We start from the raw sequence: 72,089 nt of genomic DNA on the forward strand, positions 1-72,089 counted from the left end.
GCTTTTCTCCTTCATTCACACCATGCATTCTCGTCTTTTCCCATCACAACATGGACTCCTTTTGGACGCCCCATGATGAGGAGTAATTTGAGATTATAAACTTCTCTCCAAATATCTTCATGTCTAGAATTCAGTGGCATATACTCTACATCTTTGTCAAATGGTCACTGAGATGGTCTTATCGTTGTCCTGTCTCTAGGTTCGGGCTTAGCGTACTCCGTCCTATGCCCAACTCCCTCTTCTTTATCTCTCCTTTTTTCCATAGTGTCTCGAGATCTCTTTTGCATGTTGCTCTCCCCTCCCCCTTTGATATAACATTCTACTCTGGTAATAACCTCATCCATGTCGGATGTCAGCTTTTATGCTAGGGATTTGTTAAACTGCTCGGCTTTGAGGCCATGTTGAAATTCCCCCATGGACATCTCCTGGTTCGGATGAGACACCTTAATGGTTTCTTTGTTGAACCTCGCCAAATACTCTCTGAGAGACTCCTAGTACCCTTGTCGGACGTTGAATAAACTAGTAGTCAACACTTTTTTATGTTTGCTTGCTGAAAAGTGTTGTACCATCTTTTTAGTTAGGTACTGGTAGCTAACGACCGAGAATCTGGGTAAGCTCATATACCATCGCAGAACCCATTCCTTAAAGGTACCTACCATGAGTTTACACTTAAGGGATTCATAATCCCCTAATATTATCATCTAATTGTTGGTTGCAATAATATGTTCATGTGGGTCAGTTTAACCATCAAAAGATATCAACGGTTGTGGTTTGAAGTTCTCTGGAACTTGATCATCCCAAATCTCCTCAAACAATGGTTGGCAATCCATAAGCTCCTCTTCTACATCCCCATCATGTTGATTATATGTTTGAAAAATATGGACACTATCTTGTAATGTTTCATTTTGTTGATGGGGAGCCTACACCACTGCAAGCAATTGGGTTAAATCTGGTGGCGGAGGTGGATCACTTTGGCTGGGAGATGATCAGGACATCGTACAATTGGGATATTAGTGATTTTTATGATGATTTTTTATGTGGCCTAGTAAAAGTTTACCAAGGCCCCACGGTGGGCGCCAAATGTTCTTGCTAAAAACACTAAAAGGTTGACTTCCCCGATGCTAGTCAGGGAGAGCCTCAAATAATTAGTTAAGTGTCTGTAAATGTTTTTCTCAGGTAGTTATTGTCTCCCTTTCCTCATTTCTTGATGTCCCTTATATATGCCCATTCCTCACCCCAACAATTATGAAGAACCATTTCCTCTTCCTTCCTGCATTCAAAGCCTAGAAAATTGTTGTTGCTTTATCATTCAATTTCACTTCTTAATGGCTTGTAACGCCTGCTTCATTATGGTGTCGTTTTGATCTTTCATTTTTTGAGACTGTTTCCAGAAGGCGGGCCTTCATCCAACTATTATATCGGCTTATCCGGGTTCCATACCCGATGACACGAGGCTCTCCATCTCGGCTCATCAGGACCCTAAACTCGACAATACAATGACTTTGTTAGGCGGGGTTATATCTCGGGTATCCCTTAGTCGAGTCCATGTTCTAGCTCTGGCTACTACCCAACTTTCACCTAAACCATCGCTACTTCATCACAAAGTCCTTCCGATTTTACACATTCGACAAGTTAAAATAATTTCTGGGATGTACAATATATATATATATATATATATATATATATATATATATATATATATATATATATATATATATATATATATATATATATATATATATATATATATATATATATATATATATATATATATATATATTATATATATATATATATATATATATATATATATATATATATAGTTTGAGTGTAGGCATGCATATAACTTTTTTGATCTTGCATAATTCTTGTTATTGCTTGGTGTGTATGACGTCACATATATGGTTAATGCATTGTTTTCTATTAACTGAAACTACTTGGTCAAATAAGCCTACCTTGTGAATATGTGATCCTTTGACAATCCCTTTGAGCCAAAATTTTGTTTTTGAAAGATTTCAACTCTTTACCATTTGAAAAGAAAAGCAATGTTCATATCTTATCTCTAAAATAAGAGAGTATAAAATTTTCAAGATTATCATAAAAAACAAGCTAGGGAGAGAAATATTTTTTTGAAAAAAGATAAACCAATTAGTTGTTATTATGCAATCAAAAGAAAAGAAAACGAATGTTACTTTGACAAAAGCAATGAAAAGGACAGTCAAAAGAAATAAAAAGAAAAGAAAGAATCCAAATGGTAAATGTTACAATTCAAAAAATAAATAACAAAAAAGAAAGTTGTAAGTGAAAAAGAAAGAGATTTTTTAAAACAAATGGTATAAAAATAAAGTTTTGCTCTCTTTTCTACTAGGCACATTTAAATCCAAGAAAAATAATTTTTTTTGTTGCAATCTAACCGCGTTACAACCTAAATAAAGACCTTAGTGATCCATTACTGACTGCATACTTTTTTATATTGCTCAGATAAAGTGTAATATTAAATAGTAGTTTCTGCATTGTATAGAAATAAGGGAAACACTGCCCATTTGAGTGATACTCAGTGATATAATGATTTTGATGAAAATTGACTTTAGTTACTAAACTTGTTTTGAAATCATACTTTAATTATGCAAGATTTTCATCTTTATGTTATGGTTTATGGATGGTTATGCTATTGATTTTGAATTTGCATTTAAAGGAATCATGTCAAGTTAAATGGTTCTTCAAAAGTTTCTAATTAAGTCATAGACGTCATGTAAAGTATGCATATATAATGAATGAACCATTTTGTCATTTACCTAAATTTTGTTTGAGGACAAACAAAAAGATAAGTTGGGGAGAGTTGATAAGTGCAAAATTTATCGATATTACATAAGCACTTATTAACTTAAATCACAAGTAATCACGTGAAAATCCTACAAAATATCATAAATAGAAGGTAAAACACTTTGTGAGCTTTTTAACTATGATATGCATTAGTACAAGTGAAAATGGTCAAAGAAATCACCAGGTTTATAAAAAAAAAGTGGAAGACATCTTGCTAGGCAAAATAAGGGCTAACCCAACTAAAAAGAGATTCACCTTTCCAAGCTAAGAAAGAGCTCGCTAAGCCAAAAACAATAAAAAATTTAGGGATCCCCTCGCCAGGAAAAACACAGGGTCTCACTAAGCGACCTATGATGGTTCAAACAAAATTTTAAAAATAAGTTATTTCATAAGGAAGAAAGATACTAGCTAGGCAAGACATATACCTAGCTAAGCGAGACAAGGCAGTTCAGAGACTTTTTGACTAGTTACTTCATAGCGAAGATTTTTATAGTAGGAAATCTAATGAGAAACGAAACAATCTGAAGAATACAAAAAAGAAACCCCAACCCGACTCCATCAGTTATGGCTTAGGGGATACTATTTAGATTTGGGCTAAGGCATATCCTGTTCAACACCATAATAATAGGACCCTGGAGTTTTAAATTATCAATGTCCACACACCTTTCCAATACCACTAGATATTGGAATATGCCTTTTGAGATCAGTTAAGGGCAACTTTATTCTAAGAATGATCTAGAGGCTTAAGATATTGAGGTGGTCACTCCATATCTTCATAATAGACCATGGACGACCCTACACCTAAGGACTGCGAAATCAAAGGGATAATTAGATCCACTAACATCTTCCTTCAAAGGCAAGGGTCCCTAAAGAATATCATGGTACCTCAGAACCTTGAGTTGGCCATGCCCCAATATTACACATAATCTGAGTTGACTAGTACTTAGAGAATGTCTAGTGAACATCTATGGGATCTTTTGACATCTGTCTCTTGAGAAATTTGTCCATAAAAGAAGGTTTTAGGGACTAAAAACCCTAGAACCCCAATATATAGCAAAGATTGAAAACCATGCCCATGTACACATTGTTGTACCCTCAATTTTGACCGTTCTCCTTTTCTATCCATCTGATTAGGACATGTCTGAGCACCTTGGGTCAGACACAACCTAGTTGAGTTAGAATGTAGGATATTGATCTATCAGAGTTCCTTATTCATGTCATCTAGTCAACTCCAATGATCCAAAAAGTCAAAGGAGAACCATTTTGACTTTTTATCATGCTAGAGGTAGTGTTGTTATTTTTGGCTTTTTTATTTAGTCTTATTATTAAGAATTTAATATAATGTTTAGATTATTAGTTAGTTAATTAGAATATATATTAAGGTTTAGTTAAAAATCTAAATATTATTATAGTTTTTTTTAGAATTTATTTGACTTTCATTATTTAGATTATCATTATAAAAATGTAGAACCTTATTAATTTGTATTTTCCGAATCATTATTTTTATTATTCTAAGTAATTAGATTAGATTTCTAGATAAGTTATTATTAAGTGATCAAATTGGAAATTAGTAGTTATTATTGTTTTATTAATATTGTTTTTATTTTTAGTGTTATTTTTTAGGTTTTAATCTTTCGGTTGTATTTTAAGGATGAACCTAGTCAAACATTCAGGCCAAGTCAACTCAAGAGCCCAATAGTCCAACTTTCAAAAACCCTAATATGCGTGGGTAATTTTATAGAATGGATCAAAACACAAATTGAAGAAAATATCAAAACCTTCCATTATCAATTACATATACATTTGAGAACCAAAATCACATAGCAAATTTGTCTACATACGTCAAAATCCGGAAACCCTAAAAAAAACACTAATTAATTTACAACAACGATCAAATAAAAGCTTCCCTAAAATACATCAATCAACATAATTTATAACCTAATTTCTAAGCTATCAAAACCTAAGAAAATTCAGTTGAAGGGGACGAAAAATTGAAGAACCCTAAAGATGTTGCAATCTATCAACCCTTATACAAAGCTCTACAAATTTTGATGCTTAGGATTTTCACATTGAAACCCTAAGTCATCAGAGCTCAACCTCATAGCCAATATCTAACTATACCTCATAATTAAAGAAGAAGAAGAAGAAGAAGAAGAAGAGGGAGTCAGAAGAAATTCGTACCAAAAAGTGGAAAAGAAGTCAAATTAAAAAGAGCTTTACCTTTTGACCAGGGGATTTCTCACTTCTGTAGGTTGGCCATTTCACCCTTGATTCCTTCTGAATTTGTTAATCTCTCCTGTTTTGACTTGCTTGCTTACGTCCTAAGTATGTATGTTATTGTTTGTATATGATTTGAATAAGGTTTGGGGTTAACGTAATAGGATTTAGGGGATTTATGGTTGGAATTGTTGGGTTTGATATTTGTGTTTGAGGGTTTGATTTATGTTCATAAGGTTAAGATATTAGGTTTATGATGAGTTTAACGTGGATTTAGAGTGGTTTAGGGTAGTTATGGGTAATTTTATGGTTTAGGGCGAAGGTTGGGGATGAAGTTCATCATGTTCATGAAGAACATGATGAACATATGAAGGTTCTGGGTACTGTGATATAAAGGAGGATGAAGGCGTACGAAGGTTGCTATGGTTTTTGGGGGTGAGTCAGGGTTAGGGTTCTTAGGTTGATATGTTAGGGTTAGGGTTCTTGGGTTTATGGATTTGAAGTTGTTAGGGTTCATCCATAAAAGGTTATGGTTTTAGGGTTCTAAAGGGATTTCTGGGATTTTTGTTGAATGTTTGAAGATTCTGGTTGAGCTTCAACCGAAGATCTAGGTTGAAGGGCAATGTTTAGGGTGGCTCGAGGAGGAAAGGGTAAAGAGATGTGAAAGAAGAAAGAGACGAGAAGAGAGAAGTGAGAGTTAGAGAGAGAAAAAGAGGAAGAAAATAAGAGTTTCTGAATGAAAATCTCTTTAATATCTCCCCCATGACACGCCTGATCAAAGATATGTGGCCTTTTGATGGTCACCTGATTAGTTGACTTTGACTCATATTGTATATGTATGCATCGTGTGCTCCTTAGTAGACTTTGAATGTCAGCCATTGATCTTGTTTACCTTGAACAAATATGTTAATCTGACGCATGTAAAAGGGGTTTCTTGTGATCCCATTAGATCAATCTAATGGCTCAAAGAGAGAGCCAATCTTTGACTCCCTCCGCAGACCCTAAGCTAATGTGTGGGCTCAGGGGATTTTGAGTTTTGTTCTCATTACTTTTTTAAACCCCATTCTAGCAAGCCCTTATACCCCTCACCCTTGTTTTTTTTTCATTTTATTTTATATGTTTTTATTTTATATCATTTAGATTTTACCTAAAGTTTTTCCTTAGTCTTTAGGATAATTCTAGGGTTACTTAGGATTAATTAGAGTAATTTAAGTTTAATAAATTTAATTATTCTAATTTAATAATGAAATAAGTCATAAAAGACAAAAACTACTTTTAGTTCTAAGAAATGTAAACACATCATATTTTATTCATTTAGCTTAAGTTAATTATATTTTTCCATAAAGTAAAATATCAAAAAAATATATATGTTATTTTATTAGGTTATGAGACTATTTAATAAAAAATATTCAAAAAAAATAAAAAAAATAATGATTATGTATATATAATTATACTTTATTTTCTAAACTAAATTTAAACCTATATTTTTGCTAATTAAATTGGTTGACTGACGTCACGCCTTGTCAACTAATAATTCAATTTCAAAGCTTAAAACAATCCCCACGCATTAAATACAATGTTCTCTTTCCTGGTGCATTGATACCTTTTTCAAATGAACTTTTCTCCGCCCCGCTGCGTTAAGATGTTTTCACAAATAAAATCAACAAACACACAACATTTTTCTATACGAACTATGTAACAACCCAATTTTAGTTATTACTTATGTGGAGTGTTAATTAATTATTTAGTTGATAGGAGATATCAGGAATAATTGAATTAATTAACTTGGTGGATATATGGTGTTAGTTTAATTAAATAGAGATATTTAAATATTAGGTCTTATTGGGCCTATTAATTAAATTTTACAAGTATAATGACTTAAGCCCAAATAGAATACTAATATAAATAGTAAGAGGTGAGGAGAGTGAGAATTAGGATTCATTTGATCATTGAAGGCAATAGAGAAAGAGGAGAGGAAAAGTAAAGAGAAGAGCTAGGGTTTCCAGAAAATTGAAGAGGTAAGGGGGGAATCCTTATTATTATGGGTTAGTATGATTGGGTCAATGGATAGATGTATGTTTAGGTTAAAATCCCTAATTTTGTATGGTTGTTTGAAATTGTTAAATTTTGATGAGTATGCTTGATTGTGGTGATTTAATTGTGTTAAAACTGGAAATTAACGTTATATAATTATGATATTGTGTGAGTTATAATTTTCTGAACGTGTATCTTTTTACGGAATCGAAATCGGAGGTCCGGAAGTTCTCCAACGATGAAAAACGCAGAAAATTCTGCATGTTGTTTTACAGTAACCGGTTACCCACCGAGCGTTAACCGGTTACTTGCTTAAAAATCTGCATTCTATTAAACTGAGTAACGGGTTACTCACCGAGCGTTAACCGGTTACTTGCTTAAAAATATGCATTCTGTTAAACTGAGTAACGGGTTACTCACCGATCGTTAACCGGTTACTTGCTTAAAAATCTGTTAATTCTGTTTTACAGTAACCGGTTACCCACCGAGCGTTAACCGGTTACCACTGTTTGAAAAGTGAAAAATTGAGATTTTAAATGTTGTATTCATTTGCAATGAAATCTAGGGTGCGTGTTCGATAATTAGTTTATATTTGTGAATAATATATATTATGATGAATGTGTATATGTAATATTATAAATGAGACATATTATATGGATGGTGTATTTGTTATGAATGTTAAGATGGTAGAGATGATCTTAATTGCATATTATGTGAATGGTGTATTTGTTATGAATGTGTATATGTACCATTGGTGGATAATTCATAGAGTTGAATTATGGTGATATGTGGAATGTTAAGATGATAGAGATGATCTTAATTGCATATGTGTTGGTATGTGTGCATTCATTCATAGCATGGTCGACTTCATAGTGGAAGTGGTGAAACTGTGGGTTCACATGTAGCACTCGTTGATCCTTAATTGGAAATAGGCGAGGTAGATGTAGCACTTGTTGATCCTTAATTGGAAATAGGCGAGGTAGATGTAGCACTCGTTGATCCTTAATTGGAAATAGGCGAGGTAGATGTAACACTCGTTGATCCTTAATTGGAAATAGGCGAGGTAGTAAACGGTGACCCTTCATTGGAAATAGACGTAGCATACGTTGATCCTTAATTGGAAATAGGCGTGGTAGTTGCTTTGATCTTGTCCGGATCGGAAGCGTCGCTTGGATTCTAGATATGGAATCGGAAAGCGGTGAAACATTGGGTTCACATTATGGTACCACATACATATAGTCACATGTCTTGCATTGAGTCACATTAGAGTCATGTGATAGTTGAATATTTGCATTGTTGTGATTGTGATGTGTGTATGAGATATGGTAATTGAATTTGGTGATGTTTGGATACATAACTTGACTGAATATGTGATTTTGTGATAATTGTAGTTATGTGTATATTTGAGAATATAATATTGGATTTGAGTATTATACTCCTTGAGTTTTTATGTGTGCTTGAAACCTGTGAAATAAATGTTGGTTAATATCATTTACATGGTTATATGAAGTGTGATGAATTCCTTTAATTGTTGATTTAATCATTGTGCTTGATTAATACTTCTTCATAATTGTAGCGGTGTATTCGTCGCTATATGATCTATTGATTAAATCATAAGCTAGGAGATACAATGAAATTTTCGAGTCGCCACCGCACTTTTATTTATCCAAAGGATTGGCTAAAAAGCGAACAAAAGCCTAAGAAGTTTTACACGTAGAAAACTAATAAAAAGATCAGAGATTCTGGGTAAGGGGTAAATTACGCAATGGGAAGGTGTTAGGCACCCACTACGTCCTAGGTACTCCTAGGGAGCCCTTTTCACACTTGTTATGCTAAATTGTTATTTGTTATGACAAAAAATATTGTGCAAACATGATTGGGATGATGAGAAAAGAATATACAATTTTATTATTATTGGGTTCGAACGGGTGAACCCGTTGCCTACGTACCTTCCATCAAAGGTAAGGATTAGAACGCCGTAGTTCGGCTAAAAGATTTCCAAAAGTTGGTGGATTCAGTTTTAAACACAAGCACTGAGGCTTTTCATTATCAATGGGAGAACACTCGACCAAAAACAACATCCACCATGCGAGGATAGCTTCGACGTACTAGAGGGGTTAGCCCTGTTTGAAGTACGGAAGTCTTACTGTCGACTCACTAAGGATAGGCAAGATTTACATCAACCACAAAGATAATTGAAGCCTATGGCTAATGCATGAAAAGATTAATGGACAGAGCCAAAACAAGTGAATGAGTGAAGTTAATTGATTGTGATTATGAAAATGAAGTCAAAGTATGATTAAGATTGATTCAAAGAAGTATTATGAAAATGAAGTTTGAAAAAAAGTCAAGGACTTGAGTCCAGGTTTTTAATTAGAAAAACATGAAAATGTTTGCACAACACTTATGTCAAGTTTAAAAGGTATAGTGTGAAAAGTCTAGGACATAATGAATGATGAATGGATGAAGGTGGATAGTAAAACTTCTTAGAAGGTTCACTTCTTGAGATCATATGGGAGATGATTCAAGTGTGTCCTTTGGAATAGCAATGAATAATAACAAGCAAAGCAAAAGAAAAGCGGATATCGGATGCCAATCAATGGTCTTATACCAATCTCCTAAAACAAAACGGGATATCAGATGCCACTCAATGGTCTTACACTAATCTCCACAGGCAAAGAAATAAAAGGCGGATACCGGATACCAATAGATGGATTTACACCAGTCTCCTAAAACAGAACAGGATATCAGAAGCCACTCAATGGACTTACACCAATCTCCTCAAAAGAAAAACAAAGATGAGAAATGGAAGTTAACTGCCAATCTGTCTGGACTTAGGTTAACTCCACAAATATGCTCATAGGAATACCAATGCCACGTTGCAGGGACTTACAGTGGATCCTCACATACAAGAACAAAAGCAACAATATGATCACAGGTATGCAAATGCCAACTTGCTGGGACTTACAGTTGCAACCTCTCATACAAACAGATAAAACAAACTATGATCACAGGAAAGCAGATGCCAACTTGCAGGGACTTACAGTTGCTTCCTCACATACAATCAAATAAATGCATCAGGCAAAGATAAGATGAGTGGCCAAGGTGATGGTCTTATACTCACTTCCATATCATAGGAGCAATGGCCAAAGAAATGGACTTACAATTGTCCTCAATGGGTAAACAGCAATGATAATGTCACAAAGACAAATGAGATGATTATGCATTGATGGCAATTGATGATGATGATAAATGCATAGCATACAGGCAAACAAGTGCACATGAAGCAATCAATCAATCAATGAATATCAAACAGCACACTCTATAGCCAAACAATGGGGGCTCACACAAGAGGGTTTGACTTTGAAAGTCCACTGTAATTGGTAAAGGTCGCTCTTAACCTGGCCATTGAGGGGCTCAGGTGAAGCAGATGAAAAGGAGATGAGGGGTGTGCCTCATTGCTTCTATCTCAGGTCAGAGAGAGCATAAAAGAAAGTGTGGGAGTTCAGAAAGTAGGAACTCTCTCCACATTATTGACTCGATTAGATCTTGGGTATTTATCTCATTGCTTCAACCATGTGATGGGAGCAAAGAGAGGACACACTGAATAGTGGGGGATAGATTGCTTATCCCTACCTTCCACCAATTGCCTTACTTGAAGGACTTTTCCTGCTTAGGACGAATATAAACAAACACAGACATTGCCTCTTAAGGAGGACTTCAGACAGTTTGCCCGGTCAAATAACAGACCGGGTCTCCAGACTACATGAAGAAGAAATGTTTATACCTCAAAAGCAAATGCTAAAAAGCAAAGCAAGCAAGTTCAAAGAACTTAGGCAACTAAAGTACCTGAAAAAGTCAAACCAATCAGTAAACAAGTCAACAATCAAAAACAAAGAGAAATGAACCAAAAGTCAACCACAGAGGGACCAATTGTGCAAGGCACAAAGACTCAAGCATATGAGTCAACCTACAAAACAAGTGTTAGCACATGATAAACAAATCAACTCAATCAAAATTGAAAGGTCTTCAAGGCATTGGTGCTTAACCTGAAACAGATGAACTCAACATAAGCTTAGAAGACCACTAGGGCTAGCCTAGGGTCAAAGATGAAAGAAAAAGTCAAGGCAGCAGGGAAAAGTCAACCCAAACCAAGTCTAAACATTCAAGAAGCATCCTCAACTGGACTCATAATTATATCATGCATCATGGTCATTTCATACACAAATGAATGCAAAGCATGGCAAGAGAAGCATACAAAAGTCAACAGCAAAGACTTCATTCAAAAGTCAACTCAAGCATTTTCAAAAATCATGAAATAAATCACACTCAATCCTAACATCTAACATGGCAAGCATGTAAAATTTCATGGCATTTGGATGAGAGGAAGGCAGTCAAGTAAAATCATGAAGTCAAACCAAATTCAAGTAAGCATGGTGAAAGTCAACAAGCATGGGTCAACTTCAAAAAAATCATATCAATTTGAAAACAGAGGAGAAATGAATGAGATTAACACCAATGCAAAGCTTGAGATGTCTAGTTATCACATATGAATTTTCATGATCATACAATATGATATGAGAATTTCACAAAAAGATTTGGCAAGGCATAGCACAAAAAGTCAACAAATGACCAAATATGGAAGAAAAATCTCAATCAAATGGAAAACAGCAAGATTAATTCCAAGAAAATTCATACACAAACTAGACATGTGAAAGAACATTCATGCAAAATTTCAAGTGATTTGGATAAGAGGAAGCATGTGAACAAAAATTGGGAAAATACATGTTCATGTTGTGACACCAAATGCAACACATAACTTCAAAAAATCATAACTCTCAATCCACAAATGATAAATGCACAAACTTTATATGGAAATGAAGGTCAATGTGTCTAGTTTCACCACAAAAAAATTCAAGCTCGAAGGATATGACATGAGTATTTCACAATTGAAATGGCACAATGTATCATTTATGCACACATGTTGGAAAATCATTTATCATTTAAAATCCAGAACATGAAAAATTAATTAAAATTCACCATAAAATACTAGACACATTCATGAGTTAAATGCAAAAAATCTCACAATTTTTGGAGTTAAAATGAATTTAAAATGAATTGTGGAAGTTGATGAACATTTGGATGAAATATGAACATGAAAGCATAGCAAATGGGGTCAAACCAAGTCAACCGATGGCAATTTTGAAATAGTGAAGTCACTAATTAAAACTACAGCGTTTTGGCAAACAGAATAAAATGTTGTGATTGGTTGGCTGGCAATAAAACAGTACACACGCAGGAAATTCTATCAAAACAACCAATTGTGTTTCAAGGTCAAAACCCTTAGGGTTTATGCAGCATGGCTCATGGTATTGATCCAAAACAAAACAAACAACAGCAATGGCTCATCATTCAGTCTTAATCAATCAACCAGAACAACAACAAATGAACAGCAACATGTATCATAACCATTATGCAACAATCAAACACCCACGGCCAAATACAGCTAACACAAAAACATGTAGATTTTATGAGCAAGTTCAAAACAGCAGCAGCATATTCATCATTGTCATGTACTTATCATAACAGCATCAAGCAGACAGCAATGGTAATGATCATTTATCATTTTAGCAAACCTAGCTAACAGCAAACAACATAATCATGGGAGTTCAAAACTGCAGCAGGGTTTGAACATTCAGTGGTTCACCATCCAAGCATCAACATCAACAATCAAAACAAACAATGTAACAGCATTATTAAACAGCATCAGCCAACAGCAAGGCAAACATTAATCAAGGGAGAAATCTAGTCATGGTGCATGTAACAGCATCATTCATCAAGCAGTTAATTAATCCAACAACAGCACATAGACAGCACGGTATACATCATCATCATTCAAACAAACAGCAGGGAAAAACTCAGTATGCTTCATGTCATAAACACCAAAACAAACACAAGCAGGAACATTTCTAGGCAGGGTTCTCTAAGCTGCAGCAAGCATATTCATCATCCACAATGTTCATCAAAAACAACAGCATGGCATTGGTATCATGTTCTCATAGCAAACAATCAACAGCATATAGCACAAAACATACGGTTTCTTGGGTTCAAGCATAACAGCAGCAGGGCATGCTCCATGATATTTTCCAACATCAACACCAAAACTCGATCAGCAAACAACAGCATTCAACATGGTTCATGTAAATTTTCTAAGCATGCTCATAATGTTTTAAACTGCAGCAAGGTATATTTAGCATGGCAGCTCATGTGTTCATCAAAATCATCATTAATTGAAGTTCCAACCAACAAGCAACCAAACAACAGCATGGCTAACATGTTCAGCTCATAAGCAACATCCCACAATAAAAGGCATTGGTTCAGGTAATATCATCCAGCAACTAATAAACACGAACATGGCAAATTTCTGGACAGCACATCAGGTTTTAAACAGCAGCATGGTATTGAAATATTTCAAGCAGCATGAGCAACAACAATAGACAATCTTCATAAAACACGATTTTTGGAAAAAACCAAGGTTTCAACAACAGCCGCACTCATGTTCATCCAACATTAAGCAATCAACATTCGAATTGAATCAAACATACGGCATGGCAATGATCACATAGCAAGCAGTCAAAAGCATTAACAATTAATCATGGCAAGGAAGTACTGTCATCATGCAGTAACATCAATCAACAGCAAAACAAAACACAATCATAGGAAACTCTGGGCATGGTAGGTTTCACACAGCAGCATGTAAACATTCATCATCATGTTAAACCAAACAACAGCACACAATAGCATATAAACAGCAAGCAGTATTTCATTATCAATGTTCATCATCACATAGACACTTCAAGCAGGCACAATCAACAGCATGGCCAATGGAATACCATTTTGCAACATCAAAATAACAACAAACCAAACACAACATTAATCATGAAACTTCTGGACAGAACCATGGATTATGCAACAGCAGTACTCATCGTCATCATGTAAAATCAACATGAACAAATATGCCCAGAAATCAACCATATGCATATCAATAGCATTAACATACATCAAACAACAAGCATGCATCAAACAATTTCATTAAATCCTTTCCAGCCAAGCAAATCGAGCAGAGTTTACCATGAACACAGAAAAATGAAATTCAATTTTCTCACAATAGAATCAGCCATTTAACATGATGTAATTTGCAATAGACTCAGTGATGTGTATTCTACCAAAATCATACCATGGTTTGGAGAAAAAGGAAGGTCGAGCAACTTACTTATTCTTGAAGAAATGGAGATGCAGTGGTCCTTTAGTGGTTGTAAGCAAAAACAGGTGAGCACAATGGTTGATAATGATGAATGCTTGAGGAAAATCAGTTCAAGCTTGCTTGATTTCACTCTAAACTCGAACTGCCACTGAAGGATTCCTTTGAAAACAGAACATGATAAGAGCTGTGCAGAGGATGTTTTGTGCTCGAAAGGAGTTCCAAAGAATGTCCAGATGAAGAATCAATCCCAGTTGTTCAAGGGTTTTTCGGGTTTTAAGCAGCAAATGCCAAATGCAAAAAAGGGAGAATGAGAAAGTATGAAGGTTTTTTGGTCTGTGGCTCTGAAAACTAGGGTTGCAAATGACAGCAAACATGCTTTATATTTGCTGTTTAAGTTTGGCTAATGATGTACTAACAAGGATTAGCTCAAATGGGACCATTTGCCTTTTTGCTAATCTTTGTACAAGTGAAGTGGAGGGTGTATACTTGCACGAATTGGGCCTGTGAAATGCTGCAGAAGGACAACATGTTTTGCTGTTTTTATTCTGTACTAGCATGTTGTACTGGTTTTTGCTCAATGAACCAAAATGCATAAAAATGCCAACTTTGTACCTTGGTCCAAAATGGTAGGAAAATGGTGATATGATGATGGTTTAAGGCTTGAGACAAGTCACAAATGTGGTTTAACACATTTCCCAATTGGCCAAATCAAGAAAAAGTCAAAAACTCAAAAAGTCAAAGTTTGGTCAAACTTTGAATTTAAATGAGAAAGGTCCAAAAATGCCATTTTGATTGGCAAGGTTTTAGGTCATGAAATTTATATTTTTGGAAAGAGGATGAAAAATGTGGTGTGTAGGAAAAAACCCCACCAAATTTGGCCTTATGGTTTGAGAGATATGGCTCTGTGAAGTTCAAAAATTGATGAAAATGAATTGATCATATCTTGACAACCACACATGGGATTTGAGAGTTCTTGGACTTTTTGAAAATGGGAAGACAAGATCTTAAACTTTCATGTTGGGCAAAAATTCATTTGAAGCTTGTATCATGATGCAAGTTGAGGATCAAGAAGTTTCCATTTTTGGCAGTTGAAATTACAGGTCCACTTTCTATTTCTGGAAAATTTTCTGATTGACTTGATTTTCTTCCATGATGAGGTTGAACATGATAGATGAGGCTTATACAAGCATGAATGAACTCCTTCAGATCAATTCTATCCATCAAATCTCTGATTAAATTAACAGTTGACCAAGTTTGACTTTTCTAGGGTTTTGGATGATTGAACCACTTCTGATGAATTCCAAACCCTAATTCCTTGAGAACTTGACTTCAAATGATGTCCCAAGTTGTATGAACCTTTGATTATTGAACATGGTGCCCAAATTCTGCAAGAATGGCCACCATCCATTGCTTTGACTGATCAATGACTGACTTTGACCTAATTGCTGATGATTGCTTCAACTGCAAGCAACAAGGTTAGACTGACAATATTTTTGTACTTTTTGAATAATAAACATATGAAAGCAAAGATATACAAATGCAAAGTATGCTTGGTGATCAAGAAATAAACCCACAAGGCAATCTATCCACTAGGAGGGGACAAAGGCATGCAATGATCCTTGAGGTTATGATATGAATGATATGGGCCATGAGGGATCTTAGGGCCCAAAATTGGGGTCTTACAGATGCCCCTATTTAAGGTCATTCTAGCCGGAGAAGTGAAGTTTAGAAATCTTCATATCGACGCGGTAGAATGGACTTAAATAACAGTAATGAGACAAATTTTGGTCCCTAAGAGACCTCATGATGCAAATGTATGTATGCAAAAGACACAAATTCTGTGGGGAATATGACTCACACAGAAGAAAAGACGATCCATCGGAGTAGTACACTCACCAGGAACAGAGACTCTAACAAGACTCTATGGGGATAATAAAAGAAAAAGAAATGTATGAACAAGACACGACTCTAAACTGGGGAAAAACAAAACTGACATAACGTGATCAAAACACGACTCTGATTAAGGAAAACAGAAAAACAGACTGGAGAACTCACTGGGGAGTGAAGAACTCACACTGGGGAAAAGAATTCCAAAGGAAAATAAATCCATTGGAGAGACACAAGCTGACTCCTGAGGAGAAGCAACAAAAGGTTCCACTGAGGGAAGCGACAAAGAAATGAGATGTTACCAGGCATACGGGTAACAAACTCAGGAAAATCTGACTCCACAGGGGGACCGAGGTCATAATAGGGAGCAGAAAGGAGGGAACACCAAGGATACCGGTTACTGGGTATATAATAGGTGACCGAACAAAGCGTGAATTGGATTTCACTTCCAAAACACTCATCATCCTGAAGAGAGCTAGAAAAGCAAACTTGTTTATAGGATGGACATTCAATTCCACAAGGAAAATGAATCTTACTCTGAGGGGAAAACAATCAAAAGATTGACTCAAGAGCGAACGAGATATAATATCCATTACCGTCAGAACGTGGATAGAATACTCAGATGAGACATATTATTCATTACCGGCAGACCGTGAATAATATACTCGAAAGGGAAAATTATCCTGAACCGGTTACTGGGTTGTTATAGGATAAAATCCGAAGACGTGAATTGGTTTGTGTTCCAAGACACTCATCATCCGAAAGAAAGCTAGAACAGCAGACTTGTTTAAAGGATGGACAAAAAACGTGAATTGGTGTGTGTTCCAAAACACTCATCATCCAAAACGCAAACTGGTTAAAGGATGGGCAAAAAACGTGAATTGGTGTGTGTTCCAAAACACTCATCATCCAAAACGCAAACTGGTTAAAGGATGGATAAAAGACGTGAATTGGTGTGTGTTCCAAAACACTCATCATCCGAAAGAAAGCTAGAACAGCAGTCTTGTTTAAAGGATGGAAAAAAAACGTGAATTGGTGTGTGTTCCAAAACACTCATCATCCAAAACGCAAACTGGTTAAAGGATGGATAAAAGACGTGAATTGGTGTGTGTTCCAAAACACTCATCATCCAAAACGCAAACTGGTTAAAGGATGGCTATTCGATTCTGCAAAGAATACGAATCTTGCTCAGTTGGGGAAAATCAACAAAGGATTCCAACTAAAGAGCGCATGAGACATATTATTCATTACCGGCAGACCGTGAATAATATACTCGCATGGAAGATTATCCTGAACCGGTTACTGGGTTGTTTAAGGATAAAAATCCGAAAAGAAAGGCATCGGGATACCAGAATAGGTATATAATGATGACCAATCAAAAGGAGCAACAGGCATTACCAACAAAAGGGTAAATGAAAGGCGAACTGCTGAGGATAAATTGCGAGCATCCGGCAATTATCGACAGAAGACTAGCTGGAGATGCATTGGTAAACAACCAATGATCCGGGGAACAAATCACTAGCATACGGTGAAAGGACCCACTGGGGATAAAATTGCTAGCATACGGCAATTATCCACAAAAGACTTGCTGAGGATATAAGTGCTGATCTGAGCAACTTATACAAGCAAAGGAAAATCATCATCAAATATTGAATGAAGATAACCACAAAAATTAGGGTTTACATCTACCGAATACGGGGTAGAAGACCAACAACTCCACGTGGGGATAGAACGAATCACAAATCCGCACGGGAAATCAAAAATAGGGTTTAAAACAAACCACAAACTGCTGAAGAGCAGGAAAATAGGATTTACAACTACCGGGTAGTAGGTAGAAAACCAAAAACTCTGGCTGGAGAATAAAAGGTGTATAACCACACATTCTGTTAAGAAAGCCAGGAAAGATAGGACTTACAACTGCTGGTTTGTAGGCAGAGGCCCAAAAACATTCCGCTGGGGAACAACCCACTGGGAAGCACAAGATATTTGACAAATAGCCAATTCGGGAATAATCCGAAAAGACAGACTGAATCAAGACATGTCCTAATGAGGATATAACTCAAATAGGAAAGTCCATCCCAATATATGTGTTGGGAGGACACGGAAGAAACCGTCATCCACGAGGATATATCTCAGTGGGGAACTGCAGAAGGAAAGACAACATTTTCTGCTTATGGGCTTGACTCTATAGGGAGAGATTTTAAACACCCGACATCTGCTTGGGGAGATCTGTAAAGAGATCTATATCACCATAGCAGGAGACGCGACAAACAAGGATATATGGCAAGAAATGCAACATGAATGCATGAATATGCGTGATTTAGGTTTGATGAATGCTGACAAAACAGACAATTCTAACACAAACAGGTCCAGGAACAAACGTCCGGTATTATACTTCCAGGGGAAAAACCAGCTGGAGAGCCAATCTGCGGAGATCCTTATGCTGTAAAGCAAAGATCTGCAAGTACTGCTGAAGAAGCAGCGAGTTGGAAATATCAGGGAACAGCCCAATCAGGGTACAGATAGTCACAACGGGCAAAACAGCCACCAAGACGAATCTGTAGGGGAACAAGAGAAATCCCAAAGTATCTGCAAGGGATCCCAGTGTTAACTGAGAAACAAGGTGCGTTGCACAAGCACGAACTGCTGTAGAAGCAAATCCATATAACTCCGCTGGGGGAAAACCCACTAAGGGAGAATGATAGAATCTAACTGCATAAGCAACTCTACTGGGGAAAACTGTCGGCTACTCTCTTGGGAACAAAACCACTGAGGGAGGACAGATCAAACAAATAGGTTCTGCAACGAACCACTCCACTTGGGGAGAATACACAGTAAACTGATCACAACAAGTAGATTCTGCAATATAAGCCACTCTACTGGGGATCACAAACAGTCAGGAAATCAAATCCGTTCACTGGATGCTAGAGCCATCATCCGACTATATCGGGGATTGAAAGAGTATTCAACAGGCGAAACTGCCACAACAAACAATCTGCAGACTATGCTGAGGAAAAGATGGTTATAATACTGGGATGTCAACCCAAATCAACCAACTGAATAGGAAAATAAATCCTATTCTGCTGAGGAGAAAAACTCTGATGGAGAGATAGCAATAATTCCACAGACGACTTTGCCGGGGAAAAGGTAAAGTACTGGGTATCAAACCACTGACCTACCGAGTCTTCAAAAAGAAAGCGATCATGCTGAGGAAACAGACAATTCCGCTGGCAACACTGCATGGGGAAAAGCGGTAACAACTCCACTTGCAACCCTGGTGGGGATATTAATAACAGCTCTACTCGCGACTCCGAGAGGAGTATCAATCAATCAGTTACACTCATGACTGTGCTGAGGAGACAAATAAAGTCTGGGGCACGACCCACTGGAGAAAATGACGGGGCACCAGGATGACAGACCATCAACCGCCGAAACTTCACAAGAAAACATCCATGCTGGGGGAAAACTGCTGCTGGAGAGAACGAAGTCCTCAACAACAATCTGCTTGCGACATACTGGGGAACAACCCCAACAACAACCTTGTTTGAGGAACAGCCTCAACAAAGATCTGAAGAAAGAGGATACCACCAAACCAGGAATATGAACAAATGTCTTACCTGTTGGAAATCATGCCACCCTCGGGAGAGCACTGAGATATTCTTGAGTATCCTTTCAATCTTGTGAATGTTCACTTTGTTTAAAACAAAAATTTGAAAAAATTGATTTGTTTAAAACAATGACATTTTATCAATTTAAAACATGCAAAACATTTGTTGATTTGAAACAAATAAGAGTGCAAATAAATTGGATAAAAAGCTCAAATTGATTTGATGGAATGGTAGCCTGCAAATGGCAAGACTCCATAGATCTGTACAAATTTGAAATCAGTGATATATATTGGAAGAGGGCTACATTGAACATAATGATCCTTTCTCTACCAATTTGAATCTCGATGTATCCGAAGCTTCAGTTGACGACGAATCGAGAATTTTCTGACGAAATGACGACTGATGAACCAGAAAGTCTTGTCAGGATGCAGTTACTTGCCAAATCCCTAATTTTTGCCTAGATTGCCCCAGGGTGAGGTACTCAATCTAGCGGGATGCAAATATATTCTTTTTTCAAGTCTCTAATTTTTGCCTGGATTACCCTTGCGGGTTCTCCACCGAGACGCTCATTTTTGCCTAAGCCGCCCTTTCGGGTTTTCAACTTAGCGAGCTATTCTGTTTTTTCATTCTTTTTTCATTTGCATATACTTTTTTTTTTTTTAGGCAAAGTATCTCTTAACTGCATCTGAATTCACAGGACGGGTGAAATCCTCCCCATCCATTGTTGTAAGCATCAAAGCTCCGCCTGAAAAGGCTCTCTTAACAACATATGGACCCTCGTAGTTTGGAGTCCACTTGCCCCTGGAATCGGGCGCGAAAGACAAAACTTTCTTGAGCACGAGGTCACCTTCTCGGAACACACGAGGCTTGACCTTCTTATCGAATGCTTTCTTCATTCTCTGCTGATATAACTGACCATGGCACATGGCAGTTAATCGCTTCTCTTCAATCAGATTCAACTGGTCATAACGACTCTGAATCCATTCAGCATCAGTCAACTTGGCTTCCATCAAGACTCGCATTGATGGGATCTCCACCTCTACTGGGAGAACGGCTTCCATGCCATAAACAAGAGAGAAAGGGGTTGCCCATGTTGAAGTGCGTACAGACGTACGGTATCCATGCAAAGCAAATGGCAGCATCTCATGCCAATCTTTGTACGTGACAGTCATCTTCTGGATAATTCTCTTGATATTCTTGTTAGCAGCTTCAACAGCCCCATTCATCTTAGGTCTGTAAGGAGAGGAATTATGGTGTGCAATCTTGAATTCAGCGCACAACTCATCCATCATCTTGTTATTCAGATTGGATCCATTATCAGTAATGATCCTCTCTGGCACACCATAACGGCAAATCAGCTGGTTCTTGATAAACTTCACAACCACCTGTCTGGTTACATTCGCGTACGAAGCGGCTTCAACCCATTTGGTGAAGTAATCAATTGCTACGAGAATAAACCGATGTCCGTTGGACGCTTTCGGCTCAATCATGCCGATCATGTCGATTCCCCACATAGAGAAAGGCCATGGTGATGAAATCACATTCAGGAGTGTCGGAGGAATATGAATCTTATCCGCATAAATTTGACACTTGTGACATTTCTTCACATACTTGCAACAGTCAGACTCCATTGTCAGCCAATAGTAGCCTGCTCTCAACATCTTCTTAGCCATGGCATGTCCATTGGAATGAGTACCAAATGAACCCTCATGGACCTCAGTCATCAATAGGTTTGCTTCGTGTCTATCCACGCATCTGAGCAAAACCATATCAAAATTTCTCTTGTACAGCACTTCTCCACTGAGGTAGAAACTGCCTGACAACCTTCTCAAAGTTTTCCTATCTTTCACAGATGCCCCAGGCGGGTAGACCTGGTTCTGGAGGAAATTCTTGATATCAAAATACCAAGGCTTGTCATCTTTCCCTTCTTCAATTGCAAATATGTGAGCGGGTCTGTCCAAGCGCATCACAGTGATATTGGGGACATCATTCCACCATCTGACAACAATCATGGAAGCAAGCGTAGCAAGGGCATCTGCCATCCGATTATCCTCTCGAGGAATATGATAAAATTCAACTTCTGTGAAGAAAGTTGAAATTCTCCTTGCATAATCTCTGTATGGGATGAGACCTGGTTGATTCGTCTCCCATTCACCTTTGATCTGATTGACAACCAAGGCTGAATCACCATAGACATCAAGATACTTGATTCTCAAATCAATGCATTCTTCAAGTCCCATAATACAGGCTTCATACTCCGCCATATTGTTCGTGCATTTGAAGGTTAGCCTTGCTGTAAACGGAATGTGCGATCCCTGGGGATTAACAATTACTGCCCCAATTCCATTTCCATATTGATTAACAGCGCCATCAAACACCATCGTCCATCTGGAACCAGGTTCTGGACCTTCATCAAGTGTAGGCTCATCGCAATCTTTCATCTTCAAATACAGAATTTCCTCGTCAGGGAAGTCATACTGAACAGACTGATGATCTTCAATTGGCTGGTGCGCTAGGTGGTCAGCCAAGATACTACCTTTGATAGCTTTCTGAGCTCGATACTCGATATCATACTCAGACAACAGCATCTGCCAACGGGCAATCCTCCCAGTTAAAGCAGGCTTCTCGAAGATATACTTAATTGGATCCATTCTGGATATCAACCAAGTTGTATGATTAATCATGTACTGGCGCAAACGCTTAGCTGCCCAAGCTAAAGCACAGCACGTCTTCTCAAGCATAGAGTACCGAGACTCACAATCAGTAAACTTCTTACTGAGGTAGTAGATAGCAAACTCCTTCTTCCCTGATTCATCTTGTTGACCGAGTACACAACCCATCGAGTCTTCAAGAACTGTCAAGTACATAATCAGAGGTCTTCCTTCCACAGGCGGAGACAAAATCGGAGGTTCAGACAGATAATCTTTGATACTGTCGAAAGCTTTCTGGCAATCCTCGGTCCAATCATGAGACTGATCTTTCCGGAGGAGCTTGAATATCGGCGCACATGTGGCAGTCATGTGGGATATAAATCTGGAAATGTAGTTCAAGCGGCCAAGAAAACCTCGGACTTGCTTCTCAGTTTTGGGTGCGGGCATCTCTTGTATTGCTTTGACCTTTGCAGGATCAACCTCAATACCTCTTTCACTTACCACAAAACCCAACAACTTGCCGGAACGGACTCCAAAAGTACATTTGTTCGGATTCAGGCGAAGCTGGAATTTCCTCAAACGCTGAAAAAGCTTCAACAAATGCTCAATATGCTCAACTTCCGTTCGGGACTTAGCAATCATATCATCAACATAGACTTCTATCTCCTTGTGCATCATATCATGAAACAAGGTAGTCATAGCTCGTTGATACGTGGCTCCGGCGTTCTTCAAACCGAAGGGCATCACTCGATAACAGAATGTTCCCCAAGGTGTGATGAATGTTGTCTTCTCCATATCCTCTGGTGCCATCTTGATTTGATTATATCCGGAAAATCCGTCCATAAAGGAAAAGACTTTGAATTTAGCTGTATTGTCTACCAACATGTCAATGTGTGGTAGAGGAAAATCATCTTTTGGACTAGCTTTATTCAAATCTCTGTAGTCAACGCACATACGGACTTTTCCGTCCTTCTTAGGAACAGGCACAATATTGGCCACCCATTGAGGATATGTCGAAGTCACCAGAAACCCCGCATCAATTTGCTTCTGAACTTCCTCTTTGATCTTCACTGCCATATCTGGATGAGTTCTTCTGAGCTTCTGCTTCACAGGCACGCACTCAGGCTTCAAAGGCAGGAAATGTTGCACAATATCTGTATCTAAACCCGGCATGTCTTCATAGGACCAAGCAAAGATATCTGAATATTCTCGTAGCAAGCTGATCAAATCTTCCTTAACAGACCCTTCAAGAAGTGCCCCAATCTTCACCAGGCGCTCACAATCTTCAGATCCCAAGTTGACTGTTTCCAAGTCTTCGAGATGCGGCTGAATGATCTTCTCTTCGTGCTCAAGGAGACGGGTGATCTCATCAGGAATCTCTTCAACGTCATCTTCCTCTGCCTCAAATACAGGGAATTCAAAATTGGGAGATGGCGTTGGATCATTATGTTCAATGGGTTTTAAGATCAACCTGCATAATGATTTTGGTTAAGAAAAAACTTCAGCATTTAAACAAGCAAATCATTATGCAGATGAAAGAATGTTGCTTTTACAGCTTTTATTTTTGTTTTTATGGTTTTTTGTGATCACTGATTTCATAAAGAAAAGCAAAAAGTGAAAACAAAGGAAAAACAAATGTTTTGACAATGCAAAAATTGAATGAAAATATCATTGTATATATGCTTTGCCAACAATGTCATCACTTCTCCTTTTGGCATGGGAGAAGGGTTTTAAACAAAATGAACAATTACTCTGATCTATGGATAACTGTAGGAACATCCACAGCGACCCAATTGTGGCAGACACCACCAGGAATAACAAAATTGTTCAAGTCTTCTGCATCTTCTTCTTCAATGATAGCAGCAGCTTCCTCTTCTGCAGGTTGATCAGCATGGATGAATCCTCCACTGGTGAACAGACCTTGCTCATTGCATGCCCCAGAACCATAGCCAATGCCAGCCCGGGATCGGTTATCTTCAAGTTCAAGCACTTTCCCTAATCCAGCGACTGCACCACATTCAATGGCCAGTTTAGCATCACGGTAGGAAGTGAATGAAGGAGACTTCTTCTCGATTGGTTTATCAATAGATAAAGCTTGGAACTGAGTTCCAACTTCATCCTCTGCATCTATGTACGAGAAAGAAGATAGATTACTGACCAGGAGAGCCTTTTCTCCCCCTACTACAACCAATTTCTTATTTTTCACAAACTTCAACTTTTGGTGTAGGGTGGATGTCACGGCGCCAGCCTCATGAATCCATGGTCTGCCCAAAAGACAGCTGTATGATGGGTGAATATCCATTACTTGGAAAGTGATCTGGAAATCACTTGGTCCAATCTTGATCGGGAGATCAACTTCCCCAATCACGGTCTTGCGCGACCCATCAAAAGCTTTTACAACAACCCCACTCTGCCTCATAGGAGGACCTTGATATGACAATCGTGAGAGTGTGGATTTTGGCAATACATTAAGGGACGATCCAGTGTCCACCAGCACATTGGACATTGCATCAGATTTACAATTCATGGATATGTGTAAAGCCATGTTGTGGTCTCTTCCCTCCTCAGGGAGATCAGCGTCACAAAAGCTCAGAGTGTTGCAAGCGGTGATGTTTGCGACAATGCTATCAAATTGTTCCAAGGTGACGTCATGATCGACGTACGCTAGGTCCAAGACTTTCTGAAGAGATTCCCGATGGGGTTCTGAGTTTAGCAAAAGAGAAAGAATGGAAATCTTGGAGGGCGTGTGTAGAAGCTGGTCTACAATATTGTACTCACTCTTTCTGATGAGCCTCAGCATCTCATCAGATTCTTCGTCAACAATGCCACTCGGGCCAACAGAAGAAACAGGAGTCTTTTGTACAGACGAGGAGGGTTTGGCGACATCAAGTGCCGGATTCTGAACATTCACATCATTCCCTACAGGGTGCACAACAGTATCAGAAACAGTAGCCTTTGCTGGTGCAGAAAAGACACGACCACTGCGGGTCAACCCACTGACGTCAGCAATAGTGGTCACCGAAGTAGACGGCAGAGGAACCTCGACCCCATCCTGGACAGCAACAGGACTGTACCGGAACGGTACGGCTTTATCAGATGAATACGGCACAGGGCCAGCTGGTTTGATGATCAAAGCAGGGGAAGCCTTCGGCTTGTTGCTATTGTAGCGAATAACAACTGGTTCAGGCAATTTGAACACCGGGGAGATGACACTCACTTCGGGCTCAACAACATCAACATTGCGATTCTGGAGAATCTCAATGGTACCTTCATTCAACATCATTTGTAATTCCTTGCGAACCTGGTCACAACCCAAGCGATTGACCGAGCAGACGCGGCACTGGTCATGGTTATGCTCCAAATAACTGTGCTGACACAGCATTCTATGCAAATCAACCAACGACCGTCGGATATGGCTGACGTATTTAACCTTGTACTTCCCAAGGTCCTCCTGGATCATATTCACAGATTTCCCATGCGAAGGCAATGGGTTCCTGGTGACATTTGGGTTGGAGTCTTCAAAACTCAGAATTCCGCTTCTCATAAGGTCTTGAACCTTAGTCTTCAGCTGGAGGCAATTCTCAATGTCATGGCCCGGAGCGCCAGAGTGGTAGACACAATGCTGGTCTGGTTTGTACCACCATTGGGGGTTTATGGGTATAGCCGGAGGATCCCTTGGAGTAATCAGCTTCCGCTCTATCAGAGAGGGATATAACTCCGTATACGACATCGGAATTGGATCGAAACTGACCTTCTTCCTTTCGTAACCTGCGTTTGCTTGATTACTCGTATTTCCACGAGGCTGGTAAGCCTGTTGCTGTGGACGAGCTTGTTGTTGATACTGTGGCTGTGGATATTGTTGCTGATGCTGATACTGTTGAGGTTGATATTGCTGACGTTGAGGAGTGTTGTCCTTGAAAACAGGCGCCACGTGAGCCACCTGGTGCTGATGTCCGGCACGATGTGCAGGCTTCCTCTGAACAGAGGGTCTTCGATGCTTTGGCTGAGACTGCACAGCATGCGCTTCGCCTTCTTTCCTCTTAAACGCCCCATATCGTTTAGAGGAAGAACCATCATCTTTTGCCAACCGTCCTTCGCGGACACCTTCTTCAAGACGCATCCCCATGTTCACCATCTCGGTGAAATCAGAGGGAGCGCTGGCCACCATTCTCTCATAATAGAATGACCCAAGAGTCTTCAGAAAGATCTTGGTCATCTCTTTCTCTTCTAATGGTGGAGTGATTTGAGCTGCCAGCTCACGCCATCTCTGGGCGTACTCCTTGAACGTCTCTTTGTCCTTTTGTGACATAGACCTGAGTTGATCTCTGTCAGGCGCCATGTCAACATTATATTTGTATTGTTTGACGAAAGCTTCGCCAAGATCGTTGAAAGAGCGGATGTTGGCACTGTCCAGACTCATATACCAACGGAGAGCAGCACCAGACAAACTGTCTTGGAAGTAGTGGATCAAGAGTTGATCGTTGTCGGTCTGCGTGGACATCTTTCTGGCATACATGACTAAGTGTGCCAAAGGACAAGTGTTCCCTTTATATTTTTCAAAGTCTGGGACCTTGAATTTGACTGGTATCTTAACACCGGGAACTAGACAAAGTTCGGCTGCTGACTTGCCGAAGAGATCCTTGCCTCTGAGAGTTCTCAATTCCTTCCTCAGCTCAAGGAATTGGTCGTTCATAGCATCCATCTTCTCGTGAACATCTGAGCCCTCAGACGCTTCAGAGTGATAAATGGTGTCGTCTACCCTAGGCATGGTATGCACGACAGGAGGCACAGGTATAGGGACCGGGCTAGATGCCGGCATTTGAGCAAATGTTGGAGCTGGCAGATCAGGCATGAAGCCAGGAGGCATCCCCCAAGGAAAACCGGGAGGCATGGCGTTTGGCTGATGGGCACTGACAGGCACCGATGAAGTAGCTATCTCAGAGATAACCGTCCGCTGAACCGGAGTTGCTGGTTGTTGGGGAGCAGGCTGATTCTGGGCAGCAAGAAGTTGCTCCATCAGAGCGCCAAGTCTGGCGACTTCATCTCTCAAACTCTGGTTCTCTTGTTCCAACTGCTCCATAATCCTTGCAGAGTTGACCCTCGTATAATACCGGTGAGTCAGCTTGTCTTCAAAATAAATGAAGAGCAAAGGTTAGAACCGGAAGACCAGAAACAAAGGAGTACCTGTTTATGCAGGAATGATGCATGAAATGCTTGTGCAAATGCTTTATTTTCAAGGAACCCTTAGGGTATTTGTTTGCAATATCTTGAATATTTAAACATTTTGATTGCTCATGGAAAATATTTCATTCAAAATATTAAGACAAAGAAGTACAGCATTCTTTTAGTTCATTACAAAGAGAAAAGGTAAATGACATCCTATGGATCCCTATCAGCTCGGGATGCTGGGAGACGAGAAGTGTACAACTTCTTGATCTCTCTCTCATAGGCAGCCTCCATATCAGCCTTCTCCTTTGCAAGTTGATCATACTTCCTTTTCCAGAATTTGGAGGACTGAGGAAGCAGAGAAGTCCAAGTGTCGTTCGGATCATCGATCACTCGGTGCTCGAGAAATTCAATCATATCATCTTTCTCCTTGAGCTGCTGCAGTAATTCCTCTCTCTCGCGGATCCAGGCACGCGAAAGGTCTTCTTCTCTCAACTCCTCTACACGTTGGGTAGGGAGGGTTGAAGGCCCAGCCACATCCAACAGTGTAGGTCTCGGATGATCATATGGCATCAGGTAGGTAGCAGCCCTCTGTCTGACCCAAGAGGTGTATGGCTCCAAAGCAATGCAGTTCTTTGGACCCAATTCGTTCCTACTCTTTATGCGAATATTGCGCCAAGCGCGGACAAATCTGGCTTTCAGGCCTTGGGGATCTTTACCCTCCTGAAAGAATACACCTTCTAACAGAATGTTATGGGGTTTATCCTTTAGGGGGAACCCAAGCTGACGACGTGCAAGCGTAGGGTTGTAGGTAATCCCACCACATGTACCAAGAAGAGGCACATTGGGGAATTCACCACAAGAATTGATGATCTGAACGGTATCATACACGCGATCATACCAGGTGATATCATCATTGGTGAGAGACATGAGTCTCTGAGACCACCGTAGACATCCCTTGTTTTCCTTGAAAGCAACTGTCTGCGGCAAGTGCGAAATAAACCACTTGTACAGCAGGGGTAAACAGCAGACAATGACTCCTCCATTCTTCATATTCCTCAGATGCATAGAGACATAAGCATCACCCAACAAGGTCGGAACTGGATTAAGAACTGAAAAGATCCTAATAGCATTCATGTCGACGAACTTGTCGAAGTTGGGAAACAGCACCAATCCATAGATGAGTAGTACGAATAGAGCCTCAAAGGCATCCTCACTCATGGCCTTCCCATAAAAGGTAGCTTGGGCAATGAGGAACTCGGAAGGAAAACCTTGAATTCCGCCTTTGGTAGTCAGATTAGCTCTAATCAGATCTTCATCTATGTGCAACAGACTGGAAATCTCTCGAGCAGATAGAATACTCTCTAAGCCACTGAACGGCACTTGATCCAGAATCGGAATCCCAATAAGGTGAGAGTATTCTTCCAAAGTCGGCAACAACTGGAAGTCCGGAAATAAGAAGCAATGATAGAGCGGATCATAGAACTGAGCAAGAGTGCTCATCAATCCCTCATCCACCTGAGTAGTCAGCAACGGCAGAAGCTTCCCATATCGAGCTTTGAAACCCAAGGGATCTAATACATACGATGTCAGATTCCTTAACTCTTTTACATCGGGCTGCTTAAAGCTGTACTTCTTTGTATGCCTTTTCGGTCTTTCCATGTCTGAAAATTTTGCAAATAAACCCTTTAAGTTCCTCGAAAATTTTCTCTTTTGATGACATGAATGCGGATGAATGCGTGAATGCATGAATGCAACAAACACACTCAAGGATCAAGCAAAGCACACCAAACAAAGGTCGTGGGAAAGCTCTATGTATCCCTAATATCAATCATCCATTTTGGTGGATTTAGGTTTTCACCTTATCGACACCCAAGTTCCATTGATATTAACGGTACATGAACCGGTTCAAACATTCTTAATATCAACCAGCCGCTTTGATGGATTTTAGGTTTTACACCTGATCCGGGATCCATTGATATTAACAATGTTTGAACGACTCAACCACGAATCACGGGTTTGTTGAGAGTCACGAGCATGGAGTCTCGGTTAAGAACCACCCAAAGGGAGTGTACTAGGGTTTAAACCTGCCAGACATGTTCTATCAGAGGTTCCCATAATCATCGTTCCATCTTTCGAATATTTTCGGAGGAACGAATACTCGTATTCCAAGAATATTCTCAAGAGAAACTCTTATGAGTGTAGTATCGCGTGACAATCGTATCAGAACTGACATCTGAACGACCTCCGCACTACGGTCCTAAAAATAGGCCAAGATGGGTTTGGTAAACTAAGGTCCTTGGCTTCTGCGGAACATGATTGAAAGAATAATGCCTAACCACAAATAACTTGTGTGACATTATTAGTTCAACATGTCCTCCACCAAGTGAATGGACTCGCAAGTCAACTGGCTAAGGACTACTCCACACCAGTCGACAAGACTATGCCATTCTCCTATCCTAGAGAGCACTCGAGTTCGGGTATAGAACTCATCTCACAGATCACCAAAGCAAACAGCAATGTATATCAAGCAATTCACACATTACAATCAATACAGTGATCCCAAATTGTACAAAAATATGTCAGATAAAGAATAATAACATATATCACAACAAGGGTGAAAAGTAGGCACTACCACCAGGGATTCTGAGTCGTTTCCCCAGCAGAGTCGCCACTTTTCTGTAGCGGTGTATTCGTCGCTATATGATCTATTGATTAAATCATAAGCTAGGAGATACAATGAAATTTTCGAGTCGCCACCGCACTTTTATTTATCCAAAGGATTGGCTAAAAAGCGAACAAAAGCCTAAGAAGTTTTACACGTAGAAAACTAATAAAAAGATCAGAGATTCTGGGTAAGGGGTAAATTACGCAATGGGAAGGTGTTAGGCACCCACTACGTCCTAGGTACTCCTAGGGAGCCCTTTTCACACTTGTTATGCTAAATTGTTATTTGTTATGACAAAAAATATTGTGCAAACATGATTGGGATGATGAGAAAAGAATATACAATTTTATTATTATTGGGTTCGAACGGGTGAACCCGTTGCCTACGTACCTTCCATCAAAGGTAAGGATCAGAACGCCGTAGTTCGGCTAAAAGATTTCCAAAAGTTGGTGGATTCAGTTTTAAACACAAGCACTGAGGCTTTTCATTATCAATGGGAGAACACTCGACCAAAAACAACATCCACCATGCGAGGATAGCTTCGACGTACTAGAGGGGTTAGCCCTGTTTGAAGTACGGAAGTCTTACTGTCGACTCACTAAGGATAGGCAAGATTTACATCAACCACAAAGATAATTGAAGCCTATGGCTAATGCATGAAAAGATTAATGGACAGAGCCAAAACAAGTGAATGAGTGAAGTTAATTGATTGTGATTATGAAAATGAAGTCAAAGTATGATTAAGATTGATTCAAAGAAGTATTATGAAAATGAAGTTTGAAAAAAAGTCAAGGACTTGAGTCCAGGTTTTTAATTAGAAAAACATGAAAATGTTTGCACAACACTTATGTCAAGTTTAAAAGGTATAGTGTGAAAAGTCTAGGACATAATGAATGATGAATGGATGAAGGTGGATAGTAAAACTTCTTAGAAGGTTCACTTCTTGAGATCATATGGGAGATGATTCAAGTGTGTCCTTTGGAATAGCAATGAATAATAACAAGCAAAGCAAAAGAAAAGCGGATATCGGATGCCAATCAATGGTCTTATACCAATCTCCTAAAACAAAACGGGATATCAGATGCCACTCAATGGTCTTACACTAATCTCCACAGGCAAAGAAATAAAAGGCGGATACCGGATACCAATAGATGGATTTACACCAGTCTCCTAAAACAGAACAGGATATCAGAAGCCACTCAATGGACTTACACCAATCTCCTCAAAAGAAAAACAAAGATGAGAAATGGAAGTTAACTGCCAATCTGTCTGGACTTAGGTTAACTCCACAAATATGCTCATAGGAATACCAATGCCACGTTGCAGGGACTTACAGTGGATCCTCACATACAAGAACAAAAGCAACAATATGATCACAGGTATGCAAATGCCAACTTGCTGGGACTTACAGTTGCAACCTCTCATACAAACAGATAAAACAAACTATGATCACAGGAAAGCAGATGCCAACTTGCAGGGACTTACAGTTGCTTCCTCACATACAATCAAATAAATGCATCAGGCAAAGATAAGATGAGTGGCCAAGGTGATGGTCTTATACTCACTTCCATATCATAGGAGCAATGGCCAAAGAAATGGACTTACAATTGTCCTCAATGGGTAAACAGCAATGATAATGTCACAAAGACAAATGAGATGATTATGCATTGATGGCAATTGATGATGATGATAAATGCATAGCATACAGGCAAACAAGTGCACATGAAGCAATCAATCAATCAATGAATATCAAACAGCACACTCTATAGCCAAACAATGGGGGCTCACACAAGAGGGTTTGACTTTGAAAGTCCACTGTAATTGGTAAAGGTCGCTCTTAACCTGGCCATTGAGGGGCTCAGGTGAAGCAGATGAAAAGGAGATGAGGGGTGTGCCTCATTGCTTCTATCTCAGGTCAGAGAGAGCATAAAAGAAAGTGTGGGAGTTCAGAAAGTAGGAACTCTCTCCACATTATTGACTCGATTAGATCTTGGGTATTTATCTCATTGCTTCAACCATGTGATGGGAGCAAAGAGAGGACACACTGAATAGTGGGGGATAGATTGCTTATCCCTACCTTCCACCAATTGCCTTACTTGAAGGACTTTTCCTGCTTAGGACGAATATAAACAAACACAGACATTGCCTCTTAAGGAGGACTTCAGACAGTTTGCCCGGTCAAATAACAGACCGGGTCTCCAGACTACATGAAGAAGAAATGTTTATACCTCAAAAGCAAATGCTAAAAAGCAAAGCAAGCAAGTTCAAAGAACTTAGGCAACTAAAGTACCTGAAAAAGTCAAACCAATCAGTAAACAAGTCAACAATCAAAAACAAAGAGAAATGAACCAAAAGTCAACCACAGAGGGACCAATTGTGCAAGGCACAAAGACTCAAGCATATGAGTCAACCTACAAAACAAGTGTTAGCACATGATAAACAAATCAACTCAATCAAAATTGAAAGGTCTTCAAGGCATTGGTGCTTAACCTGAAACAGATGAACTCAACATAAGCTTAGAAGACCACTAGGGCTAGCCTAGGGTCAAAGATGAAAGAAAAAGTCAAGGCAGCAGGGAAAAGTCAACCCAAACCAAGTCTAAACATTCAAGAAGCATCCTCAACTGGACTCATAATTATATCATGCATCATGGTCATTTCATACACAAATGAATGCAAAGCATGGCAAGAGAAGCATACAAAAGTCAACAGCAAAGACTTCATTCAAAAGTCAACTCAAGCATTTTCAAAAATCATGAAATAAATCACACTCAATCCTAACATCTAACATGGCAAGCATGTAAAATTTCATGGCATTTGGATGAGAGGAAGGCAGTCAAGTAAAATCATGAAGTCAAACCAAATTCAAGTAAGCATGGTGAAAGTCAACAAGCATGGGTCAACTTCAAAAAAATCATATCAATTTGAAAACAGAGGAGAAATGAATGAGATTAACACCAATGCAAAGCTTGAGATGTCTAGTTATCACATATGAATTTTCATGATCATACAATATGATATGAGAATTTCACAAAAAGATTTGGCAAGGCATAGCACAAAAAGTCAACAAATGACCAAATATGGAAGAAAAATCTCAATCAAATGGAAAACAGCAAGATTAATTCCAAGAAAATTCATACACAAACTAGACATGTGAAAGAACATTCATGCAAAATTTCAAGTGATTTGGATAAGAGGAAGCATGTGAACAAAAATTGGGAAAATACATGTTCATGTTGTGACACCAAATGCAACACATAACTTCAAAAAATCATAACTCTCAATCCACAAATGATAAATGCACAAACTTTATATGGAAATGAAGGTCAATGTGTCTAGTTTCACCACAAAAAAATTCAAGCTCGAAGGATATGACATGAGTATTTCACAATTGAAATGGCACAATGTATCATTTATGCACACATGTTGGAAAATCATTTATCATTTAAAATCCAGAACATGAAAAATTAATTAAAATTCACCATAAAATACTAGACACATTCATGAGTTAAATGCAAAAAATCTCACAATTTTTGGAGTTAAAATGAATTTAAAATGAATTGTGGAAGTTGATGAACATTTGGATGAAATATGAACATGAAAGCATAGCAAATGGGGTCAAACCAAGTCAACCGATGGCAATTTTGAAATAGTGAAGTCACTAATTAAAACTACAGCGTTTTGGCAAACAGAATAAAATGTTGTGATTGGTTGGCTGGCAATAAAACAGTACACACGCAGGAAATTCTATCAAAACAACCAATTGTGTTTCAAGGTCAAAACCCTTAGGGTTTATGCAGCATGGCTCATGGTATTGATCCAAAACAAAACAAACAACAGCAATGGCTCATCATTCAGTCTTAATCAATCAACCAGAACAACAACAAATGAACAGCAACATGTATCATAACCATTATGCAACAATCAAACACCCACGGCCAAATACAGCTAACACAAAAACATGTAGATTTTATGAGCAAGTTCAAAACAGCAGCAGCATATTCATCATTGTCATGTACTTATCATAACAGCATCAAGCAGACAGCAATGGTAATGATCATTTATCATTTTAGCAAACCTAGCTAACAGCAAACAACATAATCATGGGAGTTCAAAACTGCAGCAGGGTTTGAACATTCAGTGGTTCACCATCCAAGCATCAACATCAACAATCAAAACAAACAATGTAACAGCATTATTAAACAGCATCAGCCAACAGCAAGGCAAACATTAATCAAGGGAGAAATCTAGTCATGGTGCATGTAACAGCATCATTCATCAAGCAGTTAATTAATCCAACAACAGCACATAGACAGCACGGTATACATCATCATCATTCAAACAAACAGCAGGGAAAAACTCAGTATGCTTCATGTCATAAACACCAAAACAAACACAAGCAGGAACATTTCTAGGCAGGGTTCTCTAAGCTGCAGCAAGCATATTCATCATCCACAATGTTCATCAAAAACAACAGCATGGCATTGGTATCATGTTCTCATAGCAAACAATCAACAGCATATAGCACAAAACATACGGTTTCTTGGGTTCAAGCATAACAGCAGCAGGGCATGCTCCATGATATTTTCCAACATCAACACCAAAACTCGATCAGCAAACAACAGCATTCAACATGGTTCATGTAAATTTTCTAAGCATGCTCATAATGTTTTAAACTGCAGCAAGGTATATTTAGCATGGCAGCTCATGTGTTCATCAAAATCATCATTAATTGAAGTTCCAACCAACAAGCAACCAAACAACAGCATGGCTAACATGTTCAGCTCATAAGCAACATCCCACAATAAAAGGCATTGGTTCAGGTAATATCATCCAGCAACTAATAAACACGAACATGGCAAATTTCTGGACAGCACATCAGGTTTTAAACAGCAGCATGGTATTGAAATATTTCAAGCAGCATGAGCAACAACAATAGACAATCTTCATAAAACACGATTTTTGGAAAAAACCAAGGTTTCAACAACAGCCGCACTCATGTTCATCCAACATTAAGCAATCAACATTCGAATTGAATCAAACATACGGCATGGCAATGATCACATAGCAAGCAGTCAAAAGCATTAACAATTAATCATGGCAAGGAAGTACTGTCATCATGCAGTAACATCAATCAACAGCAAAACAAAACACAATCATAGGAAACTCTGGGCATGGTAGGTTTCACACAGCAGCATGTAAACATTCATCATCATGTTAAACCAAACAACAGCACACAATAGCATATAAACAGCAAGCAGTATTTCATTATCAATGTTCATCATCACATAGACACTTCAAGCAGGCACAATCAACAGCATGGCCAATGGAATACCATTTTGCAACATCAAAATAACAACAAACCAAACACAACATTAATCATGAAACTTCTGGACAGAACCATGGATTATGCAACAGCAGTACTCATCGTCATCATGTAAAATCAACATGAACAAATATGCCCAGAAATCAACCATATGCATATCAATAGCATTAACATACATCAAACAACAAGCATGCATCAAACAATTTCATTAAATCCTTTCCAGCCAAGCAAATCGAGCAGAGTTTACCATGAACACAGAAAAATGAAATTCAATTTTCTCACAATAGAATCAGCCATTTAACATGATGTAATTTGCAATAGACTCAGTGATGTGTATTCTACCAAAATCATACCATGGTTTGGAGAAAAAGGAAGGTCGAGCAACTTACTTATTCTTGAAGAAATGGAGATGCAGTGGTCCTTTAGTGGTTGTAAGCAAAAACAGGTGAGCACAATGGTTGATAATGATGAATGCTTGAGGAAAATCAGTTCAAGCTTGCTTGATTTCACTCTAAACTCGAACTGCCACTGAAGGATTCCTTTGAAAACAGAACATGATAAGAGCTGTGCAGAGGATGTTTTGTGCTCGAAAGGAGTTCCAAAGAATGTCCAGATGAAGAATCAATCCCAGTTGTTCAAGGGTTTTTCGGGTTTTAAGCAGCAAATGCCAAATGCAAAAAAGGGAGAATGAGAAAGTATGAAGGTTTTTTGGTCTGTGGCTCTGAAAACTAGGGTTGCAAATGACAGCAAACATGCTTTATATTTGCTGTTTAAGTTTGGCTAATGATGTACTAACAAGGATTAGCTCAAATGGGACCATTTGCCTTTTTGCTAATCTTTGTACAAGTGAAGTGGAGGGTGTATACTTGCACGAATTGGGCCTGTGAAATGCTGCAGAAGGACAACATGTTTTGCTGTTTTTATTCTGTACTAGCATGCTGTACTGGTTTTTGCTCAATGAACCAAAATGCATAAAAATGCCAACTTTGTACCTTGGTCCAAAATGGTAGGAAAATGGTGATATGATGATGGTTTAAGGCTTGAGACAAGTCACAAATGTGGTTTAACACATTTCCCAATTGGCCAAATCAAGAAAAAGTCAAAAACTCAAAAAGTCAAAGTTTGGTCAAACTTTGAATTTAAATGAGAAAGGTCCAAAAATGCCATTTTGATTGGCAAGGTTTTAGGTCATGAAATTTATATTTTTGGAAAGAGGATGAAAAATGTGGTGTGTAGGAAAAAACCCCACCAAATTTGGCCTTATGGTTTGAGAGATATGGCTCTGTGAAGTTCAAAAATTGATGAAAATGAATTGATCATATCTTGACAACCACACATGGGATTTGAGAGTTCTTGGACTTTTTGAAAATGGGAAGACAAGATCTTCAACTTTCATGTTGGGCAAAAATTCATTTGAAGCTTGTATCATGATGCAAGTTGAGGATCAAGAAGTTTCCATTTTTGGCAGTTGAAATTACAGGTCCACTTTCTATTTCTGGAAAATTTTCTGATTGACTTGATTTTCTTCCATGATGAGGTTGAACATGATAGATGAGGCTTATACAAGCATGAATGAACTCCTTCAGATCAATTCTATCCATCAAATCTCTGATTAAATTAACAGTTGACCAAGTTTGACTTTTCTAGGGTTTTGGATGATTGAACCACTTCTGATGAATTCCAAACCCTAATTCCTTGAGAACTTGACTTCAAATGATGTCCCAAGTTGTATGAACCTTTGATTATTGAACATGGTGCCCAAATTCTGCAAGAATGGCCACCATCCATTGCTTTGACTGATCAATGACTGACTTTGACCTAATTGCTGATGATTGCTTCAACTGCAAGCAACAAGGTTAGACTGACAATATTTTTGTACTTTTTGAATAATAAACATATGAAAGCAAAGATATACAAATGCAAAGTATGCTTGGTGATCAAGAAATAAACCCACAAGGCAATCTATCCACTAGGAGGGGACAAAGGCATGCAATGATCCTTGAGGTTATGATATGAATGATATGGGCCATGAGGGATCTTAGGGCCCAAAATTGGGGTCTTACAATAATGATTTGAATTCTCACCCTTTTTGTTTGAATGTTACCTTTACATGGGTATCGTGCAGCTACTCAGGAGTAGTATTGTTGAAGTAAGTGAACGGTAGCACTCGAGATTAGCTGGAGAGCTGCGGTACTTCGTTTAGAGACTAAGTAGTGAGTCAATGCTCTGGTCATGTAACACTGGGTAGATTGGTAGTATGGAGCTCATATCTGATTTAGATACGTTTTATGTTATTAATTGTGAACATGTTTAATTGAAGAGATTATTGAGAGATGATCATGGTATGGGACATGGATCATTTGATGAAATGCATAGATATTCGTTATTTTCCGCTACGAACGCATATGCTTGGATATTCATGATAATTGAAATGTGTTATTTTAAATGACCAGGTGTATTGTATATTGAAGATGAATGATGTTGGTTTTTGAAAGCTCTTAGTTTTTAAAAACGTCGATGTGACGCCATTTTGTTTATATGCGTGCTTATTTACTCTGATTATATGTTAAGTATTTTGGGGTAGAAAAAGGGGTGTTACATTAGTGGTATCAGATCCTGGTTGACCACTTGGTCAATAGTCGTTAGGGTTTTCCATCCCGTTGTATTTGATTCGTGTATCTGACACGATCGATACTGTTTGTCTGATACATTAGTGTTATCAGAGCAGGTTGGCCCGTCCGGCCAGGTTGTTTAATTATGTTTGTTCCCTAGTATGCGACATCTGTGTGAGAACACTGTCAATGCTTGTTTTATTCTCCATTGCAGGTTGGGAATGAAATAAGTGGGGGAGAAGCGTTTGCTTCTCTTGGATGTTCCAATTATATCGAGCTTGGACATTAGGTTGTTGCCTGCAAGAGTGCAGTGTTGGCTAGTTAACCTGTTTTGAGAATGTTGTGCTTTTCTTGAACCCGAAGAGAGGTCGGATTCGAGGATGGTGTTGGTTAGAATTAAATCGGGTGTATATCAACTGTTTCGAGAAGATGGTTATTTTCCTGAGGTTGGTGCTAAGGAAGATTGGTTGGTGAAGCGACGTTTTCGTGTGTCAAGCTTGGTATGTTGAAGCTTACGTGTGGCATTCTTGACGAGATTAGAGAAGATCGAGAAGTGAAGAAGCTTCGTGGTAAGGAAATTGCTTTGGTGAAAGTGATATGGGGCGAAGTCACCAATGGCAATATTACTTGGGAACTCGAGGATAAGATGAGGGAATCGTATCCGGAGTTGTTCGTTTGAGGTGAATTTTCGAGGACGAAAATCTTTTAAGTGGGGGAGAGTTGTAACAACCCAATTTTTAGTTATTACTTATGTGGAGTGTTAATTAATTATTTAGTTGATAGGAGATATCATGAATAATTGAATTAATTAACTTGGTGGATATATGGTGTTAGTTTAATTAAATAGAGATATTTAAATATTAGGTCTTATTGGGCTTATTAATTAAATTAGAAGTATAATGACTTAAGCCCAAATAGAATACTAATATAAATAGTAAGAGGTGAGGAGAGTGAGAATTAGGATTCATTTGATCATTGAAGGCAATAGAGAAAGAGGAGAGGAAAAGTAAAGAGAAGAGCTAGGGTTTCAGGAAAATTGAAGAGGTAAGGGGGGAATCCTTATTATTATGGGTTAGTATGATTGGGTCAATGGGTAGATGTATGTTTAGGTTAAAATCCCTAATTTTGTATGGTTGTTTGAAATTGTTAAATTTTGATGAGTATGCTTGATTGTGGTGATTTAATTGTGTTAAAACTGAAAATTAACGTTATATAATTATGGTATTGTGTGAGTTATAATTTTCTGAACGTGTAGCTTTTTACGGAATCGAAATCGGAGGTCCGGAAGTCCTCCAACAATGAAAAATGCAGAAAATTTTGCATGTTGTTTTACAGTAACCGGTTACCCACCGAGCGTTAACCGGTTACTTGCTTAAAAATCTGCATTCTGTTAAACTGAGTAACGGGTTACTCACCGAGCATTAACCGGTTACTTGCTTAAAAATCTGCATTCTGTTAAACTGAGTAACGGGTTACTCACTGAGCGTTAACCGGTTACTTGCTTAAACATCTATTAATTCTGTTTTACAATAATCGGTTACCCACCGAGCGTTAACCGGTTACCACTGTTTGAAAAGTGAAAAATTGGGATTTTAAATGTTGTATTCATTTGCAATGAAATCTAGGGTGCGTGTTTGATAATTAGTTTATATTTGTGAATAATATATATTATGATGAATGTGTATATGTAATATTATGAATGAGACATATTATGTGGATGGTGTATTTGTTATGAATGTTAAGATGGTAGAGATGATCTTAATTGCATATTATGTGAATGGTGTATTTGTTATGAATGTGTATATGTACCATTGATGGATAATTCATAGAGTTAAATTATGGTGATATGTGGAATGTTAAGATGATAGAGATGATCTTAATTGCATATGTGTTGGTATGTGTGAATTCATTCATAGCATGGTCGACTTCATAGTGGAAGTGGTGAAACTGTGGGTTCACATGTAGCACTCGTTGATCCTTAATTGGAAATAGGCGAGGTAGATGTAGCACTCGTTGATCCTTAATTGGAAATAGGCGAGGTAGATGTAGCACTCGTTGATCCTTAATTGGAAATAGGCGAGGTAGATGTAGCACTCGTTGATCCTTAATTGGAAATAGGCGAGGTAGATGTAGCACTCGTTGATCCTTCATTGGCAATAGGCGAGGTAGTAAACGGTGATCCTTCATTGGAAATAGATGTAGCACACGTTGATCCTTAATTGGAAATAGGCGTGGTAGTTGCTTTGATCTTGTCCGGATCGGAAGCGTGGCTTGGATTCTAGACACTACGCCAAATAAGGGAAAAGAGGGCGCTTATTTTGGCCTATAACAGCGCTTTTAAGCGCCCTCTAATCTGGCGCTGGCATAGGTAAAGACAGCGCTTTGTTTTCCTGGAGAAAGCGCTGTCTAAAGGCCCACATTATAGTGCGCTTTATGAAAAAAGCGCCCTCTGGAGTGGTCCATAAAGGGACACCTTAGAGGGCGCTTTCTGGAAAAAGCGCCCTCTAAAGTTGTCAATGTAAAGTGTTTAGAGGGCGCTTTCTGGAAAAAGCGCCCTCTAAAGTTGTAAATGTAAAGTGTTTAGAGGGCGCTTATTTTTTTAAAATAACTAACACTTTAGAGGGCGCTTTCTGCAGAAAGCGCCCTCTAAAGTTGTCAATGTAAAGTGTTTAGAGGGCGCTTTCTGGACAAAGCGCCCTCTAAAGTTCTCAATGTAAAGTGTTTAGAGGGCGCTTCCTACAGAAAGCGCCCTCTAAAGTGTTAGTTATTTTAAAAAAATTTGTTTGAAAAACAGTGGATATTTAATTGGTAACCTGTTCGCATGCTGCAAAAGTGTAAAATTCATATTGATTTCATCCTTTAATCCAATGTTATACACCATTAATCCATTGATATATACAACATGAATCCATTTATATACAACATTAATCCTCCATATATACAACATTAATATATGATTCTTTGATCAACAATATACAACAACATATTCATGATTTAGTAAAAGTACAACAACAATATACAACATATATACAACAACAGCATACAACAACAACATTCCATACATATATGTACAACAATATACAACCTAGCTATATGATTCTTTGATCAACAATGAATTGACACAATTCATCCTTCATTTCATCCAAATGAGCTCTTGAGTAAGATTTGTATTCCTCAAAGTACTACAATTAAGAGAATAAAACATATTCATGATTTAGTAACAAATTAGATTAGTTATCCGATAATATTAAAATAAACCCTAAGTTATTATTCCATACCATTTTTGGGATGTCTATACGATTCAATGCAATGATATCTCTCATAAATCTCAATACAAAAAATCCGCAATCGACCGAATTATTTTGCTGAGGACACTACACAGAAAAACAAACAATATATATATAGTTAATTTCTTACAAACACTATTATAAGCAAAAAAACAAACACTATTATAAGCAAAAATAAGATACTTAATATATACCTGAACTCTGACCCAGGTAATGTCCTTCCTATTACGATAATTCTTTTTCGATCTAAATTTTATTATTGCCCTAACAAAATAAAAACGTATATTGAGATCAATCTGACAGACATAATTAAATATACAAATACACACGAATATTTAGGGGAATTTCACTTACGCGTCAACCGTCTTCTTCATACTCGGATATTTACTCCAATCACCCGATAACGAATCGAGATAATACACTATTAGTCTCGAAAGATCCATAGCAACCAACACCCAGTGGCCACTGTAAAATAAAACAAAAATTTAGATGAATGAAAATTTTCTACGTAAAAGATATACATAGATTAGAATGAAATTATTAGAAAGAAAATCTAACCCGTTGCCAGAATTAAACGGTAAAAAATACAAACTGCGTGTAGTATTATCGCCGGCCGCCATGAATCTATCGACTAGATCATTCTTTACGGATGTTGGATTTTTCGATATTAACGTTGCGTTGACACGGGAAGCAGCAATAAAATTGAAACGGTTACACAATTCAGTTCCCCGCATCAATTTGTCATACATATACCTTAAATAGAAACATAATAAATATTAGACTACTCATTGAAATGTGTAAATAAATTGTTCAACTAAGTAAATTATAGATTGATCGGAGTACCATATGTATGTATGAATGATAGCGATGCCCAATTCGTCGTGCTCAAAAAGTTGTTGCATGTCCTCCTTTCCAATTATTTCGAAATGAGCTTTTCCGAAAACACCTTCATCAAAATCTATACTACGAATGGACCCGTCCATAATATCGGACTCTTCCACCATTTTCTCAAGACGCATCATAATTTGAGATTTTGTCCCGGCCGTCGTTGGAATATCCTTCGTTGGAATATCCTTACCATCGCTTTTCAACTTTCGACCGGGAACCTAAAAATTCATATAAAATAAATCATTACTTTTTGTGATGCAAAAGAATCGTTGTGTATATAATTCAATGGGTATATATATTTGTACCTCTTTTTGAGATGCAACCGACTCGATGCGTCTTGAAATCCCTTTACCAGCTTTAGGGGTGGGTCTTGTAGGAGTCTAACATTACCATGTAATAAGGATTGATTAAATATCATAATTGTAGCTGAATTGAAATGTGAATTCTAAATATTCATAATCATTTAGAACATATATACCTCGGCATCAGGGAAAATTAGATCTGACGGCCAACCAACAAAGGATCCGACTGCATCTCGCATCAACGTTGTCTCTGAAACAACGTCGGGTAATGGTAGACGGGCGTCCGTATCTAATACGAGATCAACCGAAACTTTCATAAATCCCACCGGGAGGGGATTATGGTGAAGTAATTCACCCGAAGTATTGTGCACTTTTCCCTTGCCAACCATGCGATAAGTTGGTGACGATAGATACAGCTGACAAGGTGAAATGCCCTAAACCAATAATAAATGTTATTGTTAACTTGTATATGTGTCAAGTAAAAAAGTGCTATTTTAATTTCATAATAACATATATAATTACCTCGGGAAATTTCGGTTGATGATTGATACTAGCTCGGTCACTAGTATCTTTTGCCTCGGAAGCGCACCTTTCCTCTCTATACCTTGCATTCTCGTTTTGCAGTTGGAGTACTTGTGCCCTTAACTCCGCCAAGGTCTCCATCACCTCTTTGTTGGTAGGATTTTTTATTTTTGTTTTTTTATAAAATGACGACGGAGTCACACCAAAACCCTTACCCCTCACACGACCGGAATACTCAGGAACATTTAGTACTCGACTAAGTACGCTCCTGCAATCCTGGACCTCGGTTGAAGGTACGGTTTGGGATAAAGTCTCCTGAAATATTATTAGAGGAGATTAAAAATGAATTATATGTCTAACAAAATTTTCGATATAATTAAAGAAATAATGTTACATATACTTACACATTCGTCATAAACATTTTGGACCGCTTCAACGACAGCCCCATCCTTCCCAACCCGAGCAGCCTTCCATAATACGTGGTCCGGAAGAGATGTTGCGTCACTTTTCTCCTCGGCTAGCTACACATTGAATTAGATTATAAGATCATCAATTATAACATATTGTGACAATGTATAAGCTCATAGCATTTGAATATACTCACAATTCTTTGTTGTAACCGTGCATAACCCGTACGCCCTTTTTTGTACGGATACGCGGGTTTTGATGCCCTTTTCCTATTTATGTCGCTTACTTCCTGGATAAAAAAGTTTAAGGCATATTAGAACCAAGTAACTTAACAATTGTATAATACCATAATTAATAGACATTACATGGAATTTTTCGTTTCTTCGTTTGGCGACAAAGTTATCCCATTCATCGGCTGAAATAATCTCGGCATACTTCATTGGCCGTTCTCCTTCAACAAATTTTCCTTCCTCATCCTTGATAAATTTGTTGCACAAAAAGGATCGAAATCCTCAGAGTCTTTTTCCGGCCAATTGAATACAATATTTTTGTCGGCTTTCATCGATGTGAAAGGATCTCTAAAAAACATACAAATGGAGTGTGTTATTATAAAGTAATATTATAACAATATATGGTTAACAAATAGTCAACAAAAAAAACATATAACAATATATGGTAAGTACCTGTATCTCCGACCATATTTTTTCCTTGCCAACCTTCAAGTCCGGACTTCTCCAATTATCACATGTAATCGGAATATGTTGGCGAACAAGGAAACCAATGTAACTTGCCAACATTGAACCGTTAGGCTCAATTAGTTGGTCTTCAGCACTCCAATGTACTTCAAATTTTACACCCTTGTCTCTTGCACGAATGATTGACTTCATAACAGTCAATCCTCGTTTGATTTCTTTTTCAACATTATTACGTGATTCATTCGCGGCATGGGTATCGTCTTGGTTAGCCATTTTATCTGTAATATAGAAATGATTCAATAAGACCCAAGTAAGACAATGATTCAATACGTGAACACATTTACTGCATGCACAAACTTACTGCATACACATTTACTCACACACACCTACTGCATGCAAAAGACCAATGCAAACTTATGGTGTTTGGAACATGAACAAACTTGCATCCATAATCATCAAACTTCCAAGCACAAGCTCAAACACACTTCAAATATATCAGTTTTCAATCAGAAATAAAAAACTCAGTTTGCCCTAAACAACATTAATCAACATAATGCACAAAATGAAAAACTAAGTTTAGAAAATGCCCTAATCAAACACATGAAGAAAGTGAACGGTAACGATGGAGAAGAGAAATACCTTAAAGGTGACGGTAACGATGGAGAAGAAAGTGAACAGTGACGGTGGAAGAGGTTAACGCAGTGAACGTGAACGGTGAGGGAGGGAGAACGAACGGCGACGATGACGGTGAGGGAGGGAGAACGAACGGAGGACGAGAGTAATCGCAGTAGAGAGTAATCGCAGTTGAGAGAAAACCCAGTTACGTAAACGAAATAGCTTATAGAGAGGGAAAATAAAGAGACATGCAGTATATGTTATAATTTTAATGTTTACTAAAGGGGACCTTAGAGGGCGCTTTTTTAAAAAAAGCGCCCTCTAAAGGGGGCCTAAGAGGGCGCTTCTGAAAGCGCTCTCTAAGGCTTTCCAAAAGCGCCTTCTAAACTGGAAATGTACATGGACTTAGAGAGCGCTTTTTCAAAAGCGCCCTCTAAGGGTAACCTTAGAGGGCGCTTTCACAAAAGCGCCCTCTATTGTTGTCCCTCCATTTTTTTTTTGGCTTCACTTTAGAGGGCGCTTAGTTACAAAAGCGCCCTCTAAAGGGGGCCTAAGAGGGCGCTTCTAAAAGCGCTCTCTAAGGCTTTCCAAAAGCGCCTTATAAACTGGAAATGTACATGGACATAGAGAGCGCTTTTTTAGAAGCGCCCTCTAAGGTTACCCTTAGAGGGCGCTTTCAATAAAGCGTCCTCTATTGGTGTCCCTCCATTTCCTCATTATTTTTTCGCTTCACTTTAGAGTGCGCTTTGTTACAAAAGCGCCCTCTAAAGTGCGCTGTCTATTCCAATAGTATGCTCCTTATTTTTTCTCTTTACTTTAGAGTGCGCTTTTGTAATAAAGCGCCCTCTAAGGGGCGCTGTCTATTCCAGTTTTTGGCGTAGTGAGATATGGAATCGGAAAGCGGTGAAATGTTGGGTTCACATTATGGTACCACATGCATAGAGTCACATGTTTTGCATTGTGTCACATTAGAGTCATGTGATAGTTGAATGTTTGCATTGTTGTGATTGTGATGTGTGTATGAGATATGGTAATTGAATTTGGTGATGTTTGGATACATAACTTGACTGAATATGTGATTATGTGATAATTGTAGTTATGTGTATATTTGAGAATATAATATTGGATTTGAGTATTATACTCCTTGAGTTTTTATGTGTGCTTGAAACCTGTGAAATAAATGTTGGTTAATATCATTTACATGGTTATATGAAGTGTGATGAATTCCTTTAATTGTTGATTTAATCATTGTGCTTGATTAATACTTCTTCATAATGATTTAAATTCTCACCCTTTCTGTTTGAATGTTACCTTTACATGGGTATCGTGCAGCTACTCAGGAGTAGTATTGCTAAAGTAAGTGAACGGTAGCACTCGAGATTAGCTGGAGAGTTGCGGTACTTCGTTTAGAGACTAAGTAGTGAGTCAATGCTCTGGTCATGTAACACTGGGTAGATTGGTTGTATGGAACTCATATCTAATTTGGATACATTTTATGTTATTAATTGTGAACATGTTTAATTGAAGAGATTATTGAGAGATGATCATGGTATGGGACATGGATCATTTGATGAAATGCATGGATATTCGTTATTTTCCGCTGCGAACATATATGCTTGGATATTCATGATAATTGAAATGTGTTATTTTAAATGACCAGGTGTATTGTATATTGATGATGAATGATGTTGGTTTTTGAAAGCTCTTAGTTTTTGAAAACGTTGATGTGACTCCCTTTTGTTTATATGCGTGCTGATTTACTCTGATTATATGTTAAGTATTTTGGGATAGAAAAAGGGGTGTTACAAACTACGGTACTCTGATTCTTCATCAAACTTGAGGATACGTAGGCAGAAAGTTGTGACTTTTTGGCAAGTACAATAATACAAAAAAAAAACCTTTTTTTCCCTTCTTCATCAAATCTTTTCTTATAAAGCAATAAAATAATCCTCTTTTGAATAATTAAAATAGAGTATTAAGTAGAGAAATAAGTAATTAGGAAAACTTCCTTTAGGCAAATATATTAATCCTAGAACTATTGGAGGATCCCATTGAGTACAAATCAGGTAAGGGGTGCCTAACACCTTCCTCTCACTTAATCGAATCCCGAACCCTAACGTCTTATCCTTACTTTTTATGTTTTATCATTATTTCTCTGTTCCTTAGGAACAAATAAAATATGATGGTGACTCTGTAATTTTTCAGTCGCGATAGTTGGGGACTTCTTCCCTAAAGAGAGTCAATCTTACCCTCTAGTTCTAGGGCTTGCTTTTTTATTTTGTTGTTTATTTATTTTGATTTTATTTTATTTTTTTTGTTTCTACTCTTTCTACTTTATTTTCCTTTATATATATATATATATATATATATATATATATATATATATATATATATATATATATATATATATATATATATATATATATATGGATATTCATTTTGTGGGTTTTATTATTTGTGTGAAGTTAAAACCCAAGTTTGAAGGAAAACCGTAATATCTCTCAGGGGTACAAGGGCTACACTTATAATAGATCCCCCAAAGTTATATTCGTGGTAGAGTTATCCTCTCATTGTGTTGATGATTTGGATGTGGTCCATGACTCTAGGGACCGTTATCTAGAGCTTGTTTCACCCATGGTGACCTTATGTTATCAACTTGCAAGGGTCGATACTAAGGTCCCGCCTATATGAAACTTATCCTGAAGGGTTGGTGTGGTAGGGATAGTCCCTTATCAAGGTAAAACTATGGGCATGGTTCATGACTCTAGGACTCTTATCCCAAAAATATAGATTCTACAAATGTAGGGATTGGGTAATATAAACTTAGAACTAGTGTGTCATAAGAAGACTCCCTTGTTTTAAAAATGTTTTAATCTGTACAAGAAATGACCATTGCACTTGGTCATGTCTTTTTCTTTTCATCAGTGGAGAATCATCTGCATGAGTTTAATTAAGGTCAGGTTGTGAGTTATAGATCAGTGTGCTCATTATGTTGATAAAGGTTCATCTGTATCATTAACACTCATTGATATCTTAATGGTTTACAAATAGCGGTTATTTGTAGAATTAGAGTTTTAATTTCTTTTGGATAGATCTTCGCATTGGGCATTCTTATAACTACATTACTACTCTTTTAAGCTTAAAAGAAGTCAAAGTTAAAAGAGGGTTAACTTTTGACCTTGACCTTTATAGATAATTGTGGATTTTTTCTTTGATTTTGTTTCAAATGTGTCTTAGCTCTTGCTTCACTCTTTAGTCGATCAATGGTTCACTCATTTGGCTTGACTCATAGTTGAATAAAGGAAAGAATAAGAATATGAAAATAAGATACATTTTAAATACAACATTTTTATTACAACATTTTAATACAACATTTTCATTACATGCAATTTCGGTTAAGCACAAAAATTGATGATACATTTCTTTACAAAATAACAAAGCTAGAAAACAATAGAAGTCGTGTGAGCCCATGTACACGTTCTTTGTTTTTCATAAGTAGTGCTCAACATAATCCTTCATGTAGCGCTTAATATTGATGTCCTTCCATGTCATCCTCATAAGCAATCAACGTGCTCTGCATCCAAATTACGCATCAGAACCCAAACAGAGGTATCATACACCATGCCATGTTTGAAGTAAGTGAAAATTCAGAATGAATATACATAGAATACATAGTACTCCACACATTCATGATACATTGAAATAAAAACATAAATGACTATCCTACTAAACAAACATCCACCAGCAGCAAGAAATTCGTGCATCGCGCATCACAAGACCGATTTGGCAGGGATCACCAAAATAAGCTCCTAAAAATTATCCATCAGCCTAGTACATCAATGACTTAAACTACAATAAAAAGGTCATTTTCAACAAAATATGAGGGACCACACAAATGTCAGCAACATACAAACAAGACAAAAGGGCATCTTCAGCAGGGATTGTCGGCGTTTCACTCCCACTCACGCCAATACCTTGAATTTTGGGATTTGGGAGAAACCTTCCTAACCAAAATATTCCTTCAGAGGACAACTCACTTTTTCACACGAGCCAACACATAAAGAATAATTAACTCACACATATTTTGCCCTTTGAAAATTACACAAATTCCATATAAATAGGACGATCCTATTATTGAGAAAGGGAGAGTTTTTTGGACCCTAAAGTTACCCTGCGAAAATACTACCAGAACTCTACTAAAACTCACTTATACCCACACTACAAAGTTTTTTTCAAACTCTTTCAGAGCTCACAACAGAGCTCTAATTAGAGTGAAACCAAGGCTCCAAGCAAATAGATCAAGAAGGAATACGAAGAACAAGAAGAGAGGAAGCAGAGCTACCCAACCAGGAGGTAAATATTTAAAGAAATCAGAAGAGGAAACTAAGTGCCTTCGAAGCATCACAAGAATCATGTCAGACTCACTCCGATTAGGTAGTTTTGAGCTCTTCTCACCTTTTTGAAATTGATTATGTTAGAACAAGATTTTGATTATGCAATATATCTCTAAGTTTTGATGATAACAAAGAATGAAACAATTTGGTACCCTAAGAATTTCTCTTAAGTGTGCAGGATTCTAAGTTAAAATGACTTTGATAAGTCATCTTCTGATCTTCAAGAAATGAATATCTGGCACCTGATTAGCTCAGAAAAGCTGACCTGACACAAAGAGAAATCATATATGAATCTAAACAGAATGCATCTGAGGAGAAAACTAAAGAATCTGACTTTGAAGTTCAAGTTCTAAATCTGAAGACTCTGCAAAAGACATCTGAAGACTCTGCAAGAGATATCTAAAGACTGCGAGAGATATCTGAAGACTTTGCAAGAGATAACTGAAGACTACAGGAGATATCTGAAGACTGCAAGAAATATTTGAAGACTCGAACTCTGAATATTCTGATCATGCTCACTCTGATACATGCTCAACACACCATCAGACACCACCTGATCATGAAATTACGCTGGAAGTATTCAATTTGAAATATAATTCCTTTTAAGGAAACAATGGATTACACTCCAAGACTGCTATGGAAAGGACAATAAATTTACTACCATTAACTCCCACAACTGGCATGAAATCTCCATTGATTTCCCTCCAACAGTATCATCTCAAATGCTATATAAAGGCCTCCTTACAACTTGTTGAGCATCTCTCTTTAACACAACAACATTATCATACTCTAAATATTTTTACTATCATTATTGTAAGAAATAGTTTCCACACAAGAGTTGTTGCTCAATATTGCGTGGTTGTGTTTCATCGTTCTTAAAGTGTGTTTACTGCTTATCTAGAAGCATCTAGTTAAACACTTGTATTCCTGAAATTGTCTGTAATTCCTCAAGTGACTTGTTCAAGTCTGTAGACTTGAGAGGACTAAGAAGTTGTTAAACTCTTAGACGAATTTTGTAATCTGTTGAGGTTAGTGGATTAAGTCCTTATTGAAGGCGAAATCACCTTGGCCAGGTGGACTGTAGTAGCTTTGAATTTCAGGCGAACCAGGATAAGTTAGTCTTTATTTTGTGTGTGTAGTGTTGCAAAAAGGTTTTAATTACTGGAAAACAATTCAAACCCCCCCTTTATTATTTTTCTCTACCTTTAATTGGTATAAGAGCTTCAGCTCTGTTATTGATTTTTGAATCAAACACTTAACCGTGTAGAGAGACCCAGGGTGAGAAAAACTTCATGACTAACACAAATGAAAGAGATACCTACAACACAAAACCTCTAGTCTTTGATGGAGAAAAATTTGACTACTTGTAGGACATGATTGAAAGTTTCTTCCTAGACTACGATGTTGATCTCTGGGATATGGTTACAAATGGTTATGAACCACCCATCTCTGCACTTGGTATTCATATTCCAAGAAGCAAAATGAGTGATGATCAGAAGAGTGATTTCAAGAATCACCACGAAGATAGAACCATTCTGTTAAACGTTATTTCCTACAACGAGTACGAGAAGATAACCAACAGGGAAACAGCCAAATTTTTTTTTGAATTCTTGAAAATGACGCACGAAGGCAACAATCAAGTTAAAGAGACTAAGGCTCTGGACTTAATCCAGAAGTATGAAGCCTTCAGAATGGAAGATGATGAAGTTGTTGAAGTGATGTTCTCTAGGTTCCAAACCTTGGTTGTAGGACTCAAGGTTCTAGACAAAGGATATACTACAGTAGATCACGTCAAGAAGATAATCAGAAGTTTTCCCAAGAAGTGGAGACCTATGGTTACTGCTCAAAATCTATCCAAGGATCTGAATAACATACGTCTTGAAGAACTTATTAGCTCCCTCAGAAGTCATGAAATAGAACTAGAAGAAGATGAACCTTAGAAAGAAAAGCAAATGTGTTACTCTAAAGTCTATATCAGAAAGAAAAAAGCTAGAAAGGAACAAAGCCTTTCAAGCTGAAGAGGAAGAAGATGACTCTGAGAATGAAGATTATGATGATGAAGAAGAATTATATATTCTTTCCAAAAGAATCAAACAGCTCTGGAGAAAAAGACAAAACAACTTCAGAAGGCCCGGGCGGAAGGGAGACCATCCATATTCAACATCCAGAGGAAGACCCAACAAGGAAGTAACATGTTATGAATGCAAAGAGCGTGGACACTATAGAAATGAATGTCCAATGCTAAAGAAGAACAACTCCAGAAAGGAAAGTTTCAAGAAGAACTCATTCAAAGCAAAGAAGAAAGGACTCATGGCAACATGGGACGACTCTGAATCTGAAGCTTCAGAATCTAATTCTGAAGAGGAGCAAGCAAACGTAGAATTCATGGCCACTACCTTTGGAAGTTCATCTCAAACAAAGTCTGACTCTAAAGAGGTATTCTCTGACTTTTCTCATTCTGATCTGGATGTCTGTTTGTTAGAATCTCTGAGCTTGTACTAAAGGGTTCAACAGAAATTCAAGAACCTGAAAAAGGTTCATGAAGAGACTGTTGAAGAATGTGATAAGCTTGAGAAAGAAGTTTATGAACTCAAAGAAAATAGTTTTATTCTTGAAAGAGAAAAATAATTTTCAACTAAGAAATGTTCAAAACTTGAGGAAACTCTTTCTAAAGCTCCACCTACTTTGACACTATCATATACAAATATGATAAATATTTTCAAAAATTTCTAAACAACGGTCTAGAAAGAAGCAAAATGGATTCTATGATCTATGGTGTAAGTCATAATAGAAAAAAAGGAATTGGTTATGACTCTGATAACGATGATTAGGAACCAGCTATAGAAAACAAATCAAAATCTCCTTTCTCTGACCATTATACACCTGCACAGACACAAAAGTTCAGTAACACTAGAAAACCTAAAGTTTTCAGAAACTCTGGGAAAACTAATCCTAAAGGACCTAAAAGATTCTGGGTACCAACAGATAAAATAATGTATGTTGCAGATATTCTATGCAGCTGAGTTAGAACACCAGCCATGGTACCTGGACTCTGGATGCTCGCGACACATGACGGAAGAAAGCATATGGTCCAAAACCTTGAACTTAAAGATGTTGGTTTTATAGGCTTTGGTGGAAATCATAAAGGAAGAATTAGAGGATCTGGAACAGTTGGTAACATATCTCTTCCCTCTATTTATGATGTCCTTTATATTGAGGGATTAATGCATAATTTGTTATCATAAGTCAATTAAGTGATAATATGATATTATTTTCAATCAAAAAACATGCAAGGTTGTCAATAAGAAAAATGGCACAATCCTTTTCACTGAAAAGAGGAAAAACAACACTTATAAAATAAAAGTTTCAGATTTGAAAAACCAAAACGTGAAATGCTTGATGTATATTAATGAAGAATAATGGATGTGACGTAGACGCTTGGGTCACATTAGCTTGAGGAAGATTTCTGAGCTAAATAAACTTGAGTTAGTCAAAGGCCTGCCTAAGCTGAAGTTTTCTTCAAATTCTCTTTGTGAAGCATGTCAGAAAGAGAAATTTTCTAAAACCACTTTCAAAACCAAAAATGTTGTTTCCACCTCTAAACCTCTGGAACTTCTACACTTTGATCTTTTTGGACCTGTTAAGACAGCGTCAGTCAATGGTAAGAAGTATGGACTTGTCATTATTGATGACTACAGTCGTTGGACATATGTAAAATTCTTAAGGCACAAGAATGAGTCACATTATGTGTTCACCAGTTTCTGTTCAAAAGTGAAAAACGAATATGACTCTAAGATTATCAGAGTCAGAAGTGATCATGGTGGCGAATTTGAAAACAAACCTTTTTGAAGAACTTTTTGACCCTAATGGAATATCCCATGATTTCTCCTGTCCTAGAAATCCATAACAAAATGGAGTTGTATAAAGGAAGAATGGGACTCTTCAAGAAATGGCTAGAACCATTATCAATGAGACTAATGTGGCTAAGCACTTCTGGACAGAAGCTATGAATACAACATGTTACATTCATAATAGAATCTCAACCAGACCTATTCTGGAGAAGACTCCTTATGAACTGTGCAAGGGAAGAAAACCCAACATTGCTTATTTTCATCCTTTTGGATGCTTTTGTTTTATTCTGAGCACTAAATACAATATGAACAAGTTTGACTCTAAGGCACAAAAGTGTATTATTTTAGGATACTTAGAACATTCTAAAGGATATTGAGTATACAATACAGAAACTTAAATTGTGGAGGAATCAATCCATGTCAGATTTGATGACAAGCTTGACTCTGAAAAGTCAAAGCTAGTTGAGAAATTTGCAGATCTGGAGATCACACTTGCATGTGCTGACGAAAAGATAATTGGTTCTGAAGAAGCAGAAAGAGGAAATTCAAAAGCACCTGAAATCACAATCAATCAGAAAAGACAAAGAAATAGGCAGAATGTCTCTGAAGAACTAATTCTGGGAAACAAGGATGAACTTGTTAGAACAAGGTCAACATTCAAAGTTTCTGAAGAAACACTTTTAGGACTAGTATCTCTGATAGAGCCAACATCCTGTGAAGAAGCTCTTCAAGATAAAGAATGGATTTTGGCAATGAAAGAAGAACTTGATCAGTTTTCCAAAAATAACGTTTGGGATCTTATACCAAGGCCCAAGGGAACCCATGTGACTGGAACAAAATGGGTTTACAAAAACAAGCTAAATGAAAAGGGTGAAGTTGTCAGAAACAAAGCACGACTGGTGGCACAAAGTTATAGTCAACAAGAAGGAATTGACTACAATGAAACATTTGCTCCAGTCGCAAGGTTAGAATCTATTTGTCTCCTAGTATCCTTTATTGTAAATTATTCCATTAAATTATATCAAATGGACATCAAAAGCATGTTTCTGAATTGTTACATTTCTGAAGAAGTGTATGTCCATCAACCTCTTGGATTTTAAAATTCAAAACTTCCAGAACATGTTTTCAAACTTAAGAAATCTCTTTACGGTCTGAAACAAGCTCCCAGAGCTTGGTATGAAAGACTTAGTTCATTTCTTCTAGAAAATGATTTTATCAGAGGCATAGTGGACTCCACTCTCTTTTACAAAAACATCAGAAACGATCTTATGATTTGTCAAATTTATGTTTATGATATAATATTTGGCTCTACTAACCCCTCTATTTGCCAAGAATTTTTCGAGCTAATGCAGGCAGAATTTGAGATGAGCATAATGCAAGAACTAAAGTTCTTTCTGGGAATTCAAACCAATCAAACATCAGAAGCCACATATATTTACCAAAGCAAATACGTAAAAGATCTTCTGAAGAAATTTGACATGTCAGAAAGCAAGTCAGCCAACACTCTCATGCATCCTACTTGCATTCTGAAGAAGGAAGAGGTAAGTCAAAAGGTTTGTCAGAAACTCTAGCGTGGTACGATAGGTCCTTTCCTGTATCTGACTGCTTCTCGTCCTGATATATTATTTAATGTATATCTATGTGCTAGATTTCAGTCAGATCTAAGGGAATCTCACTTAATTGTTGTTAAGAGAATCCTTAGGTATCTGAAAGGAACACATAACCTTGGCTTGATGTATAAGAAAACATCAGAGTATAGGCTTTCTGGGTATTGTGATATAAATTATGCTGGAGATAGGTTAGAACACAAAAGCACATCTGGGAACTGTCAGTTTCTGGGAGGAAACCTCATCTCATGGGCAAGCAAAAGACAATCAACCATTGAACTGTCAACCGTAGAAGCAGAGTACATCTTTGTTTCACTTTACAGCACTCAGATGCTCTGGATGAAGAATCAACTTGAGGACTTTCAGATCTATGAGAGTAACATTCCTATATCTTGTGATAACACTGCTACTATCTACTTAAGTAAGAATCAAATTTTACATTCCAGAGAAAAGCACATAGAAATTAAACACCACTTTATTAGAGATTATGTTCAGAAAGAGACAACTATTTTAAAATTTATAGATACAAACCATTAATGGGCTGATATCTTTACAAAACCCCTAGCTGAAGATATATTTCTCTTCATTCTGAAAAATTTAAATATGGAAGATTGCCCAGAATGACTTTGAACAAGTGTTTCTCATCTCTGATGTTAAATTAGACTCTGACTCATGCATATGATTTTTATCTGATTCTGATTCTGATACTTCTACAAGTTAGAAGATATCCTTATTAGAAATATCTCTAGTCGGAAACCTTTTGGTATTCTTGACTTCAGATACATCAACACGTGATTCCTCAAACGTGTGGCTCTGGCTCTTCTAAACACCTGTCTAGCTCAGAACTCAATGGCCAAATGTTGAGATCCCTTCGAGCAGTGTGCAAATCTTGGGATTTGACCCCCATCATTAGATGCATTTAATTCTTCCCACGCTTGTCAAAACTCGGTTTTTAGCAATAATGATTTTTTTTGTTCCTTCTTAGCTAACACTGTCGTTTTCGCATTACTTGAACTTCTATTTATATACTCCCACGACTCCCACATTCACACTTTCACTACTCACAACTTACACAAACCCACAACCTCCAACTTTCTCTACAACTCCTCTTCATCAACTTCTCTTCAACTTCACTACAACATCATCATGAATGCTCGAGAACAACAGGTTTTTGAATACTCTCAACAAATGTACGCCACTGGACAAGAGGTTGAAGCTCCATAACAAGTTGCAACCTCTATTGCTGCTCCAACAACAACTTCCTATCAAGAACCCCATGTTCTTGATCGTCCTACCCACATAAACCTTTCAACTCCCTTTGAACAACTTGAAGTTCTCTGTGAGTTACTGGTGGATTTTGACAACCTTAAGGAAAATGGCATGGACCTCACACCAGAATTGAAGAATCAAGGGTGGCTCAATTATTTCAACCGTCTCTATGGCCCCCATCTACACTAACCTGGTGAAGGAATTCTGGAGATTCGCTGACTGCGATGACCACTATATTGTGTCTCCCGTTCTTGGAATCAAGATGGTCATCACTGAGAAATCCATAGTTGCGCTTCTGAATATGGAAAAGGTTGGGGGAAGAAGAATCTACAACATAAACCCTAAGGCCAAGTACATGTCCCAGGAAGTTATCCCCACCATCTTCTCTCAGAATCCAGGAGGAAGAACATCCAAGAATCAAGAGCTTCAAAAGCATCTGAGAGTGTGGCTCAAGATCATTCTAGGATGCATTCACCACTGTCCTTCATCCAGCTCTTCTGACTACGTCAACACAAATCAGAAGTGCATCCTCTATTGTCTGCATAAAAGTCTGAAGTTGAACCTTCCTTCTTTCCTCTTCAAATATCTCAGAGACTCTATTAGAGACACAAGGAACAACATGAAGCCTAGGAACTACATCCCTCTGGGAAGATTAATTTCAGACGTTCTGATAGAGAGTGGTCAGGTGGACCATCTCATCTCTCTGAATCTAATGGAAGACGTTATTGTGGATGTTGGGAAGCCTCTCAATGGGAGGAATCTGAAGAGCATGGATCTTATTGACAATGTCCGTGTCAAACCCACAAGAAACACCTCTTGGGAAGTTCTGAAGGACCAAAGAGAGAAACTTAATGAGATGTATCTCTTCTCAAAAATTAATCCTCCATAAGTCATCGCTTGTTACTTGCAGGATCTAGAAGCTCAAGGATATGACATCTCTGGCTTCAGCTTGGACTGGCTCCCAGATCAACCCCCCCAACTCCCTGAAGAGAAAGAGGGAACCTTCTCAAAAGAAGAAGAAGAGTCACAAGCTGGGAGAGTCTTCAGTGACTCAAAAGACGCAAGTGCCTCTGACTTCTTCAACACCTTCACGTAAGTCACCTTTCCTCATCACTCCTTCTTCTACCCCCACACTCTCAACCACTGTTACTACATCCTCCACCTCACCTTCCACACATACTATAACTTCCAGAGTAAAATCCAAATCTCAATAACAAACAACCTCACTACCTTCCTCATTTGAACCAACACCTTATATACCCATCCTCTCTGAACCAAACCCATCAGAACCTACAACATCTAACCCCGTCCCTCTCAGAACCATCACACCTTCATCTCCCTTACCTCTCTTCAACCTCCAAACCACATCCATCCCCCACTTTGAAGCCATAATGTTCAACGAACCCCTATCACCATCCCTCTTCTCAAACCCCAGCTCCCCTCCTTATCATGACCTAACTTCTAACTCTGAACACTCTGGTTCGGATAACCCTGACCCAACTTTCTCAAACCATGAAGACCTCCAAGCCACAGCTGACTCTAAAAAGACTCTATCTGTACCTAAACCATCTGAACCCGTATCTGATCCTTCTGAACCTATTCTCGATCCCTTTGAACCTAACCTCCCTCTACCTACCTTTGATGAGGAACTGGATAAGTTATTAGAGAGTTCAATGTCCAGATTCAAGAAGCTCTATGACAATCCAGCATCAATGACAATCCTTCTGAAGTAATGACTCATTGGAACGGGTTCATCAGATGGATGACTTCTAAAGTCTTCAAGTTGAAGGGCTTATTTGAACAAGTCAGAAATAACTTTATCAAAGGTGCTAAGGAGAAGTTGGAGGCTCGTCTGGAAAAGGAATATGTTGAGAAGGAAGAAAGGGAAGTTGGGGAGAAAGTTGTTGCAGAAGCTGCTGCTAGGGAGGCAGCTGAGAAAGTCGTTGTAGAAGTTGCAGCCAGAGAAAAAGCTAAAGCTGAAGCAGCATTGGTCGTTGAAGCTGCTCAGAAATTTGTTGAAGATGCTGAGAAGACAACTGAGGTTTCTCTGATTCGAGGAGATTCATCAACAACTCACCTTGCTCCTCTAGTCATCAAGACTCTGAAAGAGTTGCAAAAGGAACAACAACTGGTCAGAGCCAGACTCGACAAACAAGATCAAGTCAACTCCAGCATTCAGAGTCTGCTAGTTGAGCTTCTTCAGAGGATGCCTTATCCTCCAAACCCTTAGACACTCTAGGATTTTTTCTATGTAATTTTTTTCCTAAGTATTTTTGCTTTTGAGGCATTATCTTTTGTTTCTTTCTGCAATATGTAAAGCTTTTCCTCATCAATGAAATTTTTGTTACTTACTTTTTTACTCTGACAAAAAGGGGGAGAATTAAATAGAAGTCTTTTGATGAAGTAACCTATCTAAGTCTCAGAAATGCACTGCTGACATAAAATTATTGCTACACTAAGTCATTTTTCAGGATCTATCTGAACCAAGGGAAACTAAATCCTTATCTGAGGAACTACTAAATCAAGTCAAGAAACCAAAGAAAATCTGGAAAGAAATTCTCTACCCCAGAAACCCATATTTGATACTAAATATTTTTAAAAATTATTTTTCAAGTATCAAACTTAGAGGGAGATTGCTAATCTCAGAGGGGGTCACTCTATCTGACTCTGATCATTTTCAATTTAGTATCTCTGAAAAGTACTTATTATTTCATCAAAATTATAAGTTTTGTCATCATCAAAAAGGGGGAGATTATTAGAACAAGATTTTGATTATGCAATATATCTCTAAGTTTTGATGATAACAAAGAATGAAACAATTTGGTACCCTAACAATTTCTCTTAAGTGTGTAGGATTCTAAGTTTAAAGGACTATAATAAGTCATCTTTTGATCTTCAAGAAACGAATATCTAGCATCTGATTAGCCCAAAAAAGCTGACTCAACACAAAGAGAAATCAAAGCTGAATCTAAACAGAATGCATCTGAGGAGAAACTGAAGAATCTGACTCTGAAGTTCAAGCTCTGAATCTGAAGACTCTGTAAAAGACATCTGAAGACTCTGCAAGAGATATCTGAAGACTCTAACTCTGAAGACTCTGATCATGCTCACTCTGATACATGCTCAACATGCCATCAGACACCTTACGCTAGAAGTATTCAATTTTCAATACAATTCCTTTTAAGGAAACAATGGATTACACTCCAAGACTGCTATGCAAAGGATAATAAATTTACTACCATTAACTCCCACAGTTGGCACGAAATCTCTATTGATTTCCCTCCAACGGTATCATCTCAAATGCTATATAAATGCCTCCTTACAAATTGTTGAGCATCTCTCTTTCACACAATAACATTCTCATACTCTAAATATTTTCACTATCGTTATTGTAATAAATAGTTTCCATACAAGAGTTGTTGCCCAATGTGGTTGTGTTTCATCGTTCTTAAAGTGTATTTACTGCTTATCTAGAAGCATTTAGTCAAACACTTGTATTCCTGAAATTGTTTGTAATTCCTCAAGTGACTTGTTTAAGTCTGTAGGCTTGAGAGGACTAAGAGGTTGTTAAACTCTTAGACAAATTTTGTAATCTGTTGAGATTAGTGGATTAAGTCCTTATTGAAGGAGAAATCACCTTTGTCGGATGGACTGGAGTAGCTTTGCATTTCAAGTGAATCAGGATAAATCCTTTGTGTTGTTAGTCTTTATTTTGTGTGTGTAGTGTTGCAAAAAGTTTTTAATTACTGTGAAAACAATTAAAACCCCTCTTTCTTGTTTTTATCTACCTTCAGATTATAGTGTAGAAATTCTTTTCTCGATCCTTGTTCCTTTAGTAATTTCTCGCTTTGCCTTTGATTTTGGGTTTAAGTTCATTTTGTTTGAGTTAGGGTTTTTGTTTTAAGGTTCCCGATCTTGAGTTTTAGTTAGGAGTTTGGTAGTTTTGGGATCGTATTCATAGTCAAGGGCCAAAATAAGGAGGGGTTAGTGTTTGGAGTTTTAGGTTTTTTGTGTTTTGATTCACCAGAGGAGAAGGTGGCGCCGCCGTGTTGGTCGGCAACCACCTTCGTCTCTGGTAGGTTGGGATCATAGAAGAGGATTTAAATTGCAGAGCAATTTTGGTTTTGGATTGAAAAGAGAGAAGTATTTTGGAAAATGGTTGGTTTGGTTTTGCTTTTTGGGTTTTATTTGGTTTTGTTGGTCCATTACGATGGTGACAAGTGTCTCCACCAATGAGACACTTGTCACCGATTCTGTGCCACCTCCATGTGGTACCTTGCGTGAAGTCCCACCATGTTGTCGTGGTCTAGCGCGCCACAACCCTTAGATTCGGTTGACCAGGTCAGATCTAATGATCTGACGGTCAGGAGTTACACTAACTCCCTGCACCCCTATTTACATATTGGTGTCATTTTGGGCCAAGAGGAGGCCCATTGTCTTTTTTTTATATATATAACTCGTTTTTATTTAAGCTAATGAGGCGATATTAATTTTTTTAACTCATTAATATTTTGATTAAATAATTGAAGTTTTATCTTAATAATTTATGTAATTAACCATTTTATTTTTATTATTATCATTTAATTTATTTAATTGATCTTTTATTCATAGGACTAATTTAGATTGTATTGCATTTGCTTGATTGACTTGTTTATACACATTTTTGTGTTATTTAAGTTGTATGTTGAAATTTATTTTTTATAAGGATATGCAAATGGTGATTATTCTAAGTATTATAATCGCATTAAACCATTAAAAATTACATAATTCTCGATTCTATATCGAGCCCCCATTTCCATACCTTTGTAAGTCGATCGCTTTTAGCATTTCCATCAACCTCACATAGCTTACTCTTGGGCTTTCTTACAATGAGACCTACTCGATTTTTTATTAATCGATTAGATGATTGATTCACTAAGTATAATCCAATTTATCCGTAAATACAAATCCAAACCTCGATCCAACATCGAGTATTTTTATTCAAATCAAATTAAAATACCTAATTGCAATTAAACACCATTTCATTTAGAAATGAAAAGGGAGATGGTTTTGAGCCTTCAACTCCTCTCCTCGATTGTTTGAATACGAGTTCCCTTACTCGGTTAGTCAAATAATTTTCATTTCTCTAAAAAACTTCTAAACCTGATTAAAACAAATCATTTTCATAATAAACTACACAAATCAAACTAGTGCTTAAGCCTCCGCCTAGAGTACACAAGCCAATGTTTAGCCTTTAGAACGCGATCTAAATAGTTGTTCACTAAAACACATAAATAAACTATAGTCCCCGAACTACGAATGCTCTGATTTCCTTATTGCACCATAAGGATACGTAGGAACGAGATTGCGAGATCTTGGCAAGCACACTAATAAAAAACCTCCATTTTCCTCCCTTCTGAGGTTTCCATTCATTTCTCTTTTCAATCTTTTTATCTCTCGAAGAAAACAAATAAGATTAACTAACATTCAAATCACAAATTAGACTACAAGGTTCCCGTTGAGTACAACGGACGTAAGGAGTGCTAATACCTTCCCCTTGCGTAATCGACTCCTGAATCCGAATATGGTTGTGACGACCATTATTCTATTTTTAAAGGTTATATCGATATTTTCCTATTTCTTCATTGGAATAAATAAAGTCCGGTGGCGTCTCTGTTCAAACTATTTTTCCGCAACCATCGCTAGGAATCGTATTTTTTGAGATGTGGCAGCTAGCGACTCTGTTGGGGAAAATTGCTCCAAGCAAGAGAGAGTCAAGCCTAATTTAGTTTGATTTGTGATGAATGTTAGCTTTGTTCAATTGCTTTATTCTATCTTCTTTTCTTTATCGCATTGTGTAATTGTTATTTTGTGATATATTGATTGATTCTTACTTTGCTATTGGAGACCTCTGATTATTGGCATTTTATGAGATAGACTCTCTACCCGAGTATGAGAAAAACTATAGGATTAAGATGGTGGTTGTGTAGTAGAGGCCCACAAGGAGCCTTCCTTGTTGGGATGATACGAAGACCCCGCCTAGAGTAGATTCTCTTGGAGATGTCATTGTCCGATGAGCCTTCGTTATGGCAATAATATTTTCAAGTTGGACCAATGACCTTAGGTACCTTTTAACCTATTCCATCTCTGGTGGTTGTTTAGTATTAACCTATGAAACTTTGATCTTGTTGGGTTAATACGAAATCCCTAATCAGATGAGATCCCTTGGACGTATTTCTACCTTACAGTAATATTTCCAACCTCGATCTATGACTCTAAGAATCTTTTTAGAACATTGGACTCGATGGTTGTGTAGTATAGGACCACAAGGAGCCTTCCTTGTTGGAACGATACGAAAACCTCACCCATACGAGATTATTTTGAGATATTATTGTCAGATGAGCCTTCATCATGACGATGATATTCTAAAAAAAGATCTATGACTCTGGGAACCTACCAGCTTTAGTGCCTACCCATGGGGTTCCAATGATCAGAGATACATGTTATCATGGACAAGATTATGAAACTTACCTATACATGTGATCCTAAAATCATGCCTAAAAACATTGCATATTCATGACATAACATTCACATTTTTTGTTTATAGGGAATCTAAGAATCATAAGTTACAGGAATTCAGGAAGCATGGAATCAAACAAGAGAAGCACTTACTCTTTCAAGTTAAAAGAGCCTGATATGAGAAGACTACGTGACTTGGTTTCTCAAATGCATATGGTATATAGAATCAACTTTGGGAAGAACTATGGGAACTTGCTTGAACTTTGAATCAGAAGGTAGACCATACATCACTGGTGACTTTGGCTCAGTTCTATGACCCACCCTTGAGGTGTTTCACATTCCAAGATTTCCAGTTAGCACCAATGTTAGAAGAGATTGAGTGTATCATTAGAATTCCCATGAAGAACAAGTCATTGTTTGTGGGGGTGGATGAATCTTCGAAACATGAAGTTATTGCTAAAGCCCTTCACACGGATAAGAAAGAAGTTACCTCCAATTTAGGGATCAAAGGGAATACTGAAGGCTTCTCACTCAAGTTCCTCCTAGAAAGAGATTATACTCTATTAAATGCAAAAAGTTGGGAAGCTTGTTACGCTACCATTTCCTTAGCTATCTATGGAATCATCTTATTCTCAAATATGGATGGTTTCATAGACATGACTGTCATTAGTGTCTTTCTCACAAAAAATCATGTACCCACCTTTTTGGCTGATGTTTATTACTTTTTATGTTATAAACATGCTTAGAAGAAGGGGGTGATTGCTTGTTGTGCTCCTCTTTTGTACCAGTGGTTCTTGGAACATCTTCCAAAGACATGAGCTTTTGTGGAGTAGAAAGATAGTTTGCCTCAAAAGTTGGGATCACTCCAATCCAGTGACCTTTCTTGGTATTCTAGAGACTATGTTGGTATGGAGATCATATTCAGCTGTGGAGACTTTCCTAACCTACCACTCGTTGGGACTCAGGGTTGTATCAACTCTAATCCAGTTCTATCAGTGAGACAGCTTGGGTACCCAATGGAAGGTCCTCCGGATGTGAATTCTTTAGAAGCTCTTTTACTACTTGACTTAGGGGTTGAGAATCCTAGTCTATTTCAAAGGATTAATGAAGCTTGGAAAAAGGTCCATCGAAAAGGAAAAGCTGACTTGGGAAGAAAAGGGTGGAAGTAATCAAGATGCCTTTCATCATTAGGATAGTCGTGCCTCTCTCTGAGCCTAAGCTCACTCATATCCCTATTGAGAAAGCTGAAGAACTCAGAGCTACCATAGCAAGATTGGGAAAGGAAAATGAAGAGTTGAAGTTGAATCTCCAACAAGTCACTGATGAGAAAAATAAGATAAAATGGGAACTCGAGCGGAAGAATGCACAACTTCAGGAAAATAAGGATAATTTTAACAAAGAAAAACATAAGAGGAAAAAAGTAAAAGTGGGTATAGAGAAAGCTGGCCTTTGTTTAGATAACATCAATGAACAATTGAAGCAAGCCCAGAGTGAATGTCAAAAGAATGAGCATTGGTGGTATCTTGCTACTAAGGAGAACAAGACAATAAGAGACACACTTGGAGCTCAGATAAAAGAGCTCACTATTTCTCTCCGCCATGCAAAGGCATGGGCAAATCGAGAGTGCCGACTCAAAGACATAGCTACAGAAGCTTCTCGAGTTAAGCCTAGGATTTGGGAGGAAAAATGTCAAGAAGTAAGGGATGCTAAGGAGTCTTCCAGTTATTGGAAAAACCGGTTAGAGGCTTTGCATCAGGATAGGTCTATATGGTTGAAAGAAAAGGAATATGTGATTGAAGATTATGAGTCCTTCAAAATAACCATTGACTTCTTGCAAGGGGATAAGGATAAGTATCGTGCGAAACTCAACGTGTTGGTAGAGTTCTGCAACTAGGCCTCTAAAGACATGCCATGGAAACTAAGGGATGCAATGGAAGAATTGAATGAAGACAACACCCATCCTAATGTGATTAGTTTCATCCTACTTTGCAGAGAATTGTTGAGAAGATTCAAGAAAGAGTTGGAAGAGCTTCAAGCAAGGAAGCATGCAGTCTGATTTTAGTTTTTTTATGTTTTTCTTTGTTTGGGGTGTATTTGACTTTGGGATTTCAGGTCTTTGTATCACGTACTTGAATGAATGATGTTTAAGTTGCTTCATTATTATCTTGTTTTGATATTTCTTACTTCTCTGAATAATTAAACAACTAATGAACTCAAACGATTCCCTAAAAATAAAATACGCATATCATTTGCATCCCCATATACATCACTCACCAGAAAGTCTAAAAAACTTACACCATCTTCTACCCTTTGTCCAGTAATGCTGACTAATCAACACTGATACGAGTCGCACAAAAACTATAGGATAACGTTGGACAAGTCAGGTCATCATGAGGACAAACATCAATACCATTCTGGAGAAGATATACCAGTTACTTGAGACTATGTTGGCAATTGTTCAGAGAGAGAGAGAGAGAGAGAGAGAGAGTTGTTGAAATGGAGGCTGGTGCTAAGAGAATTGCAAGTCAGGTGGGCACCTCAGGCCCCCTCAATCAAGATGACAGTTTTGCTCGTGCTAAGGGAGTTCCTGTTCGTATACTAGTGGAGAATGAAGACCACATAGAGCTTTTTGATGCATCTACTTAACATAGGTCTGAGGTGGCAGAAGATGACCAATACGATGCTTTTTACATACCTGATTCGCCAAAACCAAAAGTTCTTCCGGATCCTGCTGCAGAAAGACTACGCGCTTTGGAGAAGAAAGTTAAGGCTATAGAGGGTAACAATATCTTTGGCTCAGCAACCATGAACATGTGATTGGTTTTGAATTTGGTCATCCTGGCTAAATTCAAAACCCCTGATTTCGAAAAGTACAAAGGCCAGACTTGCCCAAGAAGTCATTTGATGATGTACTTTAGAAAAATGGTTGTGCACACTGAAAATGATAAGCTACTTATGCACTGTTTTCAAGATAGTTTAAGTGGGGCATCTCTAAGATGGTACATGAGCTTGGAACAAGGGAGAATTCGGAGTTGGGAAGACTTGGCTGATGTTTTCCTCCGTCAATACAAATACAATCTTGATATGACACCTGACCGTATGCAGTTACATGGTATGGATATGAATGAAATGAAGCCATTCAAAGAACACGCTTAGAGATGTGGAGAATTGGCAGCTCAAGTAGCACCTCTATTGTCCGAGAAGGAAATGACTGGGATATTTGTAGACACTTTGAAAGATCCTCTCTTTGACAGGTTGGTGAGGAGCATGACATCAGACTTTGCTCATTTAGTAACAATTGGAGATTGAATTGAAAAGGGCTTAAGGGATGGTAAAATCCAAGGCACTGTTGGAGCACCCAACGCATTGAAGAAGTACTCTGGAGGCTTCTAGAAGAAAAAAATAGGGTGATACAAATGTTATCTCAATGGGGTATAAGGGTAAACAATAAATCCTTTATGATTAAGTCGTTGTTGTGGTATCTATAGCATACCAACAACCAATACAATGACAACAACAGGTTTTTCAGCAACGACATCCACAATAGCGACAATAATAGAACAACCCTCCACAACGACAGTTCAAACCAATACTACCATGAAGGCAACTTGACCCTTTGCATGTGCCTTATAACCAAATATTTTCGTACTTGCAAAAAGAAGGACTATTAATTTTAAGAGAGTTAAAGATAACCACTTTCCCTTATCCTCCTGGGTATGATGCCAATGCACATTGTAAATTTCACATGGGTGCACTTGGACACACCATAGAGAACTGTTATGCCTTTCAGAATCGTATGCAAGATCTGGTTGAGGCCAAAGTTGTTACTTTTACTCCAAGAGGTCCAAATGTTAAGACTAATCTTATGCCTACTCATGGAGGGGCATCAGTTAGTGTCATAGAAGAAATCAATGGATAAAGATTGGTTAGAAAGGTGGAGGAAATTCAAACCCCTATTATCATGATAGGAGCACAACTGTTGAAGAGTGTTTTGATCCTAGTAAACCTTGTTGATAAAGATAACATTGAAGAATTGAAGGGTTTCATCCAACAAATGTTGGACCAAGGTACAATGAAAATTGAGCACCGTAGCAAAGAAAAGGAGGTAGTTGTAATTGGCATTCCTTATGATATAGTCAGGGTGCAAATTCCAATCACCCCTTTGGTGATAGAATTTTCAGCACCATTTTGCTACGAAGATGAAAAGGCTATGTCGTGGATATATCATCCCAGAGCTTTTAAGCAGGGGCGGTAGGACCAACCTTTGGTTATTAATGAGCCAAATGTAACCTCCATTGTAGGACCGGGTGGAATGACACAAAGTGGCCGAGTTTTTGCACCAAGAACTGTTGATACATCTGCTAAAGCCAAGGGAAAGGAAGTTGTCAGCCATGTTCAAATTCCTACTCCAAATGATGAATCTCAGGAAATGGACTTATCTCCGAAAGACGCCATTACTCGAGGAGAAGGCAAAGAATTCCTAAGAATAATCAAGAGTGACTACAAGGTAGTCGATCAACTAAATCAAACTCCTTCAAAGATATCCATGTTGTTTCTGTTATGAGGTGCATAGGGATTCGTTAATGAGTGTTTTGAGTGCTGCTCATATTACAAAAGATATCACGGTAGAACAATTTGATGATGTGATCGCTTGTGTAACAACTGGTAACTTCCTAGGATTTAATGATGATGAATTTCCTTCTGAGGGGAAGAGCCACAACAAAGCTTTACATATTTCCCTAAGATGTATAGACACCCTGTTATCAAGAGATTTAGTTGATATAGGTTCTTCCTTTAACATTATCCCAAAAACTACTTTGGTAAAGTTGTCTTGGGAAGGATTAGATATGAAGCCTAGCACTTTGATAGTGAAGGATTTTAATTTCTAAAGGAGAGAAGTGATAGGGGAGGTTGAATTGCCAATCAAAATAGGCCCGACCATCTTCATTATCACATTCCAAGTCATGGACATACATCCAGGGTATAGCTACTTACTTGGAAGACCTTGGATTCATGATGCGGGCGTAATAACTTCTACCCTACATCAAAAATTGAAGTTCATTACAAACAAAAAAATGATCATAATGGAGGTGAAGAGGATATCTTGGTTAGCCACCTGACATCTTTCAAGTACATTGATGTGTAGGGTGAAATCACCAAGACACCTTTCCATTCCTTGGAAGCGGTGAATATGTTAATAGTCCAATAGGTACCTGAGTCACCAAAGCTTGAGTTGTCAATGGCCTCCTAGAAAGGAGCTAAAGTTGTTATAGAGACTGGGAGTGCCCAAGGTTGGGGCAAGTTTATAGAAATACGTGAGAAGTGGGAAAAGTTTGGGTTGGGATGTGAGTCATCCTCAGATAAAACAAACAATCAACTTAACAAGAAACAAATCCCTCTTGTCGAAGAGAAATTCACTGGCGCCCTCTATATCTTTGGTAATCAGATTACAATGATTGAAGATGAAGCCTACAATGAAGAGGTATCCAGTTGGATACGTCAGGTGGCACCTGGTAAAGAACTGAAGAATTGGAAGATTGTGGAGATCCCAAAATTTTTCAAAAGTAATTTTATTATTTAAGACAAAACCCTGTGCTCTTCCCAAGGCATAGTGTCATGTTGTAGGGCCTCCTTATTTTCAGAACTTTGATTATCATTAATAAAGTGGAAATTTGCATTCAAATTTTGTTCCTTTTTCTTTCACATTTTCTATATATATGATAAAATGGCAATAATTTTTTACGCATACACTTTCTAAATAAACTGCATAAATCATAACATGCAGAAACACCACCGAGACCATTGATAACGATACTGTTATGGTCTTGTATGACTTTTATTGTCCAATTAAATAAGTCGAAGATGAAGGCAAGGAAGATTGTGAACTCCTTGAAGAGCTATCCAGATTACTAAAAAAGGAAGATAAATTCATTCAACCACTCTAGGAGGACGTTGAAGTCATCAACCTTGGAACAGAGGAGGACAAGAAAGAAGTAAAGATAGGTGCCGCTCTCTAAAATGCAGTGAATACAAGACTGATAGAGCTCCTTCTTGAGTACGTCGATGTATTTGCTTGGTCATATCAGGATATGCCTGGTTTGGATATTGATATTGTCATGCACAAGCTGCCACTCAAGGAAGAATGTCCTGTCGTCAAAAAAAAGTTGAGGAGAACTCGTCCAAATATGGATCTCAAAATCACAGAAGAGGTAAGAAAGCAGTTCGATGTCGGGTTCTTAGAGGTTGCCAAATACCCACCATGGATTGCCAATATTGTACTAGTACCAAAGAAATATGGAAAGGTCTATTGTATGTTGACTACCGAGATCTGAATAGAGTTAGTCCAAAGGACGATTTTCCATTACCTCACGTTGATGTATTGGTGGATAACACAACTCAGCTCTCAGTGTTTTCTTTCATGGATGGTTTCTCCGGATATAACCAGGTTAAAATGAATCTGAAGGACATGGAGAAAAGTATATTCATAACCCCTTGGGGAACCTTCTGTAATAAGGTGATGCCATTTGGATTAAAGAATGATATGGAAACATATCAGCGGCCAATGGTGACTCTCTTTCATGACATGATTCATAAAGAGATCGAAGTATATGTTGATGATATGATTGCAAAATCTCAAACTGAAGAGGAACACATTACACATTTGCAAAAGCTATTTGCTCTACTGAGAAATTTTAGGTTGAGGCTTAACCCCAATAAATGCACATTCGGGGTTCGATCTGGGAAGCTTTGGGGTTTTATTGTAAGCCAGAAAGGGATCGTGGTAGATCCTGACAAGGTCAACGCTATCCAGAATATCCTTGCGCCGAAGACTGAGAAAGAAGTTCATGAATTCCTGGGGAGATTAAACTACATCGCTAGATTTATTTCACATCTCATTGCCACATGTAAACCAATATTCAAGATTTTGAGGAAGAATCAAGCAATTGAGTGGAATGATGATTGCCAAACAGCGTTTGACAAAGTCAAAGAATACTTACAAGAACCATCAATTTTGATGCCCCCTGTTCAGGGAAGGCCTCTCATCATGTACTTAACAGTGCTCGATGAATCTATGGGTTGTGTGTTAGGGAAGCAAGACGAAACTGGCAAGAAAGAGCATGCCATATATTATTTGAGGAAGAAGTTTAATGATTGTGAGACCAAATACTCATTGCTCGAAAAGACTTGTTGCACACTTGCATGGGCTGCTAGACGTCTCAGACAATACATGCTGACTCACACAACTTGGTTAATCTCCAAGATGGGCCCCATCAAGTATATATTTGAAAAACCAACCCTCACTGGAAGAATTTCCCGATGGCAGATGTTATTATTAGAATACGACATTCTTTATGTCGCACAGAAGGCCATCAAGGGTAGTGTACTGGCAGATCATCTTATTCACTAGTCGATGGAGGATTACCAACCTTTGAAGTTTGACTTCCCATATGAGGATATTATAATTGTCGAAAACTATGATATCCCTGGACCCGATGAGGGACCCAAACCAGGGGAGCGATGAACTCTTATGTTCGATGGTGCTTCAAGTGCTACAGGCCATGGAGTCGGGGCAGTATTGATGTCTCCCAAGAATTTCCATCTAGCATTCACATCAAAGCTTTACTTCACCTGTACAAACAACATGGATGAGTATGAAGCTTGCATACTGGGACTAAAAGAGGCTATTGAGTTAAGAATTAAAGTCCTTGAAGTATATGGAGATTCTTCTCTATTGATGCACCATATCAGAGGTGATTGGGAAACGAGGCATGCGAACCTAATTTTATATCGGGATTATATGCTGAAGTTGCTTCCAAAATTTGATCAGATCATTTTCTCCCATATTCCTCGAGAAGAGAATCAAATGGAAGACGCTCTGGCAACCCTAGAATCCATGTATAAGTTGATATAGCCTAACCATCATCCTAATCTTGAAATCAGGCGTTTTGACGAACCTGCTCATTATTTAACAACAGTAGAAGAATTAGACATCAAACTCCAGTTCTTTGATATCAAACACTATATGGAGAAATAAGAATATCCGGAAGATGCTTATAGCCTTGACAAAAGGATTATACGAAGGTTGGCATCAAAATTCTTCTTAAATGGAGATGTGATACATAAGCAGAATTATGACATGATCCTACTAAGAAGTGGAGATAAACATGAAGCCAATTAACTCATTAAGGATATTCCTGAAGGATCCTTTGGTACTCATGCAAGTGGACATGCGATGGCAAAAAAAATCCTAAGGGAAGGTTACTACTGACTAAAAATAAAAGCTGACTGTTATCATTATGCCAGAACATGCCACAAGTTCTAGATATACGCTGACAAAATGCACATACCACCTACCCCTCTAAATGTCATAGCATCACCATGGCCTTTATCTATGTGGGGAATTGATATGATTAGGATGATTGAACCCAAAGCATCTAATGGAAATAGATTTATATTGGTTTCTATAAATTACTTCACCAAATGGGTTGAAGTCGCATCTTATGCCAATGTCCCCAAGCAAGTAGTTGCCCGCTTCTTGAAGAACAACATCATATGCCGATACAGGGTCCCGAAAAAATTATCACCGATAATGGGTCCAACCTCAACAACAAAACAATAGAAGAGTTGTGTGCAACATTCAAAATCGAACATCATAACTCATCACCATACCGATCCAAGATGAATGGAGTTGTTGAAGCGACAGACAAAAATATCAAGAAGATCATTCAGAAAATGGTGATCACATATAAGGATTGGTAAGAAATTCTACCTTTTATGTTGCATGGCTATCATACATCAGTACATACTTCGATAGGGGAAACCCCTTATTCCTTGGTCTATGGCATGGAAGTAGTCCTTCCTATAGAAGTTGAAATTCCCTCGATGAGAGTCTTGATGGAGGCTAAGTTAGACGAGGCGGAATGGGTTCAAGCAAGGTTTGATGAGCTCAACCTTATTAATGAGAAGCGTTTAAAAGAATTATGTCACGGTCAACTCTACCAAAGGCGTTTTAAGAAATCATTTGACAAGAAATATCGGCCTCGAGTGTTCCAAGAAGGCGACTTGGTGTTGAAGAAGGTCCTGCCAATTCATAAAGATTCTAAGGGCAAGTGGACGCCCAATTATGAAGGTCCATTTATGGTGGTTAGAGTCGTTTCCGGAGGCAGTCTAATCCTTGAAACTATGAATGGTGATGAATTGCCACTCCCCATAAATGCCAATGCAGACAAAAAGTACTTTACCTAAAAAAGTGCAATAACAAAAGTCGCTAAGTCGAAAACCTGAAAGGGTGGCTTAGGAAAAATATGGCTATCCTGGTGTATCGAAAACCTGAAAGGGCGGTCCATGAAAAAATTAAGGATAAAAATAAAATAATGGACCCGTTGAATTGAAAACCTGAAAGGGCGGCTCAAGCAAAAAAGGGTATCCCGGTGGATTGAAAACCCGAGAGGGCGATCCAGGCAAAAGTTAGGGATTAATTCAAAGGCAAAAACTGCA

Source organism: Lathyrus oleraceus, chromosome 7 (genome assembly GCF_024323335.1).
Source record: "Lathyrus oleraceus cultivar Zhongwan6 chromosome 7, CAAS_Psat_ZW6_1.0, whole genome shotgun sequence".
Classification (NCBI taxonomy): Eukaryota; Viridiplantae; Streptophyta; class Magnoliopsida; order Fabales; family Fabaceae; genus Lathyrus; species Lathyrus oleraceus.